The 72,089-nt window shown below is 36.4% G+C and overlaps 2 protein-coding genes across 4 annotated transcripts; one reads left to right on the top strand and one right to left on the bottom strand.

The window, feature by feature from the left end:
* The first annotated feature begins 26,582 nt into the window (after nucleotides 1–26,582).
* Nucleotides 26,583–28,014, top strand: LOC122311403 (protein SLOW GREEN 1, chloroplastic). The gene has a single exon (XM_043125953.1). The coding sequence runs from the start codon at nucleotides 26,736–26,738 to the stop codon at nucleotides 27,765–27,767; it is 1,032 nt and encodes a 343-aa protein (XP_042981887.1). The 5' UTR covers nucleotides 26,583–26,735; the 3' UTR covers nucleotides 27,768–28,014.
* Nucleotides 28,015–31,190: 3,176 nt separating this feature from the next.
* On the bottom strand, nucleotides 31,191–39,615 carry LOC122311127. 3 transcript variants are annotated; one of them, XM_043125536.1, is made up of 6 exons: nucleotides 39,392–39,612; nucleotides 39,015–39,156; nucleotides 37,533–38,144; nucleotides 34,769–35,261; nucleotides 33,989–34,070; nucleotides 31,191–31,605 (listed from the first exon to the last, which is right to left on the bottom strand). In XM_043125536.1, exons 1-6 carry the CDS (start codon nucleotides 39,419–39,421, stop codon nucleotides 31,402–31,404), a joined length of 1,563 nt encoding a protein of 520 aa, XP_042981470.1. In that variant the 5' UTR covers nucleotides 39,422–39,612; the 3' UTR covers nucleotides 31,191–31,401. The 3 variants fall into 3 exon arrangements, with proteins under 3 accessions (XP_042981470.1, XP_042981472.1, XP_042981471.1); XM_043125538.1 differs by having other exon boundaries at nucleotides 31,494–31,619; nucleotides 39,392–39,614; XM_043125537.1 differs by lacking the exon at nucleotides 31,191–31,605 and adding an exon at nucleotides 33,504–33,886 and having other exon boundaries at nucleotides 39,392–39,615.
* Nucleotides 39,616–72,089: the final 32,474 nt, after the last annotated feature.

Genomic DNA, 72,089 nt, shown 5'->3' on the forward strand with positions numbered 1-72,089 from the left:
TTAATTTCAATTTGAAATTTATGGTGTATTCTTGATATATTTGGATTAAAAGTTTGGGCATTTTATTTGCTATTTATTTTATTCTATATTAGTTATTTTTCTTGCTTTTTTAAACTTCCATTAAATATGTATTCCTATTACATTTTAGATTAAATTCAGTTTTATTATTTAATTTTCAGATTAATTAAAATTGTTTAGCGTAGTTGAATCTTTAATTGTTAATTTCAATTTGTTAGTCTTTTACATTCCATTTCGACACTCAAAAAAATTCAAAAGTATGAATCTAGTCTATGATTAGTGCCATTTTCATTTCCATTGCACTCTTCCATTCATTGTACATACCGCCACTTTCGTTTGTGAAACTTTTCACCATTTTATACGAGTTTGGATTTAACCAAATTTTCCCGAGAAGACGATATAGGAATTTTATTCCTAATTATTGCATGACATCCTCCTGTACTTGAGATAGCCTTTGTGCTACTCATTTTTGAGTGAGTCAGGTTTTTGGCGCCGTTGCCGGGGATAGTTGTCTAATTTAAATTTAAACTCGTTATTTTTTATTTTTTTTTATTTTTCACTATCTTATCTCTGATTACATAGTTCATTTGCCATCTATCACTCGGTCACTTGAATCTTATTTATGCTATTTAGACTGATGTTTCATGTCATGGGTGAGAGACAGTTCAAATAGGTTGCTTAGAGTTACATCGAGCATTAAGAGTAGTGTACACAACTTAGAGATAGATAGCTCTTCTATCTCTTCTATGAGTGAGGATATTGAAATTGAACAAACCATGGTTGCACCACGCACTCTTAAGGATTATTTGCAACTCACTTGCACCACTACGTTTTCATGCATTATTTTACTCGATGATGCACCTAATTTTTCTATTAAGTATGGTATGATATCAATGATACCTCCGTTCCACGGGATGGATTCTGAGAGTCCTAACCAGTACTTGACAGATTTTGAGTTGGCTTGCACTACTTTTATTACTAGGGCCATTACTGATGAATTTATTAGACTTCGTTTATTTTCTTTCTCTTTAAAGGATAAAGTTAAGATTTGGTTTAATTCTTTGAAACCTAATTCTATCTCTAGTTGGTCAGATATGCAGCATGAATTCTTACAAAAAAAAAATTTCTTTTTAGATAACTCAATTTTTGCAAGAGCAAATTAGCCAATTCAATCAGAAACCTTATGAGACTTTTCAAGCCGGTTGGAAAAAATTTTAAAGATTTGGTAAAGATCTGTCCACATCATGGTTTCGAATCTTGGAGTTTTGTGAGCTATTTTTACACTAGTCTCACTCTGGAATGCAAACAGTTTGTTCAGACGATGTGCAATGGAAAAATTCTTTAGCAAGGAACCCGATGAAACACTATCATTTTTTGACTATCTTGCCAAGAGTGCACAACAATGGAACACTCGGACTGATTGAGTGTCATTAACAGCACAGCCACTAAGGGCTATTTCTAGAGGAGGCAGATATGAGCTTAAGGAAGACACTGATGTTCAAGCCCAAATAGATGCATTAACTAGAAGACTGGAGGTCATGGATCTCAGAGCTATCCTTTTGTAGCACCTCCTGGATTTCAACCTCATGTAGCTGCACAAAGTTCTCAGCCTCCATCATCTGCAAAGAAGTCTCTAGATGACAGTATGGCACATATGGCCAATACACTTCAGCAATTTATGCAGATTAATGTCACCACAAACAATCAGAACACTCAGGCCATAAATGAGTTGCGTGGCACTATTAATAAGATGAGCACAACATTGAGCACTCTAGAGAAAAGGAAATTTCCAGCACAACCTCAGCCTAATCCTCAAGTATATAGGCAACAACAACAGCAAATGCATAATGTCTTAGGGGATGTTATTGAGACAGCGGAGGCCGTTCTTACTTTAAGAAGTGGGAAGGAAGTTCTCCAACCTGAGATGACCATGGACAGATAGGTAGTTGGTTCTAAACCTGAAGATGTAATAGAGACTGATGAAGCAGAGAAAGAACCAGAGGAAGTGAGGCTAGAGTCAAAGAAGCCTGTGAGTGGAGTGGTTGAAGCTAGTAGGGGGTACTAACCTATGGTTCCCTATCCTCAGAGATTGGCATCTGACCAAAAGAACAAATATCACACTAAGATTCAAGAGATCTTCAAGCAAGTAAAGATTAATATTCCATTCCTAGATACCATACAACAAGTGCCTTCGTATGCAAAATTTTTAAAGGACTTGTGCATTGTTAAGAGAAAACTGAATGTGAAGAAGAAAACCTTCTTAACAGAGCAAGTTAGTGCACTGATATTAAGCGAGACTCCTTAGAAGTTTGGAGATCTTGGCTCTCCCCACATTTCCATTATGATTGGTGAGTCATGTATTGGGAGAGCCCTATTTGATCTAGGGAGTAGTGTGAACTTGCTACCATTCTCAGTATATGAGTAGTTGGGATTAGGTGAGCTGAAAAAGACCTACATCATGCTACAGTTGGTTGACAGATCAGTTAAAGTGCCAAGGGGTATAGTTGAAGATGTGCTGGTCCAAGTGGAAAAATTTTATTACCCAATGGATTTTGTAGTTCTTAACATGCAGCAGCTAGTCTCCACTATTCACCAAGCGCTTGTCATCCTTGGACGCCCATTCCTTACTACTTTGAATGCACTTATCAATTGTTGAAGTGGAGTACTGAATCTTACTTTTGGGAATATGACATTGGAGATGAATGTGTTCAACGCTTGCAAGATGCCTAGTGGATGCGACGATTCAGATGTGCAAGTTGTTGATATGGTATATGGTTTTGACGTTTCAGAGTTGTTATCAGTATTTGATTCTGAGAGTGCATCTGAGGATGGCTTTCCTAAGCAATCTGAGGCACTTGTTGAAACAATTTTTACATCATTAGAGTTGACAGAATCAGATGGGCAGTTGACAGAAACAACTGAGTCTCTTCAGTTATTAGATGTGAGTTACAAGAGTAATTGGCCTAGTCCAGTCTTTGATGCTCTTGATTTACCAGGAGCCATGAAGTCATCAGAAGAATAAATCCCAATACTAGAGTTGAAGCCATTACCCGAGAACTTGAAATATATTTTTCTGGGCCCAATTAAGGACAAATTTCCAGTGGTCATTTCTTCTCAGCTCACTTCAAAGCAGGAAGCGGAATTATTAATAGTGCTGAGACATCATCGAGGAGTGATAGACTGGACTATTGCAGACATCAAAGGTATTGACCTTTCAATTTGTAGCCACAATATTTTTCTAAAAGGAGATACGAGACCAGTTCGTGATGCACAGCGAAGGTTGAATCCTACCATGAAGGAGGTGGTTAAGAATGAAGTGCTGAAATTGGTAGCTGTAGGCATCATCTATCCTATCTCCGACAGCAAGTGGGTAAGTCCGACACAGGTAGTACAAAAAAAATCTGGTTTAACTGTTGTCGAAAATGCTAATGGTGAGTTTATCCCAAGTAGGAAGGTAACGGACTGGAGAATGTGTATTGACTACCGAAAGTTGAATTCGGTCAATCGAAAAGATCACTTCCCATTACCTTTCCTAGATCAGATTTTAGAAAAAGTAGTGGGTAATGCTTTTTATTGTTTCTTGGATGGTTTCTTTAGTTATTATCAAATTTTCATAGCACCAAAGGATCAAGAGAAGACCACCTTCACTTGCCCCTTTGGTACTTTTGCTTTTAGAAGAATGTCATTTGGTTTATGTAATGCACTTGTTACTTTTTATCACTGTATGATAAGCATTTTTCCTGATATGCTTGATGACATGTGTGAGGTTTTTATGGATGATTTTTTTGTATTGGGTAAATCTTTTTATGTTTGTTTAAAAAATCTTGATGCTGTGTTGAAAAGATGTGAGGAAAAGAATTTATTGTTGAATTGGGAGAAGTCTCAGTTTTTGGTCACTAGTGGTTTGGTACTTGGGCATTTAGTTTTTGCACGTGGCATAGAGGTTGACAGGGCCAAGATAGAATTAATATCTCAATTGCCTATTCCTAATATAGTGAAGGATATTCGTTCTTTTCTAGGTCATGTTGGCTTCGATCGGCGCTTCATTCAAGGCTTTAGTAGTATTGCAAAACCATTGTGTACTTTATTGCAAAATTATACTACTTTTGTTTGGACTAATGAGTGCTAGCATGCTTTTGAGACCCTAACAGTTGTACCTATTATGCAAACTCCTCGATGGGACTTGCCATGTGAGATTATGACTGACGCTAGTGATTTCGCTCTTGGTGCTATTCTTGGCCAAAGAGTAGATAATAAGCCTTCAATCATTTATTATGCAAGTCAGTCTTTGAATGATGCACAAAACAATTACACCACCACTGAGAAAGAGTATTAGTTGTTGTGTTTGCCTTAGTTAAATTTCGCTCTTACATTATTGAGTCTCATGTTATCATTTTTATTGACCATTCTGCTCTTAAATATTTGTTGGCAAAGAAGGATGCTAAACTTAGGTTAATTCGTTGGATTCTTTTCCTCCAAGAATTTGACATCACTATTCGGGATAAGAAGGGAGTCAAGAATGTGGTAGCTGATCACCTATCACGATTGCAGCCACCTAATGTGTCTACATCCATTCCTCCCTTGAATGAAGATTTTCCTGATGAGCATCCTTTTGCAGTGTCACGCGCTCCATGATTCGCATACATTGTGAATTACCTTGTCACTGACCGGATGCCGAGCATTAGACAGCCCAGGATAAGCTTAAGTTCCTTGCAGAGGTACGATTTTATTACTTCAACACTCCTTATCTTTTTAAGTATTGTGCTGATTAGTTGGTGTGTCGATGTATTCCTAATGATGAGTTTACCTCTATTTTTCACTTTTGCCATATTAGGGCTTGTGGAGGCCATTTTGCAGCTAAGAAAATTGTTGCCAAAATTTTGCAAAGTGGACTCTACTGGCCCACTATTTTTAGAGATGTGGAGTCTTTTTGCAAGGCATGTGAGCCTTGTCAGAAACTTGGAAAAATTATAGCACGTAACATGATGCCCCTTTCCCCTATTCTTACACTTGAGATATTTGATTGTTGGGGATTGACTTTATGGGACCATTCCCAAATTTATTTGAGAATTTTTAAATTTTAGTTGTTGCGGATTATGTTTCAAAATGGGTAGAGGTCATACCTTGTAGAACAAATGATCATATGGTTGTCATCCATTTCTTGAGAGAATTGTTTGCACGTTTTGGCATGTCCAAGGTGATCATTAGTGATGGGAGTTCATATTTTTGTAACAAACATTTTTAAAAACTTATGCAAAAATATGGAATGACCCACAAAGTCTCTACTCCATATCACCCTCAGACTAATGGTCAAGCTAAGTTGGCCAATAGAGAGATCAAACTTATTCTTGAAAAAATAGTATGTCCCACTCGGAAGGACTGGTCTGAAAAACTGGTTGATGCTCTCTGGGCTTATAGGACTGCATTCAAAACTAACTTAGGGATGTCACCTTATAGATTCGTTTATGGTCGGGCTTGTCATTTACCTATTGAGATTCAGCATCGTGCTTTATGGGCTATTAAGCAAATTAACTTTTCACTTGATACTGCCAAAGGTTTAAGAAAGTTGCAGATTTCGGAGCTTGATGAAGCAAGGAGGGATGTTTACGACAATTCTCACCTGGCAAAGGAGCGGATGAAGGCCTTGCATGACAAGAAGATCCAAGACAAACATCTTGTCTCTGATCAGAAAGTGCTCCTCTATAATTCTAGACTGCATCTTTTTTTCGAGAAACTTAAATCACGATGGAGTGGGCCATACATTGTAAAGGAGGTTCATCATCATAGGGAGGTAGACATTGTCAATCAGAAGAATGGCAATAGCTTCACTGTCAATGGACAACATCTAAAGCCATTTCTGACTGCCTTTGATTCAAACGAAGAGATCTTACTTGTGCAAAATCCCAGGGAAGTTTTTTTATTTTGATTTATTTATTTCTTCCCTTTAAGACTTTCTTTAATTGCATTTTATTTTTTCTTTATATTTGTTTTTTTGCTTTCATTTTATATCACATGATTGGTTGTCTGTGTTGCTTACTTAGCACTTTGTTTTCTTTCGTTCGATTCATTAAGGACCATGTCTCTCACTAGTTGGGGAGTAGTGTGTGCACAGATTTAAAAAATAATTGCATTAATGTGATGTGCATTGATACATATATGATTGACACACACTTTATTTCTAGTATTTTGTGAAATTTGAGTACATTGGTGGAGTGATTGAGTAGAATTATTTTGTGAAGATTTATTTTCAACCTTAAGCATAGAGCATAATTTCTTATGCATCATATTTTGTTGATATATGGTTTGAAACACCGGGCTGCTATACTTATTGAAATGAGACTTGGTAAGATTTATATAGAACGGATGGAAAAGTTTGAAAGACATTTTGCACATGCTTACACCTGTAGTGTTCATCATTTACTGTTCACTAATTTAACACAGGAGAAGTAAACTGCAGGACTACTTTTCATTCCCTACTTTTTATTTAATTTCAATTTGAAGTTTATGGTGTATTCTTGATATATTTGGATTAAAATTTTTCTTGTTATGGTGTATTCCCTACTGTTAGTTATTTTTCTTGTTTTTTTAAACTTCCATTAAATTTGCATTCCTATTACATTTTAAATTAAATTAAATTTTATTATTTAATTTTCAGATTAATTAAAATTGTTTAGCGTAGTTGAATATTTAATTGTTAATTTCAATTTGTTAGTCTTTTATGTTTTATTTCGACACCCAAAAAAATTCAAAAGTATAAATCTAGTCTATGATTAATGCCCTTTTTATTTCCGTTGCACTCTTCCATTCATTGTACATACCACCACTTTTGTTTGTGAAACTTTTCACCATTTTATACAAGTTTGGATTTAACCAACTTTTCCCGAGGAGACGATCTAGAAATTTTATTCCTAATTATTACATGACATTCTCCTGTACTTGAGATAGCCTTTGTGCTACTCATTAATGAGTGAGTCACGGCGAGGGTAATCTTCTCGTCCTAGTCATCTGTTGTTAACCTTTCTTCGTTGAAGCGGGTAAGGTAGGTCTTTAGGTTTTCATCCTCTTTTTGTTTGAATGTTAGCAAGTAGGTGGCTAGGAACCGACGCCTCCTTCTCGGCATAAACTGGGTTAGGAACTATTTAGCCAACTCTTAGAAACTGTTTATTGACATAGGCCTGAGGGTCCCAAACCAACCTCTTGTTGTTCCCCTTATGGTCAAAGGAAAAGCTCAACGTGCAATCTCCCTTGAAAAACCATGGAGTGTGATGTGGGCTTTGAAATTCTCCAGATGGTCTACTAGATCTTTGGACCCATCATACATATCTATTTGAGGTACCTTGAACTTTGGCGGGAGCGGCATGGCCATAATCTGTTCGTTGTATGGCAGATCAGTTTGGTTTAGCAAGCATTCCACCATAAAGATCCCCCCATCCTCCTCGCCATTTCCTCATACTTTCCCGCCAGATTTTTTAATTTGTCATGCATCTTTTTCTTCTCCGCAATTCCTAGGGTTGATTCTGCATTGCACTATGCCTCCCCCTCACCCTACTCATTGTGACTAGGTATGGTGGTGTTGTCAGATTCAGCATTCTTTCGTAGCAAGTCATTATTTTCTTTCTTTAGAATCTCCATGGCCTCCAACGCCTTCTTTGGCTTTTCTTCAGTTGCTACTAGTCGTGCTTCCATGGCTATCGACAACGAATCCATCTCTCAGTTTACTAAGGAAGGGGTTACTGTCGGCATGTGAGAACCATGTTGGTTTGTAATGAGGAACCAGATCCAGATCCCACAGACGACGCCATTGTTAAGGACGTGTCCCACCACCACAAACGCAACCTATCACCTACACTATATAAAGAGACTCCGGTGTGATATACCTGGCAACACTCCGATACTTAAGTCAGTAAATATATCACACAAGTAATTCAAAATTCAAAGATAAATTACTATCAAGGATTACCTGGTATATATAGATTTCCAGTTAAACCAAATTAGCACTATATAGGATCACCTCCACGTGATGCCTATCTTGTGCAGTGCTTATCAATTTAGATCATCACTAAATAACCAAAACAACCACGTACGTACATAAAATTCTTATCTTCCCATGTAAGGTGGCGTGTAGTGTGTTGATTTCTACTGGGCTTGGACTCTTTATTTTAGGTCGGTCAACAGAGAGACTTTTCTATTGGGTTTAAATACCAAATGGGCCCTCCAATACACATCTCTGATGAACTAAGATCTAATCACCGGATGAAACAAGTCTTACAAATGAGGTTCACCTTAATTAGTATATTTGCATCAAACACATGATCTATGAATTCACACATGCATGTAATTAGTACAAAACAACCATTGAGTCAATGAATAAACCTTGATTCGTGTTCCCACTTCCACATAACATGCAGTAGACAGAATGAACCCATGTATTTAAAGGCCACTTCAAATGACCTAAAATCCCAGCGAGGCCTGATCTTGATCCCTAGATTTCTTTAAAAAAAAAACTCATAAATGACAGATGAATACAATGGTAACAACTTCTTGCATTAACTTGCATGCATATATCGCTTGCTTAACTTAAAATTCATGGAACTCACACATGCCACTTTGGACACCTATCATTTAGTAAAATCCGGTGCAGTCAATTTGCAAGTCCATCAAAACTAAAGAGAACCCATTTATGATTTATCATAAAGATGCAACCATAATCCTCATATAACTATTAACCAATAATAAAATTATTAAAAAGAAGAAGACAATCAACAACCAATAATTCAAGCCCACAAGACCAAAAAATATATATATATGAGATACAGGAAACGAGACATAATTTTAGAGCATTAAAGAGAATAATTCAAAAGAAGTAGAACTATCATAATTCAAAGATGAAAACCATTAATCCTCAAACTTTCTTGGACAATTTCAAGCACCAAGAGTCTCACCAGGTGTGACACTCCCAGATTCCGTTTGGGATTGAACGGACATCTGAAGCATCGGGACATGCAACACAAGGTTATCTGCCCCCGTTCATGACATATAAGATGTAATGTTCCGAACATGCATCTAGCATTATGCAATATTTGCAGCAGATAATTTTTTTTTGTTTTGTTTTTGGCAATACTATGCACCAAACTTATAATATCCTAAATAGTTAAATCGTAATCCCAGCATACTTAACAAAAATAAACATCTATGATTTTAGTAGGGATTCTCAGAAGACTGTAATCTCAAAAACATAGAAGGCCAGACTCCATATTTAAATTACCAAAATACACTATTGAGGAAGTTCATCGAGTAACTCGACTAACGAAACCATAATACTATCCAAAAACTAATTATGGAAGTTGTAAGCTCCATGTCGTGTTTATGGTGTCTAGTCAACCTCCTTCAGTCTACCAATGTTTGCTCCCTACTCTAAACCTGACACATCACCTACCATTCAGGGGGAATGGTAGTTGAGACTACCACGATGAGATTTGATTACAAATCTCAGTAAGTTAACAGGAAACTCCCACACAGACTAATGATGCATGCATGACAGTAAAAACATGAATGCATAATTAAAGTCGTAAGTAAGCATAGCATAACTTGACATATAGAATGGCATAACTGACATAACCTAAATTGAAACATGAACTGAACTTGACTTGATATGACATGAACTTGAATTTATAATAGAACATGGGCTAATAACATAATATGAACGTGAACTTGAAACATAACATGGACTTGAATCATAGCATGAACGTGAACATACATAACATAAACATGAATTTGAATTTAACATAAACCTAAGCATAACATGACATAAACGTGAACTTGAAACATAATGTAAACATGAACATAATATAACGTGAACGTGAACTTGAACATAACATGTACGTGAATATAACATTACATGAACGTAAACTTGAAACATAACGTGAACATGAACATAACATAATATGAACGTGAGTTTGAACATAACATAAACGTGAACATAACATGATATGAACATGAACTTGAAACTTAACGTGAACATGAACATAACATGTACGTGAACATAACACAACATAACATGAACTTGATCTGAAACTTATTCTTATCTCATGGGGTCATCATGATTGCTTATTCTTATCTCATGGGGTTATTATGATGGTGTATTATTATCTCATGGGGTTTTCATGATTGCTTATTTTTATCTCATGGGTTCACCATAATTGCTTATTCTTATCTCATGGGGTTACCATGATGGTGTATTTTTATCTCATGAGGTTACCATGATTGCTTATTCTTATCTCATGGGATTACCATGATGGTGTATTCTTATCTCATGGGATTACCATGATTGCTTATTCTTATCTCATGGGGTTATCATGATTTCTTATTCTTATCTTATGGGGTTATCATGATTGCTTATTCTTATCTCATAGGGTTAACCATGATTGCTTATTCTTAACTTCTTGACATGAACTTGGAATCTTGTTCAATAGACTTAATTAATAATGTGATTCTTAACGGGTCCCCTTGAGCCGTGTGTCCCTACCAATTACCGCATCACAACACATGTATCTATACCAGTTGTGAGCGCGTTAATATGTACTCCACAGTTGTTGCGGCCCCACGTATTCTACGTGTCACAATTGTTGTGCCTCACGTAGTATATACTCCACAGTTGTTGTGGCCACATACTTCATACTCCACAGTTATTGTGGTCCCATAAATTATGTGTGCCACACTTACTGTAAACACATGTAAAATAAAATATGGCTCTATCGGCGTTAGTCCCCGACGCACTCCTAAGACCATCTAGTTAGACCCCATTCACAACCTATTGACTGTACTTCATCAATCTAGGGAATTTCACAACTATTTAGACACTCTAGTATGAACAAAAGAGTTCCACTAGGATATTACTTCATCCTAGCACTTAGGGTCGTGATTGACATGAATAACTTAAAATGAATGTGATCTGACTTCTTGACTAAAGATGACATACTTGCAATGGTAAATACTAAATGATATGACATACGTGTAATATATGGCATACTTAACATAGCATACTTATAACATATAGCAATACGTGACAAAATAGAGTGTGTAACAAATAAATATTCATGACAAAATAAATCATGGATAGCAGATTAATATGTAATGACGTGACATGGCATGACATATATGATAACATACATACATAAATTGTAGTTCCCTTACCCATCATACACACATAGTAAACTGATAGTAAGAAGCTAACTTACCTCATTTGTCGCGTTCTATAAAAATAAAGCGCTAAACACGAGGAACTGTAAGAAAATATTCTAAAATTTAGAAATTTAATTACTAACAATTAGAAATGTGTAAAAGAGACAACCTAAATTAAAATTACCATTTTACCCTTTACATGTGGAAAAATGACCATTTTACCCCTAACTTAAGAATTTCACATCTTAACTCCAAAAATTTTCAAAATTTATATTCCTCATGTAAATTTTTCCTAAACTCAAATATCAACATAGAAAAATTTAAAACAAATCACAACTATGGGAAAACATACTATGGCCGACACATCTATAGGTCATTTGTCTTGATTTTTATTGCAATTCCTTCCAACTTCAAAACTCATGATTAAACCAAAATTTTGCAGCAAAGACCTTCCTATCCTAAGTTTAAAACTATACTTAAAACATCTATTTAGAAAAAGCTAATAATCAACACCAAACTTTTTTTATAAAAAGATCCAAACACTTGAATCACAAACTTTGACCCTAAATCAAAACATCTCCAAGAATTTCAAAACAATCAAATCTTACTTCTAACATATTCATAACATCATCCTAAGATCAACCATGCTTTAAATCATCAAATTAAAGTCACCAAAATCACAAAATAACACTTGGAGTTTTTGGTTTTACACTTAGTCCAAAAACAAAAACTTTTTTTTTTTAAAAAACACTAGCTTTGATAAATCTCTTGATCAATGGCTTAAGAAGGTGAGATCTTCAAACTAAAGTGTCACATGGTTTAAAATGTGTCCTAAAGAATATCCAGCCATCAAACTTAAAATCACATGGCTACAAATCAATAAAACATGGATCTAATCCAAAAACATCAAATCTTAGGCCTAACCGAAATCCTCTTGCATAGAAAAATCATATCTTTGAAACTAATACTAAATATCTTCAAAATAACATCCTAACATGAAAATAAGAGACTTAGGATCATCATATAAAAATATCAAAGCCTTTAAAGTAAAATCAAACCATGAAATATTCAAACTTTCTCCAAATAAAAATTGTTTTTCCACTTCCAGTTTTCAAGTTTCTAGATCTAAGAAACTCTATTATTAAAAGCTTTAGTCATGCAACAAAACCATAATGAAACTCTTAAACACATGCTAAAAACACTCTATAAAAGTTTCGGGCCAAGATATGTACATTAGCTTGGTCAAAAATTTCAAAACATAACATACTCTCCAATTTCATGCCCAGAATGACCTTTCCATGGTTAAAAATACTTTTGACTAACCAAATCACCATGGAATGATACAAATAATATATCTACGAAAACTATACTCAAATAAGAACAAATGTTATGAAGGAGTCATCGTGTGAAAATACTTACAAAGAGTCAAAAATCTCCACGCAAAAAGCCTCAAAAATCTGCCTGAGAGAGCTCTTTTGGGTTTCTCTAAAAACGGGGTGAAGAAGTGATTAAAGGGAAAGAAGTGTGTCTTGCACGACTCTAGACTTATGTAGGGGAAAGATTTGGGCTTGAATGACCCTTGATTGGAGGTGGCTATGTGACATAAAGTGGATGGTCTGCCATGTGGGGGAGGAAACTTCTTCAAGAAGTTTTGCCAAAGTGGCCAAATTCATGGGCCTTGGTAGGCCTCAACCAAGTGGGCTTCAATTTGGGGTTTAAAGGGGGTTTGGTTAGGGTTTGAGATGTTATCAAGCCCAAATCTAATTTTTCTTGGCCCAATCAAATTTCCAAGATTTAAAAGGTTGGATAATTATGTCATAACAAGAATTTGAGAAATTAATAGCATGTGGAACTGATTTAATCAAATGATTAAACACAATACTAGAAATTGGATCAAAAAGGGTTTGAAGGCCAACTTTAGAGTTTGGGAAAATCGTTTAGGATTTTAGTTTCAACCAAGATTTTGGGGCTTTCAATTGAATTCCAACCATTTAGGGTTTCACAAGGGTTGAAACTCTCTTTGATCTGGCTCAATTTGGTTGATCAGATGAAATTTTTTTTTGCTTAGGTGGCATGATCTCACACCTTGATTTCCTTCACAAATCCATCTAATGGTTTCTTTTTGTGCCAAGTGTCTAATACTATTCACTATGTGTGGCTAAGATCTTGACAAGTGTTTAAATAAAACTTCTCTAACCTAATTTAGACATTCCACACTGTGATTTTGAAAACACTGCACTTAGTACACTAATCAAGGTTACTATTCACTCCAAAAAAATGCTTAATAAACTTAGTATTGAAAAATCCTAAATATTCATATTAACCTACAGTGAAAATAGTTTACCAAAACTCAACCCAAAGTGCCCCTAAAATTAATTTCACAGTTTGCGATTAGTTGATTCATGAAAACTTATGGAGTTTTCACGAGGTTCCTAAAGTCTATAGAAATTCCACCATTGAATTTCTAGCAGGCTATTACACCAGGTAGCAATATCAATTCTCAAGTTTTGGAGCACAAACCATGTCCGTTGGAAGCTCTCCAGAGTTCTAGAAATACTACATGAACTTGCTTTTCAAGAACCATTGCAGTGGAGGGAAAGAAAGAGAGACATACTAACGGAGAAATTGACGTTGTTTGTAAAAATTCCATTTTTTGTGTAAATGTGAACCGATTACTTATGGCGCCTGTGGTGTTTATCCAAAGAAATCTAATAATAAAAAGATCCAAATTAAGAAAACGGTAAGAACTCCCTCTCTGTTTCAACCCTTGATGACATAGGAAGATGTTAAAGATGCAATGATTTCGACGCTCCATGCCCTAAGCCGCAGTAGCCATCTCACAAAATCCAAAATTTGCCTCAAAATTCATCTCTCAATAAACAAGTAGAACGATAATATAGAAGGAAAATTAGTAATGGAGTTACCTACGAAGCTGAGCAAAGGTGTGATGAAATAGAGCTCATGAACTCACAAGTACAGTCGTGGTGGTGGGCAGATTGAGGAGCCAATGAGGTGTAGCATTGGACAGAGAGAGGGGCTTCGCGGGGTGGGGCTGGGCAAATGGAGGGAGGGAGGGAGGGGCGAAGCGGGTGGTAGGTGCTGGGCAGAGGATGAGAATGCGGGTGCTTTAAATTGAAATGCAAGTTTTCATATTCCAAGTACAATGATGAAGCTGGATGGGAGGGTCCTTCTTTCACTGAGTGAATGGTAAGGTTTTCTCTCTAAGTTTCTTTGCAAACTTAGAGCTTTTTCCTCTTAGACTTGGTCTGTGGACGTTTGAGGGATGGAGGGTGAATTGTCATCCTTATGTGAAGGTTTGAAACTAATGGAAGAGGAACAACAAGAGGTGGTGGTCAGTAAGGAGGAGGTTATGTCTTCTGTTGATAAGAGCAAACACTACGTTATGATTTGTGTGATATCAGACAAAGAGCCTAATAGAGGTGCTCTCAGGAGTAATATGATTTGAGTGTGGCAAGTGGAAGGCAAGGCTGTTATCAAAGAAGTGGGGGTGGGGGGGGGGGGGGGGGGGGGGGGGGGGGGGGGGGGGGGAATAAGTTCTTAATTGAGTTTAAGGATGTTGTAGATAAGAAGAGGATATTGAAAGGCCACCCATGGTCGTTTGATAAGAGCTTACTATGCATGAAAGACTGTGAAGACTTTGCTTCACTGAAGGAGTTAAAGTTTCAACATGAACCATTCTGGGTTCAGTGCCATGATCTTCCTTTCACCAGTATGAAAAATAGTACTGGGTTCAACATTGGTTCATCGCTGGGTGAGGTCCTTCATGTGGATACTGACAGTAGTGAGATCTATTGGGGTCAGTTTCTACGAGTAAAAGTTATGTTGGGCATTACCAAACCTCTAGCGAGGGGAAGGTTCCTTACTATAAGTGATACAAAGTTTTGGATACCTCTCAAGTATGAAAGGCTTCCTACCTTTTGCTATCACTGTGGGAATCTTAAACATTCCTCTGGTGGTTGCGAAAAGCTAGAAAATGGAAAAGCTACAGGTGCTGGTTTTGATCAACAATATGGTGCTTGGCTACGGGCAAGTATTAAGAATCCTTCTCCAATTTAGGCTAGTAAGCTACGGTCCACTGGCAGTTCATCGGAGAAGGGCCAACGTGAAGATTTCGGTGATTCTCATAACCAATCAGCTCAATATGGTAAGGCTTCTCAAGAGGCTAGAATTACGGAAGGTTGTAACAGGAAGATAACCGAGGGGGAAGGGGAGACATTTTTGGACGACAGTTTAGGAACGAAAGATGTTGGTGACTTGAAAAGGAAGGTTGACTCCCAGATGACCGCGGCTAAAGGGGTCATAAATATTGAAGATTTTGATGTGGTAACTGACACTCCTATGCAGGGAATATCCCACGAGATTTCTGCTTTTGATGGAATCTCGTCAGTTGACATCTTTCATAATAAAGTGCAGCATCAAAGTGGCCGAGTCAAGAATAATAGGTCAGCAAGGTTAGGTAGTAAAGGGGTGACCCAACATAAAATGTGGAAAAAAAGGGCTCGTGCAAGCCCATCAAGTTCAGGGGCCCACCCTCTTGTGGAAGGTGTTAGTAGGAATTCAAGTAAGGCCCAGAAAAGAAAGTCACTTTATGATCAGGATGGTGTGGGTTTAAAGAGGAGTGAGCAAACATGTGAGAACCTAATTGAGGAAGACAATGTTTTGGCAGAGGCTGCTTTGCAGCCTTGCCATTCACCATGAAACTCTTGTGTTGGAATTGCCGAGGGCTTGGGAACCCTCGGACAATTCGAGAACTTCATCTTTTGGTGAAGGAATAGGGCCCACAGATTGTATTTATTTCTTATACTAAGTGCAATCAAGAAAGAGTTGAGATGGTAAGAAATAGATTGGGTTTTGTTAACAATTTTGTGGTGAACAGTTTGGGGAGGAGTGGGGGTCTTGCCATGATATGGGATGAGAAAAAAAATGCTTCTTAATTTGTATTCTTACTCAAGGCATCATATTTCCTTAATTATCAAAAGTGAGGAGGAAGGTAGAGAGTGGCATCTAACAAGTTTCTATGGGGATCTTGTTATGGAGAAAAGAAAGGATAGTTGGGATTTGTTGTGTCTCCTGAGGCTTGATAGAAATTGTCCATGGTTGTGCATGGGCGACTTTAATGAGCTTGTGTCTAATGAGGAGAAGATGGGAGCGACAGATAGACCTTTTTTCCAAATGGAAAGGTTTAAAGAAGCTTTGGATGAGTGTGAACTTGGAGATTTGGGTTACATTGGATCACGTTTCACTTGGTGCAATAAAAGAGAGGGGAGGAGTTTCATTAAGGAAAGACTAGATAGGGTCTTGGGGAACACTGCTTGGCCTTGCTTGTTAATGTGCTGCCAATGGAAAATTCAGATCATACCCCTTTGCTTGTAAATTGTTCTAATAATCAAGAGGAACAGTTTGCTCATAAAAAACTTTTTAGATATGAGGCTTTCTGGTCTAAAAAGCAAGAGAGCAAGGATATTTTTTAGAGGGCCCAGGCAGCTGTAAAGGGTGGACATAACAGATTGCAAAATGTTCAGCAGGAACTAAAAATTTTATGTGCCAGCTACAATCATGGGCCAAAAGCTCAAGAGGTAACCATCAACAACTGGTCCATGAGAAGAGAGATCTACTTCAACATCTACAAGAGCTAAATGTTGGTGATCTTAATGGGCCAATCAAAGATCTTTCCGAGGAAGTGGATGTCCTTTTACAAGATGAGGAGCTGAAATGGTGTCAAATGGCCAAACAACAGTGGCTAATAGGGGAAGATAGGAATTCTAAGTTTTTTCGTAAGTGTGCTTCTCACAGAAGGAAGGTCAATATGATTAGCAGAATCATAGATGAAAGGGGGAGTTGGGAAACTAATTATTTGGCAGTAAGCAAGGCCTTTCAATCCTATGACCAGAATTTGTTTACTTCATCTTCTCATTGAGGAACTAGTGCAGGTCGTGGATAGAGTAATTACTATAGAGATGAACAGGCAGTTGATGAGGAGATGCTCTTTGGAGGAAGTGAGGTTAGTAGTCTTTGACATGAATCCTTATGGCTCTCCTGGGCCCGATGGATTCTCTGCAGGTTTCTATCAGGCTAACTGGCAAGAAGTTGGTGTGGAGATGGCAGCTGCAGTGTAGGAAATTCTAGATACCAGGAGTGGTTTGGCTGAGATTAATGATACTTAAATTTCTTTGATTCCTAAGAAGAAAAATGCTACTTTAGTCACTGAGTACAGACCCATAAGTTTATGCAATGTCATCTATAAGGTGGTTTTTAAGGTTCTGGCAAATAGACTAAAACCGTTTCTCCCTTCTATTGTTTCCCCTTCTCATAGTGCTTTTGTCCCTGGGAAATTGATCTCTGACAACATCATTTTGGCCTATGAAGCGATGCATTCTATGAACAATAGGATGAGAGGTAAGAAGGAAGGGTATGTGGCACTTAAGCTGGATATAAGTAAGGCCTACGATAGGATTGAGTGGGCATTTTTGGAAGTTGTCTTACTTAAAATGGGTTTCAATGACGAGTGGACTGCCTTGGTTTTACAATTTGTGAGCACTGTTAATTACTCCATATTGCTTAATGGAAGACTACAGGTTTTACAGTTCCATCCCATGAGGGTTTTGAGACAAGGGGATCCCTTATCCCCCTACCTTTTTATCCTTTGCTTTGAGGTACTTGGGAAAATGTTGTATCAAGCTGAGCAAAAGGGGTTCATTAAGGGTTTTCCTTTTGCTAGAGGAAGTTTACTGGTTAATCATCTCTTTTTTGTAGATGATAGCTTGCTGTTTTGCAAAGCCAATGCTTTGGAGTGGAGCAGACTCTGTGGTATTCTCAAAGCTTATGAAAATGCTACTGGGCAGAGGCTCAATATGGACAAAACAACTATTTTAGTTGTAACACGAGGATTGAAGCAAAGGATGCTATTTTGGCAGCTACATGTCTGGTGGAAGCCAAGTCTTATGAAAAATAATTAGGGCTTCCAGCCTATGCGGGAAAACAACAATTGAATGCTTTTAAACCTATTTTGGATAGCATAAGAGCAAGAATGCAAAGATAGACAGTGAGGTTCTTATCTCAGGCAGGAAAGGAGGTATTGCTGAAATCTGTTGTGCAAGCTATTCCCACCTACTGTATGAGCATCTTCAAACTCCCAAAAGCAATGTTAACTGCTATTAACTCATTAATGCAGAAGTTCTGGTAGGGGATGAAAGGAGACAGATCTAAAGTTAAATGGATTCCTTAGAAGACTCTGAGAATATCTAAAGAAGAGGAGGACTTGGTTATAGAGATTTTGAGAAGTTCAATGTTGCTCTCCTAGCGAAGTAAGAGTGGAGACTCATAAAACATCCAGACTCACTAGCTGCTAGAGTGTTGAAGGCAAAATACTTCCACAGAACTGACTTTATGAAGGCAAAGGTGGGAAGCAACCCTTCTTACTTATGGATGAGTTTTACTGCAGGTAGGGAGGTTTTAAGTGAAGGAATGTTCTGGTGCATTGGTAATGGTGACTCAATCAGAGTATGGCACGATAAATGGGTTCCCAGACCAACTTCTTATAAAGTTCAATCATCAAGGAAGGTATTGGATGAAAATTTAAAGGTTAGCTGTTTAATTGACTAGCAAGAAGATGAATGGAAGATACAATTATTGCAGGAAGTATTTGATCCAGATAAGGCTGAAGTTATAAGTCGAATCCCTTTGAGTATTACTAATGCTAGTGACTTACTGACTTGGCGATGCACCAGTGATGGAAAGTTTTCTGTAAAGAGTGCCTATCATTTATTAGGTACGATGGAGGCAAAGGATCCTCCTATGCTGTCCAAAAGAATAAAGTCTAGTCTCATATTTGGGAATTGGGGGTCACTAATGTCAACAGATGCTACTATGGAGGGCTTGTCACGAGTCTATGGCCACAAAGCTTAATTTGTTTAAGAAAAGGATAGTGGATTCTCCACTATGTCCAGTTTGCCAGCAAGAGCCAAAATTTGTCATGCATGCTTTATGGTCATGCAGCTCAATACAAGATGTGTGGAGTATGAGTCTAAGGAAGCTGCATAAAGTTATAGTTATGGAAATTGCATTTAAGGAGCTATGGATTCACTTAATTTCTGTATTGGAAAATGAAGAACTTGATGAGTTTGCAGCTACAGTTTACCAGATTTGGAAGAGAAGAAACAGCTTAGTCTTTGAAAACAAGTTTTGGGACCCAGGGAAGATGGTAGAGGCAGCCAGAATTCTTGTATCAGAGTATAGGGCAGCTAATGAAATTCCTAATGCCATTCAGGTAGGAACTAGTCATAGTGTTCCCAATTGGAGCCCTCCATCTTTGAATGTCTTCAAAGCCAATTGGGATGCAGTTGTCAATAAAGGAAGGAGTAAGATTGGTGCTGGTGTAGTGATCAGGGACTGGGAGGGAAGAGTGGTGGCTTCATTGAGTTTACCTAAATATTTTTTTTCTTGATGCTCATTTAGCAGAATCTTATGGAGTCTTCAAACATCTGGGTATTAAACATGTTATTCTCAAGGGTGATGCAAAATAGGTTGTAATGGATCTTAACAACCCAAACCAGAAAGGGACTTCAGCAAGGATAATTTTATTAGATGTCAAAGCCTTATTGCTTCACTTCAATAAGTGGTCAGTAGTTCATGTGTCACGAGATTGTAATAGTTTGGCTCATGTTTTAGTCGAGGATGCAATTAAACTCTCTGAGGAGAGCATCTTTTTGGGGGACGTTCCCTCGTGTATTCATCCTTTGGATCATTTGAGTTGAATAAAGATGATATGTTTTCAACAAAAAAACAAGTACAATGATGAAGCAGCATTGAATACAAATATATATATATATTTTTTTTTAAAAAAAATCCATCAAGGGTGACTCAACTGCACTGAGTGCAGTCCACTTTTTAACCCGTTCAACTATCCAAACACAAATTTGAGCTGAGTCAGTGTAAAACTCAAGTGAGTTTATTTTATCTAGATATAACTCTACTGACAAAATACAAAGATTCCTAACATCTTTATCTGTGATTCGAAAAAAAAAAATTCCCGTTAACTCCATCTCCTCCGTCTCTCCCTCTCTCTTTCGTGTCTTCTTCTTCCCCAATCAATCTGTAACCATCAAAACCCTTCCCTCAAAAATTGCACAAGATTTCAAGCAGCCTCATGAGACAAAGGAAATTACAAACATCTAAGGAACCGAATTAAAATTTGGAAGCAGATTTCAACAAGAATTGTCTCTGATCATCCCCTACAGTCGACAGCTTCAACAGGAGATAAGGGCTAATGGCAACGATACTGTGTCAACAGAAAACAACCCACTGTCAACCCCAATTAAAATCTGCAACCCTCCTACTCCAACAGTGCCTGAAGACAGCTAATCTACAATCTTCATCTGAACTACTACAGCCCTCTAGATTCTGCAATCGGCGTGGTAAATCAATAGAATGTGTACATGAGTTTTTTTTTTCCTTAGGTCAAACTGATCCTCTGCCATCTGCACTCTACTTTATTTCCATCTACACTCAACTTTATTTCCAATCTCTCATTTCTTTGAGCATCATCTCTATAGGGGTAGACTTGAAAAGCATTTGGTTCTTATTTGCTGTTGTGTTTCCTATATAAGTCCATCATGCTGAAATGCAGATGCTCCACCACAATCTTACTACGAAAGCATAGCTCCTCCACAGTCAAGCATCGGCACCAAACTCTTACCATCAAGAGATTATCAATCACGGCTCCGAGGATGCGCTCTTACCGGGTAAGCATCGATCTCAACTCAAACTTGAAAGAATTTCACCTTCAATGTTTCATAACAATTTTGTCAAACGTGTGGAGTACATTTTTCTTAACTGGAATTGTTTGTGCTTTGGCACTAGTGCATTTGACTATAGAGAATTCAACGGGTGAATTCTACCTAAGATAGATTGTAAAATTAGCATAGAGAGAATTTTTTAAATAATCGGCTTTTCATATACGCATATAGTTATTGAACCAGGCAGTGGTGGTGATGATTATATTGAGTTTGAGGATGCACATATTGATAAGATATTGGGTTTGGGAATCACTTCTGTATGGATGTTATGATTATCCTTACTTTTTGAGAGCTATTATTTGTGACAGTATTACATAATTTTGAATAGCACTTTGAACTTTGGGTTTTGAGGCAATGAATCGATTGTATTCCATATAAAACCTGTTGTTACTAAATGGCTATAATGTTTTGCCTCTTTTGCTATCGATGTTTATGCTCTTTTGCATTTTTTGATCTGAACAATACTGATGTTGATTCTGCTTGTATTCCCTTGTCATATGTGGTTCTTTTGGTGGACATGTTCATAGAGTACAGATGTTTAACACTCAGATGGGAATTATTATATTGGTGGTCTTGAGCCTATTTTTGGTATACTTCAACCCGTCTCTCTCTTTTGGTACAGTTGCTTTAATATAGGCATATCAATATCTTCTCAGTAGGCATGTAGGCATATCAATTTATAGTGGCCTTGAGCCTGTTTATCGACTTTTCATATAGGCATCTCAATATCTTCTCAATATATGCATATAGGCATATAGTTATGTTGTGCTTGAATGACTCCTCAAATATATATAATATATATGCATTTGTTTGGGTCATAGCAGTCTGCATGTGGTAGAAGTACAAGCACAATTTTGTGTTGTTTCTGAGGAATGGAGTGGCATTTTCAATTATCTCAAAGCTAACTATGAATAACATTGCATATAAAGCAAAAACAAGCAGTAGAATGGCTTACTTCTATGGGAGGATCTATAGTTGAAATGGTCAGAAAAAACATAAAAAATGCATGCAGATCGCACATGGAAATACCATTGAACTTTAACCAAATAAATAAATAAGTGTCCTATAATGATGGATTCTCTATAGTTCCTAGCTACCATTTCTTAGACCATAACTCTATAGTTCCTATGCATATGACATGTGATGCCACTTCTATGGTAGAGCATTGTAGATAATTGTTATAGGTGCACAGCACATCAAAGTCTGCTAGTATACAAGAAGGCACAAAGTTGTTTTCTTGGCTGAACAACCCTTTCATGTGTTGCAACTATTATATATGATTACTCTATGATTACTTTCCTACTATATGCTTATTCTATGATTACTTTTGTAATTGTTATGTATTAAAGCTGCAGCCCTACCGAATTACTTTCTTAATTGCTATGTATTAAAATCTGCAGCCATACTTTCTACGCTCATCCACAGCTCCTCGTACAAGGTATTAAATATTTCAATATCAATATGTTATAAATTTATCTTACATTTTTAGTTGGCCTCGATTCCTTCTTTGCTTCTACCCTAGCCATGCCATACGATCCGTATGCAAATCCTTTAGCAACGGTAAGGCCCAGATTTCCCTCTGCCAACAAGGCAGAATATTTTTAAAAAGCTTGGTTCCAGAATATGTTTTATATTGAGAAATCAATGAAAACAGATCCTTTCCAAATTGCTTTAGAATATTTTCCCTGAGGTTTTCACTGGATCCCAAAAAACCTAGCAAAAAACCTCATGTTTTACCTTGGAATCCTGGTTCATACAGGTTCCATCTCAATTAAACTCATTTATTGTAAAGTTGATCCTTCATGCATTTGACTCATAAACAAAAATAACATATGACATGTATTTAATTAGTGAATTCCTATATTTCTACACATTGCATGTACCATGTCTATGATGCATAGCTTGACGTAATAATATGGCTTTAAGTGCATTGTTTATTGTTTGCATTGTCTATTCTTTGTGTTGTCATTATTGCCCATTAGCAGCATACCATGGTTGACGTAGAGGTTCAACATGATCATGACCTGTGGGCTGGTGGGTTTGAGGATAAACAAATTGACATGTTGCACCAAGAAACATTGAAAGGTAAATTGATGAGGTCCAAAATAACAAACCATGACTGTGTCCAAAATAACAAACCTGCATATCAAGTGAGTTGATTCATCACAAGTAAAGGGAAAAATCGCTTGTCTTAAGAAGATACAACGCCAGTTTACTGATTTAATGGGTCAAACGGGCATGAGTTGGAACCCCATCACAAAAACTGTAATTGGTTCGGATGAACATTGGGCAAATGCGATTCGGGTAACCTTCCTCTTCTTTTGGTCTAATTGATGTATTTTTAATTTATTGCTTTATCTAATCAATTTATGGCCCATTATTGCCCATCAAATGCATTTTACTTTTATAATCAACTTGTTTAATTATTTTTACCATTTCTTAGGTCCGATCTGAATGGAAAAAGTTCAAGAACAGCAGTTGTGGCAACTACGACGTCCTCTGCACGATTTTTCACCAAGCGGTCGCAACAGGGGTGTTGCATTTTGCCTCAATGGAAGAAACCCCCTCTAGAGAGGAGGAGGAGTAGCATCTGGAGGATGAATTGAGGGCCCGGGGTCCCGTGTTTGGCACTAGAACTGGATCAGACTCAACTATTGATCTAGATGGCATCGAGATCACTCCTGAAACGCAAGGAGGGGTGCCACATCAAATGATTCCTCGACAATGACGTAGGGACGTAGTCGGGGCATCAATCTCACCAGATCTGGCTGATGCCTTGAAAACAATTGCAGCTAATTCTAAAGCGCGGGCAGAGTTGGATGCAAAGATATTTGACCTATGCAATTCAAAGCACAGTAGAGGCGAGAGTTCAAATACTGGGTCTGATGCAGGCTATAATAGTGTTGCACAGTGCATGCAATTTTTGTATGATATCACCCCTCCCCTACCTTTGGACTTTCAACTTGCCACAGCAAAAGCTTTTTTGGATCCTAATATGATCGATGTCTTCTAGACCATGACTCCAGAGCTGAAATTGCATTGGGTGTGGTCACTACGCTGACCACACATGTTGGGCTTGCTTTGGATTTATAGAATTATCTGACACCTTCTTTTACTTTTATTTTATCTAGAACTTTATTAGTTGTATGTTGATTTCTAACAATCTTATTTCGTGTGGGTTAATTTAAGTTCAAACATTGTCGTGGTTCTTTTAAAAGTACTTGCTAAATTCATACAAAATGAGTTCCTTTTATTCCTAGTATTACAAATATTGCTAAATATTTACGTACCACATATTTTTAAAAGCACAGCATGGACAATGATAGCTAGTGGAATGATGAGATAAACACCGAGGAGAACAAGGCAAGCGAGGAGGGCTCTAGCAGTAATGTGTCAAATACATTAGAGAAAAATAGATGGGCGGAATGGAACTCATGGAGAAGTTGTAATGATGGTACGCAAGAAGAGGTGGCCCTTCTGAACATGATGATGGAGGAGCAGCAATCCCGTGACCAACGTCGTATGCCTAGGCCACAACATAACATTGGCTTGCGTGGAAGGGAGTATATCGTCGTAGTCTTAAATGGACATCTTGATAACTGTTACGAGATGTTTTGAATGGAGGTAGATGCATTCCGGGCCTTATGCTCTCTGTTACGTAGAGATGTGGCCTTGTGTGATTCGACTCGAGAGGTCACAGTTGAGGAAGCCTTAGGAATGTTTTGCTACACTATCGGACATGGTGTGGTTTAACAAAATTCAGCTAATCTATTTCAACATTCGGTTGAAACCGTGAATCAACATGTGTATGCAATAATGCGTGCATTATGTCACCTTGTGCTCCATGTGATTAAACCAAGTCAGACGATAGGGGTGATGCCTTATATTGAAGGAAACCCCAAATATTATCCATGGTTCGAGGTAAATTTTTCTTACATTATCTATTTTCGTAGATTAAAATGCACTCTACAAATGTCGTAATGTTTCCGATACAATGATTTTGGAATTTATGCAAGTTTAAAACAAAATATGCAGAAATGTCGTGGTGCAATGGATGGGGTCATGATTGACGGAACTGTGCCGAGTTCCGTAACTAACGCATATTTAAATCGGTATCAGTGGCTTTCCCAGAATGTCTTGTGTCTCTATGATTTCAATATGAAATTCACATTCATATATGCCGGGTGGGAGGGTACAACCCATGATGCTCGCATTTTAATTGATGCGTTAGGCGTCCGAAGAACAACTTTCCATGGCCTCAAGACAGTAATTTCTACACATTATTTAATTTGTACCTAAAAAGTTTTCAATAATTTTATATACCATATTTATAAAAAGATTATTGTTCTACTGAAATCTCAGGTTATTATTATTTGGTAGATTATGCATTCCCTTGCACAGAGGGATATATGCTGCCGTATCCAAGGGTGAGATACCACAAATCTGAACGTCATGAAAATCGTACATTCCAATGATATAAAGATCTATTTAATTATTGGCATTCATCCATTCAGAATGTCATTGAACGAACTTTTGGTGTGTTGAAGAGGTGTTTTCGACTTTTAAAAATCATGCATGAATACCATCCAACTCGGCAACGTTATATTATTATCACATGTTGTGCGATACATAACTTCATACGAACTGTTATGCCTGATGATCAAACATTTCTGGCATTTTCCCGATGATTATCCAGAAATGAGTATGGATCAGGACAGCAATGAACAATTTCATGCTCCTGACATGTTGACTGCTTCGGCACAGATAATGGCTGCAACTAGAGATGCTATTACACTACCTATGTGGATGCATACTAGTGGGCAACAAGGAAAAACCTAATTGCTAGGATGGTGTTGAAATCTTTTTTTTATAATTTATGTTGAAAAAATCTACAAACAAAATGTAGTGGAAAATCAGTTTTTACATGCATGGACTCATTTAAATAATAAAATGATATTATTAATTAATTTTGTTATTTTTAAATAATTTTAAAAAAACTAATTATATTTTGTATTTTCAAATAAAAATTAAGAAAGATAATAGTACTTGGTTTTACTCATTTAACTCAAAATATAAATAAGAAATAATATATTATATGAGGTAAAAGTATGGAAAATAATAAAATAGTAATATGAAAAAACAAATGAAATGAAATAGATAAAAATAAATTAAAGAAAAAGTAGTGTAAAAAACACATAAAAGAAAAGAGAATTATAAATATGTTTGCATGATGAGAAACAAAAAAGTGTCACCGTCTGGTAGTATTCCAAGTGACTGCTTTATTAATAGTAAAAAAACGATGGTAGTTTGCTATTTCGGATGATACAGTGCACATGAATAGCAACTTTTTTTACTTTATTAGGTGGGTCAATCAGAATCATGTTGGTCAGCCCAGATAAGATAATATATAATATAAAATAATGTTAAGATTCACTTTTTTTTAAATTTTTTATAAATATTTAAATTCATCTTAATATATTAATATCCCTTTACTTATTTTAAATAAATTTTATTAAACATAATCAACCGTCTCAATTCATCACTCTCAAAGAAAAAAAACTCAACTCAATTAAGCTGTCCTGAACATGCAAACGCAGCCTAAGTCATAAATTTGCATTTCCCAACAACTACCACCAATTGTAAAGCCATAAACCCTACAGCCCCACACTTTCACCTACCAAACGAGGCCACAATCTCTCAATCCTGCAAAATTCCATAGCCATGAGCTTCACTTTAGCCGCATTATCGTCGTCGTCGTCGTCAATCACTTCCCTCTCCTCCTCCATCTCCAGTACAAAACCATCATCTTCTTCTTCGTATCTCCGTTTTAGCACTCCAAATCTCCAGTATCCCCACTCTCGCCTCAAAGTCTTTGCTTGCGCGACTCACACCCCAAATGTCACCACCGAAAAGAACCCCCCGCCCATTGTTCGAACACTTGGTCGCTACACAAAAGCCGCACTTTTCGTCTGTGCCACGGCCGCAATGATAGCAAAGCTTTCGGTGTTGCCAGCCAGAGCGGAATCTCCTACCGCACTTTCCCAGCAAACCCCGATTCTTGAAGAAGAGCAGGACCAAGCTCAAGCCGAAGCTGCAGCCCAAGACCGAGACCTGTCCTCCCCATTGTCCGAGTTACTCGAATCGAATTCCGAAGCCGTCGAGACCTTGAAGTCGCTATTGCAAGAAAATCTCGAGAATGGAGAGGACGAACAGGCTCTCAAGATCCTCAGACGCCTGGTTGCTGCACAGCCCTCTGCGACCGAGTGGAAGTTCCTGATGGGGAGGTTGTTAAACGAAATGGGCGACGCCGAGAATGCGCGCAGAGTGTTTGAAGAAATTCTAGCTCTGGACCCGTTGTCGTTTGAAGCATTGTTTGAGAACGCTTTGATTATGGACCGGTGTGGGGAAGGCGAGGCCGTGATTAAGCGGTTGGAAGACGCGTTGAATATTGCGTTGGAGGAGAACAAGGCGAAGGAGGCACGGGACGTGCGGTTCATAATGGCACAGATACAGTTTTTGCAGAAGAATGTGGAGGAGGCTTTGAGGACTTACCAGGATTTGGCGAAGGAGGATCCCAAAGATTTTAGGCCCTATTTTTGTATGGGGATGATTTATAGCTTGCAGGACAGGAATGCTGAGGCGAGAGATCAGTTTGCCAAGTACCGGGAGCTTTCTCCAAAGAAGTATGAGGTAGAGGGGTACTTGAGAACCCCATTGTCGAGGATGAAGCTATTTGGTTCGAATGAGAATTAATTTTGGGTTGTTTAGCACTGGGAATATGCAGCAATAAAATGGCATTCGGGCAATCCTATGCCTATGTTCAATTTTGATGGCACTTTTTGACTTGGTCCGTTGCTAGCGATGGGAATCATCGTTGGGATAGCTACTTCACTCTTTGACTTGTTTTGTTGCAAGTGATGTGGATCATCGTGGTTATTAGTTTTCTTGTGGATCCTGTGAAGGTTTCTCTCGATACTGATACTAAATAATCTGTTTCACCGGAACTTGGTTCTTCCCTGTTTTTCTGGTGCTTTGCCATTGCTGTGCCATGTGATTTTAGGCAATTTTCCTAGTTTATAGATTAGATTCCTGTTATGTTCAGAATAGGTGGAATGGATGATCTAAGGCTACTGCAATGAAGAAACATGATGCCTGAGCACTTGGAAGTGCAAGAGTTATGTCAATTATGTATGAAGGTGACGTTGGAGGAATAGGCCAAGACTAAAGGTCTTGATTTCCATGTGCAATCACAGTTCGCTAAAACTCAAATCTTTGAGTACTTCTTTTGGTAAATATAGGTTCAAATGTTGATTTTTGGCCAATTCAAGCTTAACGGGCAGATTAGTGTTATGGTTGTTAGTAGTTGATTGTCAGTGGAGTATTAGTATTATGGTTGTTAGTAGTTGTTTTTCGGTGAAGCAATGATGTTGCTGGGTGATGTTAGTAATTGTTCTTATTGGGTTGCTGGTGCGGTGAATAAAGTTTTGTAGTGAACTTGGGAGTCTTTAAGATTAATTATTTTTTCTCCTCTGTTTACAATGAAGAAAGGTAGATCATAGGAGAAAGCCACTGCTTTCCGCTCAGCTATGGATGAACTACCGTATCTTGTTGTTTGAAGTGGAAGTCGGCAAGGCTGTTGATCAAAACATAAGAGATGTAAAACAATGGACGATCTTGGTTTTGATTAGTTAGCAGTAGGTTTTTTTTTTTTTTTTTAAAAAATCTCTAATCCCCCGAGGGGCACTTCTTTGAATAGGGAAGTAGGAGAGTTCTCATCACAAAATAGGGAAGTTCTGATCAAACGAAATAAAATTAATCCGGGGCATCAAAGATTGCAAAAGTCTTCTAAAATACTAGAGGGTCACGAAGAAATGCCAATGGAAGATCGGGTGCTTCTTGCAAATGTGGCAACCAGCTCTACAAGGCACAAATTGAGCAGATATATAGGGAGATGCAAGGTGGGTAAGTAATTTAGATCGCTGCTTAAGTATCAAGGGCATGGTGATCTTTGGGGATATTATAAAGTCGCAAGTAATTTAGATTGCTCCTTTAGTATCAAAGACAACTTGAAATGTTGCTTAGTCGAGTGGAAGTATCTTGCTCGTTCAGCATGTGTATTGTGTTGTTAGTGGGCCGAAGCAAAGGCACTCAGACAAGGGTTCAAACAGCCTGCAGGGCATCTTCACTCTCGGCTGTAAGTCGGACTGGCTTGGCTTTACAAAGCAAAGCAACAATCTTCACGACAATTGTCGATATTAGACATAGAATAAGGCTTAGACAAAAAGCTTCTAGTATTGTAGAAGAGATGGCATCAGTCATTTGCCTTGAAAGTAAAGGCTGCCCCCAGGGAGGGCAATTATTATGGACAGATCAGTTTTCTGGTTGCTTGTTGAGTAATGATTTTTTAGTAGTTTTTACTTGTTAGGTTAGTAGGGGAGGTCAATAATGCTCCGAGATAAACTTTGGTAGTCTCAATAGATAAATTCTTGTTAAAAGAATTTTTTGAGGCTCATCTATATTAGTTGAAGAGAACTGCTATATACACAAAATAAATTCACAAACTAATATGATTTTATAGAATCTGTTAGATCTGCTTTGTATGAGGTACCGCATCAAGTCACATCAGTTTGTAGGTTTACTGTTATATAATCCTTTTATGACTAAAGTATTTTTCGTAATTGAATGTGATGATTCTTAGGATTTAAGCGAAGGGCCAGTGTTGATTGATGCTAATCAATATTAGTTTAGAAAAGGTGGTCGCATGTCTTTTATAAATTGTAAAAGGATAATACTTTTCTAAATTATTTTATAAAATTGCCATTAATTGAAAATATGGTTGTGTAAAGGGTTGTGAAAGGGTCGAATGTGTATCATTTTCCTTTATTAAATAGCTAATTATGTTCAATGCCCCTAAGAAATACACCAATAATGAAACACCCTTACTCCTACACAATTCTGTCAATTATTTTCAATAAGTTTTGAGTTTTATTGCAAGAGTGATCATATATATACATTTTACCATACAGAGTATGAAGTTGTGGCTTACGATGAAATATCACCAAAACAATACATGAAGTGCATGAAATAAAACCAAATCTAAAACTTGTATTAAATAATTAGTCCAAATCCAATCTCTAGAGGTTGGCTCAAATAGTAAAGGAGCTGGGCTTGGGTGTATGCTCTTCCCTCCGATTTAAGGTTCAAATTTCTTAAAATGCAAACAATCTCTAGGGCTATCGGACTAGGAAATTTTCTCCTTAAATTACTTAAGATGTAATTGCGGGAAATTTTTTGCCAAGGATCTATGCACTCCCAGGAATAGTCAGGACGTTGTTTCTGGACATCTGGTGCCAGTCAAATAATAATAATAAGAATTAGTCCAAATCCATAATTGCTGCCCTTGATGTGTTGTTGGAATAATTTTTTGTTTGGATAATTGAATTTCTTTTATGTAATCTCTTTGTGATTAAAATATTTTCCTTTCTTATGATAATGGGAAAAATGAATGGTCAAGTCAGACCATAATATCTTGAAGCGGAAATGCACCCACTTAAATGGGAGAATTGATAGGGTTTTCTCCAAATTTAAATGTTTATAAGGGTAAGAAATAAAATGAATGATAACAATTCGATAATCAAGGGTCTTTTGGCAATGACAGGAAGAATTAATCAAATGCTTGCAATTAAAAGAAATAATACTTTCAAGACAGTTAATGATAATATTAATTAACAGAATGTTGAGATGGCTTAGTAGAAAATCAAAGAAGATGCTTTGAAAATTGAGAAATGCAACAGGTAACAGATTGCTAAAAATGAAAGAGATTTACCGGCCGTGGTCTCTTTCATTTAATATTTTATTTATTTTGTGCTGAGACTAGAGAGCTCACTCTCTTCAGCTCAAAGTACTTGAGCAGAACTCAAAACTTGAATAACAGTGCTTAGCAAGGACAAGTTCTCGTCTTCATTGCTTTTTTTGTCTAATTTGCCATATCCGTTATTGCTCACTTTGTTATTTATCAATTTTCATAGCACGTATTCGAAACTATCTTTTCCAACACTTTTTCCCTAGAATTTCCAATTCGTATCCTCTCAACCCATTAAACAGGTTTGAACCTTAGCCATGGCCATAAGGAGACTTATCTAGGTTCAATTTTCCTAAAGAATGTTCACATTATACTTGATGGGAAAGTACTTGCATAAATTTCTTCACAAGCTTAGCAAAATCACGTCTTAGTTTTTACACCAGGATTGCTTGATGTTAATAAAAAAAACTGTTGTGTAGGAAGCACAGGCCTTTTTACAAAACAAGAGACATGAACAAATTAAAAAATGACACCAAATACATAGGCAAGCATCAGAAGACCTCCATCGAGAAAAGTATTCAAATTTTAGGAGCACCAACCACAACATGAAAACGAGTAAGGGATGCGACCAGTTCGGCGTATATACTCTGTTTGCTGCTCAGTTTTTGAAGCTTGCCGGTTTCTCTTGGTTTCGGCCGCTGCTCGCTTTTCTTCAGCCTTGTGTCTTGCAGCTGCTAATTTATTCATAAGCTTATCATGTGCTTGCCCCCTTATTCTTTCAACCTCTACCTGAAAACCACACACTGTCAAAATACAGTGTAAACTGATGGATATTTGTGATATCATCTGTGTGAAGTTAGAGTTTACTATAATACTTGAACTTAACAAGTTCTTGACAATTGAGATTTCAGTAGAAACCGAATGAATACTCATTTAACAAGCAATCTGCAATAGGTATAGTTAACATTCCAAAATGGTAGTATAGGTTTCATGAGAATTAAACTAACCCTTTCTTGGCTCAACCACAACTAGAGATCACTCCTCTTGAATCATAATTGATAGACAGTTAAAGTCATTTTAGTTCTCTATTCTCTATTAGGCCTGATGCATGGAGGCTGACCCATGATGATAATGCCCCCACTTTGATTGCAATGAGAAGAGTTATAAAATGTTCATCAAAGCCCTCGCATGATAGCTGCACAAAATGTTGAATTTCCTTCTTCTTTTTTTCCCTACCGGAAGACTTCATACCAGAACACATCATGCTATCTTCAGAGGCAAGAGCACGAGAATTTAGGACCCACCACTGAGACCACATTTCCAGTAGCACTTGGCTTCCCATGCTTGAGCAGCAAGCATATTTTCAACGGTTTCCAATCAATAGATTCCTCGTAGATCCATCTCCCAACCTGAAAACACAATCCAACACCACTGCCCGAACCATCCACCACTCCTATTTGAATTCTTTCCCTTTCCTAATCACAAATTTCCATTCCAAGCCCTGAGACACATCCACATCAGCCATTAACTTTTATTTAGGTGTCAATTACCACAGCCTCCTACAGCTCACCCACATCCAGGGTTTCATTAGTGACCAACAAGCATTTAGCATCATCACCAACCCTAATCGGTCTTCCCCAAAACCCCCGAGTAATTCATAATCAAAACAAATTACATGGTTGAATCATAATATACCCAGAAGGCAATGACCAACAAAGACAACAATTGTAGATATTGACTTCTATACTAAAATAAGAAATACAAAGAATCCTAGAGTAAATAATTACCCTCATCTTCAAGCATCGAATGATTGTCATAAAAAAGATTTGTAACACACAAGTGCACCTCTGGTAATTCAAGGGGAAGTTCCCCTAGTCCGATGGCCCTAAGAAATTGTTTGCACCCAAGAGGATTCAAACCTTAGACCTGGAGGGAGCATACCACCAAGACCAAGGCCTTTACCACTTGAGCCAACCCCTAGGGGTAATATCCATGTTATTTTTAATAAAACATTTAGAAATAACAGAAGGTGTTTACATCTTGCTCAAGTTTGGTTAGAAAGATTATGGAATAGAGAAATGATGGACAAGTTGATGTAAGGTCTACCATCCAAAAGGAACTAGAAAAGGCTCATATCTGATTGCAGCTAAATGTTTGGTTTTGATAAATCTTTTGCATATTTTTCAAGTCAGAAACAATCTCTAGGATCTTGGATGTTAGGATTAAGGATCAATGTAGAAAGAAGATGGATTATCCCATTGTGCAAAGTAATGCTTTAAGTTCAAAAGATTATAAGGGCTGTTTTTACTTGTTGGGGTTGGTGGTATAATTAGGTACAAGTTACAACAGCATCTCACTCAAATATGCAAAAGAAGATATTAACCAAATCCAATTGTGGACAACACGTCACCTCAAACTTATTCCTAACTTTATAGGTTTCCTTGATCTTTGAGAAAACACTATCCTGAGCCACTTGTCTGCATTGTAATAACTAGGAAAAAAAACCACTGATTTGGCCTTAGATTTAAGAATCAGCTCTGGATATATGAAAAACTTCCATAATGAATTTGAGGTGGGCATGCATTTACGGCAGCTTCACAGTATATTGTAAAACCGATCAATCCCTTTTTTCTTTTTCTTTTTTATCATTCCCTTCTTTACTGTAACAACGTCCAGAAACATGATACTTGCACATCAAAACCTCTATACTCATAGACAGGCTTCTATCGCAACATCTCAGTTACACTTGAGTTTCTTTTACAAGAAATGTCATCTCATCACCTTCCTTCGGAGATGATTCAGCATATCAGACAATATTCTTTCTTATATCTATATAATCAGACTAGATTCAATCTTTAGGTTTACAGAGAACATCAAAACCAAATGGGAGGAAGCATTAAGATGTAATATCTGCTTTGCTATCGCAACCACCAGATCCTCAGGTCCCTAGACATTAGGTGCTGAAGTACAAGATTCTGCATTGTTCTTGGCAGGAAATGAGATATCTTATTGAAAAGGCCAAGCAAGAGGTCATAGTGAAGCAGAAGAGCCCAGTTACATGGCTGATTGTCTACAATATATATTTTCAACGAGAGAAAGGCTACATGTAAAAATAAATGAGATGATAATAGCTACAAGAATAAAGGAATTGGCAAAAAAAAGTATAAAGTACCTCAACTTTCCTCATCTCAGCTTCTGTTTTGGCTTTTTGATGATTCTCCCATGCCTGAATTTTCATCTCTTCACGTTTGAACCTGGACAATTTAAGTCAAGACGTGCCATTTCATACCACATACAGTGAAGTAATTATAAAAAACGACTCAAGCATAAATGTTTTTAAGATTAGCACTGTGTGTCCAGGACAAAGTACAACTCAAGCATAAATAATGCAGGTATTTCTTTATATGGTTCAGATGTTCCTGCTAATAAGTATCCCGTTCCACCAACCCGGTTGATTATAGTAGAAGAATTTTAGGCATAGTCTCATCTCTTATTTCCTCCCTTAACAGATGTGGTAATGTCTCCATACTTACCAAGCAAAAGATGATGCACAGTACGTGAGCTTCAAAGGTAATACACACTTGGTCTGCTGTCCCTATGTTTTCAAAATGATCCCTACAATATTCTGCTCAACAAGGTGACTATGTACAAACAATAAGCTCAACAATTATTGTAACGGAACTAGCACGCTCAGGCAACACTCTTGCATATGTTGCCATAACATTCATATCTATCACACTTATCCTCCATTCTGGAATTTGTCAGACCAGATGTTATATTATTTGATTAAAAAAAAGTTTTTTTCTGACAAGTGACATGCCATAACTAGTCACTAGTTGACATTTGAAATATAGAGGGTGAAGGTGCAGGACAATACATAAGCCATCCATATGGAGATTCCATAATGTTAACACTAAAAAGAGGTGGAAAATCTATGGCTTTGTGATTTCACCTGGCCAAATATTTGGCTTTCTCCGCCTCCTCCCAAGCTTCTGCACGTGTCTCTGTGACACTCTTAGCTGGCTTTTCTGAAGCTAAAGTTTTCAGTGAAGTGGATGCATCCTTATCCTCCTCTTTGCTAGCCCAAGCAGCAATATTCATTTTCCCCAGCTGTGTCCCAAGAACCATTATCTCTCTCCTAGTTTTCATCTGTAGCTCCTTTTCAGATAACTCATTCTTGTTAAGTTCCAGATGATCATTACATGGATCAAATGGTGATGAAGCAGGGGCAGCTCTGCATGGAGTAGTTGGCCTAGAAGAAATTGGGCTGCGCGTTGGTGTTGTTGCCCTCACAGGAGTTCCAGTCCTGGAAGGTTCTTGGCTAGCAATAGGAGTCATTTCGGTGCCCATATCTCTCATTGATACAGACCGAGCTGTTGAGGGAGGCGGTATAAATGTAGTTGCACTCTGGATGGCTACAGATGAATCATGTTGGCTGAGATTAACTGCCAAAGAAACAAAAACATAGAGCGTCAAACCAATAATATCCAAGCTATTATTTTTAACGCTTTTTCTAAATATATATTTTTAGGCCAATGCTAGGGTGACTACTAAATGTGCCCACCAAATATACACACTAGTACAAATGAGTTTTTTTATTTTCCTTTTAAGCATTTTTTAAACATCCTTAACCATTAAGAAAAAAATAAAAAAATATATGTAAATTCACTAATAGTCACTTCTTTAACCATTAAGAAAAAATAAAGAAAGAAAAAAAATAAAAAAATATAAGTGGGCATATTTGGTAGTCATACTATCATTTTCCATTTTTTTATTGAAGTAATAAGAAGTTTTATTAAAGCAAGTGAATACGCTTAGCTTTTTCTAAATATATTATCCATGGAAGTTACTTTATCTTCAGAGACTACTTAAATCTGGAATCTTGTTGTTACAATACTTTCTCTGAAAGGAATTGCAACACTTTACTATAAGTTTCTTGATAATGGGACAAACATTTCCTTGTTTTCTTCATATTTTGGAAATGCAATAAAATGAAAATCTCATTTATCAGTTCATCTTCTTATCCTATTTCAGCAAATTGTAATTCATTTTCCTCCAGAAAGAGTATATTGTTAGAATTTTTCATCGCCAGTGCAGCCACTTTTTACAATCTTATGCCACACTTGAATGAGAGAACCTGTAACTAAATTTGGAGGATGATTATGAAAATATTAAAAAGGCCACTCGTAATGTAAGATCACATTAAATTTTAAAAATTCCACCAAGATGGGGTCCATGCTCTCTACCATAACCAGGGACAAAGCCAAGATTTTAAAGGCTCATTTTGACACTTTGAATATCTCATAATTATGTGAAATGTGAATAGTAGGGAAATGGTTTGAGTAAGATATTTTAATGGGTTTTGGGAAAGGAGAGAGAAAATGTTGAATATGAATATTTTTAAGTTAAAAAATTGTTTGAATATAATTTTTTAATATTATTTTTATTTTGAAATTTGAAAAAGTTGTATTGTTTTTTGTGTCTTATTTGGAAGTTTAGGAAAGTTGTATTGGGTTTTGTGTTTGGATAATGATTAAAAAGTAATTAGACGAAAAAGTTGAAGATTTGAAATTGAAAAGTGTTTTGTGTTTGAGTAATGTTTGGGAAGGAAATTATGAGAAGTTATAAAAATATCTAAGTGTTCAAACAATGCACAAGCAATGAGAGAAAATGATATCAATAATGCTAATTGAACTTGACATTCTTTTAACGAATAAAAGTCATCAACTATCACATCCATACTAAATCTACCTAAAATTTTCTTTTCTTTTCAAAGACTTTGAAGTTTACATGAATCGTCTAATACACACACACACACACACAAGCATATACATATGAGATTGGAAAAAATTCAAATCAAGTGCTCCTCTACAACAAAGATCTCTCCAATCCTTTATGCAATATGTTAGAAGGGCAAGCTCAACGTAAAAGAGAGAAATTTATTTTCAATCCTTTTACTAAAAAAATCTTAAAAGTAAAAGAAAAGGAAACATGGCCTTCAGTGCTACTCTCTTGCCAGTTCATTCCATTAGATTTCTCACAGAAAAATAGGAAACTAATGACTAGAAAAAAAACAAAAAAAAAAGAAAGACAAAAGTTGCCAAACAAGTAGCAGAGAGAAGACAAAAGCAGACAATTCAATCTACAACGCAACATGATGTTGCCAGTCTTAAACAAAAAAAGAAAGAAAAACTGGTTGGCGAGCAGTTCTGTACAGCCAGAATCTCACTCTGCTGGCAATGATGCAGGGTACTTCAACAGCTTAAATTCTCAAGTAAAATAACTACAAAGTTAGGGATTTGCAGGATTTAATTAGTAACATGTCCAAGTCAAAAGAGATATGGGAATGCCACAAAGAAAATCATCCTTTTAAGAAGTGGCACAAAGAAAATGATAAAGTTGTCACTCTCTTTTTTGACAAAGACAACACAGATTTCAGGTCATTTTCTTTTAAGCAAACATAATGTCATGTAATGAATCTTAATGTCTATAAAAATAATAGCATAGCATGGTTACAATGTACTACATGAACACGAGTGCCACAACATTAGGTGATCAATCCTAGAAAACACAATAGATACCGTTCTTGACCTCAGAACAGACTAAATATTAATCCAATGTGATTACATTGTTGGAATTGTCCTGCAAAGAATGCAACTTTCCACAAAAGATAAATGAGAATATGAACCAATCTTTACACTAAATGTAATCCTTACTCACTGACTCTCCAACAGAGTTCTCAATCATGAGGACAGGCTTGCCATATGAATCTGCAATTGGATAGGGGTGGTCTACTTCCCAACTGACAAACTTCATCCCCGCACATTCCATCTTAGCTTGATTCGTATCAATCCGCTTCGTATCTGGTTCTTCGAAAGAAGCAACTCTTTGCTCTGGAACTTCAACAACAACCTTAGCAGACAGCTGATAACCAACATTAGCTGCCTTTCGTGATCCAACTCCTTGCCCACCATGCACTTGAGCCTGCCCCATCTTTGGCCGGTTTGAAGTAGGGCTCACAATCCACTTTTGGGCATCATCCCATTTGGATGGTGCCGGTTTTGAGAATGGCCCAAGAGGCACTCTTTGGGGGGCCCGCTCAGCCTTCTGAAACTCAAAGAGGGCTGAGGACACAGTCATGCCGTCATGCCCATTATCACAATCCAATGTAGAATCTTCTTGAGTTTTATGCCTTGAATTGATTAATGTGTTCAATCTGCGGTCAGTTACCATATCCGAGCCTAATGAGTAGACTGCAGTTGAAGTGGAGCACTCAGGAAGAACAGTCACAACATCTACAACTTTGCAATTGTCAGAACCGCTATCACCTGGCAAAAGTTTCCCATAAGCAATTAATGGATTTCAAAATCATCTCTTTGCTCTTTTACTTGGTAATGTTTCCTGTTCTGACATATAAATAAAGCATCCAAACATAGAAACTCAAGACTCGTGCACAAAGTTTAGACCAAAATGTGGCAATGGTTTACATGGGAAATATTTCCCTGGAAAATAAGTATATAAAGGCATATAATAGTAGGCGCAAACAAGATGTCCACAAACCAAACAGTACCTATTCCTCCGTTAGGCTCTTGAGACGTCCCAGAAAATGAAAAGGATGAAATGATAACTTTGATTCTTAGGCCTGATTTGTTTTCACAAACTATCTCATCTCATCTAATCAATATAATTTTTCAAACTTCCAAACAAAATACAAACAATAATTCAACTATTTTAAATTTCAAAATAAAAATAATATTAAAGAAAGAGAAATGCTTTAGCCACAAAAAGATCTTATAAAAATAAATCTGCAAACTGACGTAGTTTGATGTAGTATGTTAGATTGTAAAGTAGATCTAACGCATCATAGGAAACCATGTCAATTTGTAAGTTTATTTTTGTGAAATCTCTCAATGTATGTAGCACTTCTTTTAAAAATAATTATATTCTAACAATATTTTATTCAAATCTAACGTATACGAGGTATTAGTTGTTAAGTCATTGAATTTCCAACAAAAATATAAATCCACAAGTAAAGTACACTAGAAATATTTTTTCTTTTTTTAGTAAGTGAAATAGTAGTGCAATAAAAGAACAGAGTGGAGTAATAAACAATGGGAAAGTACTTCCGGTGGAGTAGAAAAGAAAGAACTCAATTTAATAATCAGACAAGCAAGGTAAACGCGTAGAAAAGTAAATACCAGCGTCATGAATCTGAGGAGAAGAAGAAGAAGACGAATGAGATCTCGAGGTGAAATTAGAGCGAAGCCCTTCCTCTTGGATTGATTTCCTTTTCGCTCCAAGTAGCATGGTCCTCAACTTCCCAGGCGACAATCCCCCACCCTGGCCACCCCAAGAAACCACGTTTACATATGAAAAATATGCATTTTCTATCAATTAATTAACAAAATCGCAGCAGATCAGATGCTATTTCCGGGATGATAAATACATTGGGAAACGGGAAACCATAAAGATCATCAGCAAATAAGGTGTAAATAGTCACTCCCAGCCAGATTCCATGGAAATGGAGTACATTTTAAAAAAAAAAGAAAAAAAGAAAAACAAAGATAAGAAGAACCTGAGGCTGTAGAATCCTTTCGTACTCCATGGTTGTGCCCTGTTCAGAAAGCTAACCTCATTGTAAAGCTGCGTTTTCTTGTTTAGTTTTGTTGATGCTGGGAAGCGGTCCCATGCCACTAAACAGTCGGCTGAGAGAGAGAGAGAGAGAGAGAGAGAGTCTTTGAGTGTACGTGAACACGAACTGAGCAGTCAAATTGCTTTCTTTCTATACTTCTGACTTGCAATCGCATTTTACCTTTGCTTTCCTCGCCCATTAAAAACAAATTACAAAAAAAAAAATTCCTTTTTTCTCGATAATTTTTTTTTTTTCAAGCCTCAACTTGCAGCGGCGGTGGCAGCTCACATATAGTACTTTGGCAGATCTGGACTTACTTTTAGAATTTACTTCTTTTATTTTGAAATTTATTATTTTTAATTAATGTGTTGTCTTTTAGATAAATTATTATTTCAAATAAAATTAATTAAAAAGGTATGATGTCAAATAACCTAATTAAAAATGACAGATATAAAAGGAGAGTTGCTAATATTTGTCCAAGCTCTAAAACTTAAAAAGAAGAAATATCAACACAAAAAGTAAAATTATAATTTATTTATTAAGTATTTAACATTATCTCATGGAAAATAATAAATATTATAAATATATACTTGACTAATATTTCGAGAGAGCAATGGTACCTTTTTGGACGTCTTTCACTGACAGTTGAGTTCAATTGCTAATCTGCAACAAAGAAAGAAGGTAATCCAGTGTGCCTGGTGCACCTCCAATCTCTAAATCAGAAATATGCTAATATTGCCTAACAACGAGTGGTTTGAACATGTTATCTTGGACTACTGACATTTGTCCTTTATATAGAAGTGGGTTGTTGCTGACAAGGATAGTCTAATCCTTCCCCAAATCTCGATGTCTTGATCGTCAAATTCTCTAGATATGATTTTAGAACGAATGAATTAATATATCAAGGATAAACAACTTGAATATCTCACTGTTTCCTTCGGAGTAAATATCTTTGATCAGTGACAATTACCATATTAATCTCATTGGACGGTATGGTGTACCCACAGTTTTCTAGCTCATTGTGCCCATTATATGGGTCTCTTACTCAGTTCCGTTGGGTTCGTCTAGAGGAGATAAAAGCGCCTCTTCAGTTATCCTGCAAATTTATGTCATGCTAGCGTGTGCGGGAATTTAAAGATTATGAACGGTTCTTGCCCATCACGTCATTAATTTTGATTGATTGTTCATGCTTTTGTGCCCCCCCGGGGGGGAGGGGTTTCTAACAACTCTACATCTGCACCTAGTCACATGACCATCGTGGCATTTGCACACAACGATTAAGTTGTCAGACTGCTTGCATTCTCCTTGGGGTATTTCAATTGGCACGTTTCTTTTTATAAGTAGCCCTCTCCTCCTTTGTTACCTCTTTCACTCTTGCTTACTCCTCTTCTTCACTGTTCGTGCTTTTGTTGAAACCCAACTTCTTTTCTCTAGAATCCCTTATTGATCTCAATGGCTCGTTAGAATGCTTCTAGCCTTTCTTCTCATGGATCTCCTCCTTCCCCTCCGATGGGGTCTTCCTTGGCACCAAAGTCCTTTTCCTGTAATGTACCCTATTACAAAGGTTATGATTAGTCATCTATTCTTACCAAGGTCAATCTTAGGAAGCTAACGAATTCATATGGAATCCTTGATTCAGTGATTCTTGAGGTTCCTTCCCAAGGGGCCGTTGATATTGAGGGCTTTGCTGAGAAAATGGTCCTCACAACATGTTCCCTTTCTCATGGGTTAAAGCTTCATTTCTGTCTATTGGTGAGCGACGTTCTCAACTACTTGAAGTTGGCGCCAGCTCAACTTCACTCTAATGCCTGGAGAATCCTTATGTGTTGCTGTTTTGCGTGGAGAATAGTTTTGAAGCTTACCAGAGATGGGTATCCTGACTTGACCGCCCACAAGTTTCTCACTACCCACGAGGTAAATGCGTTGGAAGGCAACATTTGTAGCTTTTATTCCCACCCTCGATATCGCCTTGCTCGGTTCGAGGGTTGCCATTCGTATGCCAAGCAATGGTAGAAAATTCCTTATTCCTGGCCAGGGATGGGAGTTCCTTAATAGGGAGACCAATAAAGCTGAGTTCCCAATTCACATCATTTGGGGAAAAGTCATAAACGATAAAGTAATAATTGTTACTCTCTCTCAACAAGAGCAAGCCCATGTTGAAAGGGTTTACTCCTAGTTGAGCACAACCAGAAGTTTGTTTGGATGGAAGCCTTGTTGATGAGGGCCCACATTGATAGGTTATTGGTGATGCTCGACCGTTCTCACGTGAGCGGTAGTCGCCTGCCAAAGGAGCCTGAGGCCCATGACAAGAAAAGGCCTGCTGCAGCCTCGCTAGAGAAGGAAGGAAAACGATCTCGCCATCATGAGGCCCCGATGTCTTCAGGAGCATATCATATTGAATTGGCTCAGCTTCTCATAGGTGGGAAGTCTCCTATTTGATAAGGTTGCTTAGATTCAAATGGTCAGGGTGATTTGATGGCAAGCCCTCTCTAATTGCCACAACCCTCGACTTCGAGTTGCTTCTCAGGAACTCGAATATGCTCAATCTCCCAACTTTGCTCTCACATCAACCCCACCAATAGACCTAGAGTTGGTTGATGAGGAGGATGCAAACTGGGAGAGTTGAGATTAGAGTCTTGACTTATGAGCCTCAGGTCGAGCTTGGCTCTCAAAGGGTGCAAGGGAAGGGGGAGTGTACTCCGAGCTCCCTTCCCTCGACTATTTTGGGTGGTGAAACCCCAGTTTTCCCCCATGACTTAGAGTTGAGCAGGGGCAGGGTTTCAATCCCCTCCCCACCATTTAGTGCCTCTTTGGGGGGGTGAGGAGGGACCTTCTTCACCCATTTTTATTGAGGAAGTGTATTGTCATTTCTTGTACGGGAGGATGAGCTCGTGGTGGATTCCTTTTATGCCAAGCGACAAGGTGAGGATGAGTCTTTGCTTGTCAACCTTGCGATAGTAGTTTCAATTTCACCTACTGTTGAGGTAGGGGTGGGCACCCCTGAGAGTGCTTCCAACCCTTGTCTCTTGGGGTCTTTCCGCGGCCTAGGGCCTCTCCCTTGAGGTGAAGGAGCCCGCTGGTCCATCTCAACCCTCAAATGTGACAAGGTCCAAGGTGAGAGGTGACTCTATTCACGCCATGGCGAACCAGTTGAGAGACTTCTTTTCCTCGGTAAGTCGTTTGTTTGGTGTTGCCTTTGGTTTTCTTTTAGGCTTGGGTCCTTACGCGAGTGTGGTTTTGGCAGGGCATGGACTAGCTAACTTCTTGAATCCTTGATGACCGAGCCGACCTAGAGGATGAAGTCAAGGTCAAGCACATGTTCCCCTTCTGGGTGCGAAAGGAGGTCGCGTTTCTAGAGATCGAGAAGGCTGAACTAGAGGTGATCCTCGACCAAGCTGACGGATACATTTGATCACTGGAGGTTGAATTGGCTGGTCTATGCAGAGACGCGATTGTCCTTGGCAAGGAGCTTGACCAGGTGAGGAGGAAGCTGCTCACAACCATTTTGAGTTAAGAGTGCTCTAGGAGGAAAGGACTTCTAAGCAGGAACAGTTGTCCCATCTTGGGGGGAAGTTGGAGGAGGCGAGGAAGCACTATTGTGAACTAGCTGAGGTCATGACAAGCGTTGTTGAGGCGCATCGTCACCTGGCACTTGACCTGGAGGAGAAAAGGGTTGAATTGGAGGAGTTGCCTAGCCGGCATGTAGCGATGAAGAAATATCAAGACGGGATGGACAAAAGGCAGAGCAAATTAACAGATTCCATGCTTCGCCTTGATGGGAGGGTTAAAACTCGTGATAAGCGTATCAAGGAGCTGGAGTCTATGTTGGCCACTTTCGAAGAGGAAGTTATTTGCATTTCCCCTCAACTCTTAGTGGCCAAGTCTGTTCGCAATTGGGCCTTTAGCTATGGCTATGGTGCCAGCTTGGAGAGGTTGAGGGTCTTCTTGTTGGTGAACCCTCAGACGGACTTGAGGACATTGAACCTCGACTCTTTCAAGCTTGACCGTGCCCTCTCACCTTTATGTCCATTCCTTTGGGAGGGACACAATGCCTAATGCATTCCCAGCCCCAACTCCTCTAGCTCCTCTAGCTCCCTCAGCTCCTCTTGCCTGAACAAGATGCCTCTCTCTTGGCCATACTAGTAATCATTTTTGTTTTGAGTAAATGGACATTTTTTCTCTCTTGGCTATACTAGCCATTTGTGTTAGACTGATTCTTTGAGTAAATGCACATTTTCTCTTGTGTTAATTAATTGTAATAATTGCTTCTTGGTGTTTTGTTTGTACGTTTTGCGTTTCAAGCAGTCGAAATTCTTAACACATTTATGGGTGTCGCTACGACTTGCGTGCCCTATTCCTCATCGTGAGTCTAAGGACTCAACATTGGTGGGCAAGGGTCGCGTAGTTTGAGGACTTGCATGTCTTATTCCTCACTGCGAGTATAAGGGCTCAACATTAGTTGGTGACATTGGTGGGCGAGGGTTGCACAGTCTAAGAACTTGCGTGCCCTATTCTTCACCGCGAGTCTAAGGACTTGACATTGGTGGGCAAGCATCACGCACTCTTCGGACTTGCATGCCCTCTTCTTCACCGTGAGTCTAAGACATCAGAGGTGCACCATACACTCACTACCATGAGACCATTCCGCCCAATAGGATTAATATGGTAACTGTCATCGATTAAAGATATTTATCCCTAATAAAATAGCAAGATATTCGAGATGTTTATCCTCAATATGTTATTACTTTCCTTCTAAAGTCATATCTCGTAAATGTGACAATCAAAACTCCAAGATTTTGGGAAGGCTTCAACTATCTTTATCAACAATAATCCACATCTATATAAAGGACCAACATTAGCAATCCAAGGTAACAGATTCAGACCCCTCATTGTAAGACAATACACATATATTTCTGACTTAGGCATTGGAGTTGCACCAATCCACCCTCTTTCTTTGTTTTTGGTTAGCAGTCAAGATTAGTTGGCGATAACACATATCCAAAAGAGATATATAAAAGCTCAAAATGTACAAGTCTTGCGTAATATTTTTATTTTTAAAAAAAGTGGGTCCCACAACAAAAAATGTGAAATAGTCATTTTTTTTTTATAGGGCCAACGTTTTTACAAAATGATTGTACAAAACTTGTATATTTAGAACTTGTCCTTAGCATTATTTAAAAAACTAACATCGAATTATATTTTTTGGCTAAAATAGTATTGTTATATAGTATTTACCATAAACTATTGAAAATCTCTAATTTGAAGAGCATGCAAATTTAAGATATAAATTGATAATAATTAAATATTAATAAATTAAAAATATTAATTGGTATTTTTTTTTTTATTTATGCTCAAGTAACTTTTAATAAGTTTCTTGTATTTTTGTCGTGGTCAAGATGGAATCAGTTATACTATGTTTAAAGTAATTTGTTTTTGTTTTTGTTTTTTTTTTTGAAGGATAATTAAAGTAAGTTTACTTTTTTCTAAAATGAGATACGAATAAAAGAAAGTAATATGGGTGATACTCAAAAAGCAATCATAGTCTATAATTTCCTATGCCCCTCTTCATAAAGACAATGATACTCAATCCGAGGACCAAATATGCTTAATTTACACTTTGGGTTCTCACATTTACACTGTCCAATAAAAAATTGACATTACAGCTCTCTTTATTTCCCAAAATAACCCAAATTTGACATTATCAAACTCTCATTTTCAAAGGAAACAGATTTAAAAATTCAAAACTTTGAAATGATCAGCTCCTTTCCGTACAATTGACAAACTCTATCTTCCATTACTACTCAAACATTACACCTTAAACAAATTCTTTTAACTTCATTCTCAAACATGCATGTATTCTTTTTCTTCTTTCTAGTCTTGTTTGTCTCTCTTTCCTCTCGTTTTTTATAGTTATTTTTCTTATTTTCTCTACTTTCTCATGTTGTCGTTTACAATCATCTCGAAAAGAAATTGAATTATGTGACGGAAATGAAGTTAGGAAAAGTGAGGCAACGAAGGGACAATGCAATTGAAAGAGACGACGAGAATGCGATGGGGCTGATTTAAATTGATCTTTGTTGTAGATGGTTTGCAGTCTGATTTGTGATATTTTGTTATTGGAAATGTATTTGGGGAAAAATATAAGAATGCAACCCTGTTATTGTATTTTCTTAGGTATTTTGTTATTCCACTCTTGTTCTTTGTTTGGGTTCTAAGAAAGTGCACAAAAGTGTAAAAGAAAGGTCCAACTCCAAACCGAGATTTCAACTCCATTTCAATACCAATCTTATGGAGAACGAGACCAAATGTAACCCCAACTTGAAGTCGGAGTCCAAAAATGACCCCGACTCTAGGCGGAATTGGAACTTAGAGCTATAGTTTCCAACTGCGATAGAGTTGAAGTTGGTGTCCACCCTTGGCCTTTTCCAGCTTTGTACCACCCAAATCCTCACACTTTTCCCTCATTTTTATCATTAAGAACCAATAAAAAACTCATATATGTCAGTCATTCGAAAATAAGAAGAGGTAAAAGCTCAAATAAGAAGAGGTAAAAGCTCAAATTAGAAACAAAACTTTAGTAACGAGGGGATGTGAGCATCGAGATGTTTATGCTTTTCTTTTAAATACGTTTTCAACTGAATTTAAGGACAAAAATCTTGTGGACTATAACATATGATGTTTTATTCTAATGTAAAATTCCATAATTCTTGGAGTTGATATGAGATTTTGAAAATTTGAAATATTGATACCAACATTGCAAGAGTTAACTAGAATTAATTTGGGGGTTTTGTAAGCATGGAATTAAGAGGGTTCAATAAATTTTGAAAATGTAGACATAAAATCTGGGATTTCCAATTTTACCATAGAAAGCGTGGGATTTTGATTGTAACTTAGGGTTCTTATGAGATGTAAGTTAATTAAATATATGTGAGTCAAGGACACAACAAATTGGTTTGAGGTCATTTTAAGTTAATATGAATTAGATATGATATTTGAAAGCATTAAAGGTCTAATTGTAATTTTCTACAAAATTCTCAAACATGGACTACGTTTCACAAATGCTCTTAGATGAATCGAATGAGATCAAAATGCTTAATAGTGAAATGATTTTGTATTAATATGTTTTATGGGGTTTTGAGATATGAGAGAGAAAAAAATTAAATAAAAATATTATAAAGTTTAAATATTATTATAATATAATTTTTAATATTATTTTTATTTTGAAATTTGAAAAGGTTAAATTATTTTTCGTATTTTATTGGAAGTTTGGAAAAGTTATAAAGATTAGATAATGATTAGATTAAAAAGTTAAAAACTTAAAATTGAAAAGTGTTTATATTTGTTATGTTTGAATATTGAGATAAGATGAGATCAAATGGACTGAGTTGGGAGGACTTGCTATTCAAACCAGGCCTTAAAGTTTTGAATGGTCTAAGTTGTAGATGGTAGGAGTATATCAACGTATATTTTATTGAAATCTACCTAGTATAAAGTGACTAAGGGCCCATTTGAATACTTAACATATCTCAGAATATCTGTGAAAAATAGTAAAATAGTTTGAATTAAGATATTTGATTGGATTTTGAGAAATGAGAGAGAAAAAGTTGAATAAAAATATTATAAAATTAAAAAAAATTAATATTATTTTTGTTTTAAAATCTAAAAAAGTTGTATTATTTTTTATATTTTTTTTAGAAATTTGGAAAAGTTTAATGATTATATAATTATTAAACAAAAAAGTAGACAAACTAAAAAGTCTTCTCTCTTCTAACTTTCAGAGTAGGGAGAAAAGAAGTGGAGTCTCGTTCTCTTTCTCCTAAGAACTTAGTGTGAATACTTTCAACTAAGAGTGGGCTCTAACTCTGACGGAGTCGGAGTAGCCACCTTCGAGTCGAAGAGAAAAACGCACTCCGACTCCGATTGGAGTCGAAGTTCGAAACTCTAATCAAAGAGTGATTGGGCCAAGGCCCATTTCCAAATCCATGGCCCGCTTCTGAAGGCCTAGGCCCAATCCTGAATTGCATGGCCCACTTTTGAAGGCCCAAGGCCTATTATGATTTTGGGCATCTAAAATATTGTTAAAAAAAAAATTACCAACACCCTAGTGGGCTTCAAATTTCTAAAAAAATGCTGTAAAAAAAAAATAAAAAACTTAAATACAGCGATTAAATTACATACATTACAAAACCAAGGAGTAGTAATTGTATAATAGCAAACACAATTACAAAATATGACAGTATAAATTAAAAACGAGAAAGCCTCTTAAAGCCAGTTGTCCTCATCAGCTTTTATTTGCAAAATAATATATAAAAAAATAGATTAAAAAAATATAATATGAAATCGTCAACAATATTTTCTCCAGATCATTCCTCTGATCTGGTTCAAATGATTTAAATATACTAATATAGTATCTGAAAAGCATCACTATAACACATGAACACAACTCCTCATCCATGTAAGACTCTTAGTCATTCACAATTATGTTAGTGTTTACAACTAAGTCTACAAAATCATAAAAATTAGAAATTAAATAAATAAAACATTAAAAATATTTAAATTATCATTTTAAAACATATAAAGTTACATGATTCAAGCATATAGCTCTCGGGATCAACGGTATCTAGTCCAATAGGCGTTTCACTTATCCAGTTCTGTATGCAAATGAGAGCCTCCATAGTTGTCGGTGTTAATGAACTTCAATAAGCATCCAACATGTGACCTCTTATGCTAAACGCTGATTCAGAGGCAACCGTAGTGCTAGGAATAACTAGCAGATCTCAGGTTATTTGGAAAAGAATAGGAAACTTGGTGGAATTAACTTTCCACGAAACTAATAAATGAAATGCATCACTAGATGCCTCGACATTCTCTATAAAATAATGCTCAATATTAGACCTACACCGCATAATATTTCTCGATTTATGGATTTGATGATACCACTGCACTAGTGGTGATGAACTATTTGCATGTCTGTCATCTAAGGAATATGTCGAGTTGATCAGGTGTGAGGAGCTACCACTTATGGCTGAAAGCTAACCACTATTATTGTAGTGGCTATATAAGTCAGCAATATCATTTTTCAACTTTCTAATAAACTTTTTAGTTTTCTCTTCTCCGAGGATGTATTTAATCCAAAATTCTATAATAACAGATAACTAACATATATAGGGGTCAAGGATCATAAAACAAATTAAAACATAAAGACATGGAACTAAAGAGAAATGGGTAAGCAAGAATTGAAAGTGATGTTTCGATGATAATTAAGTCATACATACATGTTCGAGATATCATAAAAAATTAGTTTGAATGGGCATAAAAGTAGCAATAGAGGTCCTGATCATATGATCATATGAGATTTAGCTCATAGAATATCTATTGAATTGCAACTGATTGAACTTTAAAGTAATATTTTAATCTATACTAAATTTAACCTGTTGACAACCTTTCTCACTCAGTTCTTACTTTTTGAGGATATTTTTTTCTATATTAATCATATCATGTCTGTATCATTGGTTGGTATTGATAATCTATAACTGTTCCAAGAACATGGCAGGAAAAGAAAACATTCAAGCTTTAAAAGAAAGTACAGATGTAGTGGTTCTCTTTAAACCACAAATTGATCTACCTCATGCAACCGAATGGCTTAAGAAGAAAGGGAACTGCCCGTATAGAGAAGGAAAGTAAATTTCTCCATATATTGGGTCCATTTATAAATGCACAGCGGCCATGAGAACACATTGCTGGACCATTTTGGGCCCAAATGCCATTATAAGTTAGAATTTTTAAGTTGCCATTTTTTTAAAAAAATAATCTAAGGTATTACAATAATACAAATTAAAAATTTAATAATTTCTAAGTTGTAACTAATAATCCTAAACTATTACAATTGTACAAATTAATCTAAAATTATTACAAATTAATCTAAAAATATTACAAATTGTCACATAATTTAAATGAATAATAATAACACAATGAAATAACATATTGTAGCAAGATTACAATTGACTTATGATTTCATTTTGCATTGACTTTGATATTGGAATTTGGGGTAGTCACAATGGTGGGAAACTGAGTGAGCTATGTTGTGAGACTGTGATTATAAAACCTGAAACATTAATAGGAAAACAAATTAGAATTACAAACAAAAACAAAAATTATAAATACAAACATGATATAGATATATAAAAATTACAAATATTAAAAATACTAACCAAGATGAGATTGAGATCCAGATGGGATCATTGAGATTCGGGCTTGGAATATGATAGTGAGACTATAAAAGCTAAAAAAACACAAGAAAAATAATTAGAATTACAAACATTATATAAATACAAAAAATAATTAAGGGGCAAATTATACAAACCAATGGCAATGATGGGTCCAATGCACACAAAGTCATATTGCAGCTAATGTAGATGTAGCCTCATGTATCGCAGAATTATATTTGAAATTAATACCAATTAAATGAATATAAATAAATTAAAATAATAACAAAAACAAATGAATGAATTAAGAATAATTACTAGATTTAGACTGATCAACACCTTCCGCCTTATCGGCCTTCTTCAAGTTCTCAACATCTAGAATATGAATTGGGGTCCCTTTAATCCAATTTTGAGTGCAAATCAATGCCCTCATAGTGGAGGACACAATGAACTCTGAAATAGATCCAAAATGCACCTTTCGATGTTAAAGGCCAACTCTAAGTCTACAATATTAGTAGGGATGGCCAAAATTTTATAGGTTACATCTCCAAGGATGGGATACTTGATGACATTGGTTTTCCACTAAGTAAGATATCTAACCCCCGTTTAAATGGGGGCAAATCAATTAATAAGTATATATCCAACTTCGACTAGGCCTTTGCAGGATGACGGACTAGGGGGTCCTGCTCCAACCTATGCCTTTTCCCATCTCGACTTCAAGAGGAGGCGATGAGGTACGTGTAGGTGCGGGAATATTATCACTCCTGAACACAGCAAACTCATCAAACAATCTATCAAAGGTTTCCCTAACCCTTGTCACAATATGATCCGCCCATGCCTTTCTATGCGCCTATCCTAAGCCATACACCATGCCATCAATTTTGTATTGGGAGTCATGAACAATATCTACATATAAAAAAATATTCATCCTACTCAAATCTCCCCAATACTTATTATACTTAACCCTCAAGCTCAATGCCCTTTCCCTTAGCCTAGTTTGTTCACTCTTGACATATCATCTAATTTTTCTTTCACCTTATATATTTGCTAATAAAAACCATTGAATGTAGGGTATAACGAACCAGAAAGCCTGTTTGTGACCTTGTAGAAAAGTCTTAAAAAGTCTACAAAATTCTCAACTACCTCACAATCATCATTAATAGGCTTACCTAATCCCCTGTCATTCTAAAAATGTTTGACATATTGAATGTCTTCGTTATCCATTAACACAAAGGTTTTTTTATACTTTTGGGTTATCCTTCAACATTAAGAAGGTCTAGTTCCATCTTCTAGGAACATCAAGACAAATGTCATTCTTGCATTCAATACTTGCAACCCTCATAACAACCTTGAATTTCTCAAATTTAGTATGTGAAGATTTCACAAATTTTACCACACCTCTAATCGTTGCAACCAAATCATCAAAATCTTTCAAATAATTAGTCATAATAAGACTTAGAATATGTGTAGGACATCTCACATGCAAATACTCATAATCCATGATTGACTTATTGGCCTCGCTAAGCTAGGTCTTAAAATACCCCAAAGTGACATCGTTAAAAGAGATATTGTCAATCGTTATTGTCACAACTTGCTCCAACCCTCACTTCTTTATTGCAGCCTCTAAGGCCCTCCCAATGGTCTCATCCTTGTGATCGAAATTTCAACAAAAAATTAGAATTTTTTTGTTTAACTCCAATCACAATCTATAAAATGTGCTGTCAAAGACATAAAATTAAAATCATATAATTAAAATTTTGGACAGATGTCCATGTATTGGTGGTGATGCAAACTCTTTGACCCACCAATTGATTTTTCAACAGATCTTTTTCTACATCGTAATGTTTTGTAATATCCTTTGTCATCGTATGATGAGAACCATTTGCCTTCGACAAACTAAAATGGTAGCTCATCCATTATGACCATACGAGTTAGGTGTCTCCTACACTTTTCCAGATCATACTTTAGAAATCCCTTCAATGTTCCCTCCATACCCCCATCTGCCATTTTTTTTAAGTCTAATCTCTAGTCTAGATTGACTCTTTTCTTGTAAAGATTTTAATATTATGCTCTTTTTACATTGTTTTTCTAAATGGCGCTTCAATTGGAATATACCATGTCTCCTATAATGACACATCCATACATTTGACTACAATGGTTACACTTAGCTTGTGGTTATTAAGGTCATCGCCTTCTATTTTGGTGAAGTGAGACCAAACAATTGAAACATGTTTCTTGCTTGGTGGGGCATGGGGGTAGGTGTAGGGTTAGTGGTAGGGTTAGGGGTAGGAATTTGGGTAGAGGTAAGAGAGCTAGCACTGAAATTTGACTGACTCTCCATTTCTATTAGCTCACAAAAATATGAAATGATGCAAAAATAATACAACAAAGAAAATTATACAATCATGAACATCACAACAATTTGTGTCTTCAATATCAAAACACCAAAACAAAATAGGGTTTCAAATTGAAAATCAAAATTAATTTTGGGTTTCGAACCAAAATCTTAAAGGAATATTTGGGGAATGAGATGAGATGAGAATTTTGTGAATATTAGTAAATATGATTGTTCATTCGGGTTCCGAATTAGAAATCCAAGTATGCCTAACTAAGAACCGGGTTTTAGACCTGGGCTAAGTTTTGGCCTGAGTATACCCAGTTTAGGACCTTGGCCAAAACCTGAAAATCTGGGTACTAGGTTGTACCTGGATTTTAAAAATAAAAATAAAAATAAAAGTCAGTTTTTGAAGCATATTCTTTTAAAAAATAAAAACCTATTGTTTTTTCTTCAAACATCATATCTAATATTAATAAAAATCCATATTTATACAAAAATGTTGTAAAGCATAATTCTTCTATTTTTATTTTTTTTTAAAATGTATTGAAAATTATACTTTTTATAAAAGCCTATATTTTGTGAAAAACTTTTCCAAATCATTGAGAAGCATAATTGTGACGCCCCAAACTCTTACGTACAGGCCTATTGAAATCGAGGTATTGGGATGATGACAACATGAGTCACATATTCCATAACCAAGTGCCAAGTGTGTGTATATACAACATGTGTACATAAAAAATAATGCAGCGGGTAATAAAAGTATTTTAACTAAGTATCAAAATTTTGTTTAAATACAAAATTGCTTAAAACAAGTGCATCAAAATAATACATCAAAATAATACAAGTTCCAATAATGTCACAAATCTAAAAATACATAATTAAAGATGAAAAATAATACAAGCTGAAAACTCAAATTAGTCCTTCGGCGGAGCCATCTCCTCAGGCTTAACTTCCTCTTCATCCGCATCAAAATCTACGGTACCAAAGACGGTATTATAGGTAAGTAATAATCTAAACAACCCACAATATGAAAATACATTAAAGCCACAACAATATGCATGAACATGATGTCATATGTATGAGATTCGAAAATAAATATTTCTAAAAAATAATCATTTTCCAACGCATGCCAAAAATAGGATTTTTAGCCCACATATTTCCTTTAAAACATTTCCTTGTCATTATCCTAGATAATGACCCAAAACAAGACTCCACCATTTTTCCAGAAAATGGTCAACGAAAATCCATTAATAAAATCTCACAATTTTCCTAGAAAATGACTCACAAATATCATTTAACCAAATCTCGCAATTTTTCCAGAAAATGACCCATTAACCAATATCAAAACCAATTTTCAATTTTATCCGTATGCACCATGATCTCTCCTAGGGATCATCTGTACATCTTGGCTCTCATGCCACACTGCAGGTAACGACTATGCATGTGACATCTTAATGAGCGATACCTAGCTCTGTGCCTAACACGTACCATGACTAGGCATCCTTTAACTCCTACCAGCTGAGGGACTATGGAGTCAATACAATAGTGTTATCGTATCGTCCGAGCTTGTTGTCGCCTAGCAACAACTCAGGGGACGTCACTTAATACATTTTCACAATGCCCCATCCTAGCTTGAGGTCGTGATACACACGCATTTAAAAATTCATTAACACTTGAAAACCAAGTTTTCAATTTCCAACACATGTATATGCATACACCATGTAATGCAAATGACAAGACAAATTATCCAATAAACCTAATATCATCCAAACATAAATAACTCTATCCTCAAATCCATCCGACCCCCAACTCCTTAGAGTTAGTCTGGCACAACCAACTAAATCATAATGTATTGTTAAAACAAAAATATTTAAATTTTAAAAGAAGTTTGGAAAATACTTATAGTGCTTTAAATGTAATATTTCTGGAAGATCAAATATCCGATTAACTCCAAAAGCTAGCTTGAAAATAAATCATCAAAATTTACAATTTTTTGGGGCTAAAATTGGTTTGGAAAACAAGGTAATCGAAGATGAAATTTTCAGAAATAAAGGGGCTGCTTTGCTAAGATAAAATTGAGAAGATTAAGGCTGAAAAAGATGAGGCTCACGGACAAAGTGCAAAAACAGAGGCACGATGAAGGCATAACAAGACATGAAAATGAAGCTGGAAGCCTGAAACTAGACACGGTTTGAGGCCAAAATAACCGAAAATGCAAGAGTTAAATAAAAGCATGAGCCCATGAAAATATTAGAGGAAACAAATAAAGGAAAACTGAGCATAAAATGGCCAAGAAAACATAGCCTATTTTCGGGTACCAAACATAACAAAAGTTAGTCTAAAACCACTGAAAACTGCAAGAGATTTCCCACCACCAAGTACATGAAAATAAAATGGCAAAGAGAGGCAAAACCAAGCAAGAAAATGAGGCCAAAACAGAGTATGAGTCCCACATAAATACCTGCAAAAATGAAGGAAAATAAATGAAATAAAATGCAAAGAAAGAAAAGGTTCATTTTGGATCAAAAGAAAAATATAGAAAATGAAACAAGAAGATGAAAATGAAAAGGTTACCAATTGAAGAAAAGATCAAGGTTTTGGCACCGCCAAGAACAGCCGAGTGAAGAGAAACTAGAAAATAAAATGAAGAGAAAGAAGAAGATGATGCACGACAAGAGAATAAGAAACAAATAGAGAAGAAGAGATGTAGCAAACCGTGCGACAAGGAGCTGAAATGAGGCTAACTGAAACCGAATAGAATGAAGGAGGAAAGGAGTGGTCGGCGCAAGGGAGAAAAGAAGGAGAAGAAGAAGTGAAGCCCTAAGGGCTGGGGTGAAACAACACCATTTAGAGGGGAAGAGGGGGTTGGGCCGCAGTAGTGCTCATGGGCTGGGCTTCTAAAGGAACGGGTTGGGCCCGAAAATGAAAGGGCTTAGCCTAAAAACAAAGGGAAATTGCACAAAGAAAAGTCCAGTCCAAAAATAGAAGTCTAACAAGATAAAAAGGCACAATAAAAATAAATAGAAGCCAAATAAAACACTACAACTCAAAATTAATAAAATAAAAATTTAAAGCCCAACAATAAAATATTTAAAACAAAGAGAAATTTAAATGCAAAACAATAATTACTAACAAGAAAGCATATTAAAATAAATTGCACAACCTAAAAATGATAAAATAAACTCAACGAATAATACATTAAATTTAAAACAAGAGAACTATTATATATAGTAATTTTAATAATCATTCATTAAAATTACACGTAAAAATGGGATATTACAATAATACTAACATTTTCCAGAATGGTAAAAATATATAAAAATGAAAAACTAAAATGCACGTAAGCCACTACATATTACATTATTTTGTTATTTACACATTATATTACAAAATACAAAATTATAAGATATGAATTACAAAATTATTAGAATGGTCTTCTATCAATGATTTAATCTCAAACCAAGTAGCAACTTCAAGTGATCTGATTGAAAGAAAGTCTGCAAAAAACAAAAGTTTTGAACAAACATGTTACAACATAATTTTCTCTCATGTATCATATAAATGCAGCTTGAATTTCGTATACAGAAAACAAACCAAATGCTCTACTTCAGGAGAACTTCTACTTAATGGTTACTGCTAAGGCCTAAGCATTGCTACATCACCTTGTGCTTAGATGCATGACTTTTGAACAGACGAAATCAGCCAACTTGTAGATTACCCAATTAACTTCTACTTAAAGGTCAAGCTATTCATAACAGATGGCAGAAGCCACTTTAATTTAATATTATTATATTATTAGCATAACCCTAACATGATTAAACAAAAAGTGAAAGTGGATAGCTTTCTTCCCTTTCTTTTTCTTGAGCTATGTCCAAAGGAGCTGTTGGGTTGGTTTTGTCATGAAGCTAGCTATCTATCTAGCTTATGCCCTGCCAATCATCCCCTTGGGGGCAACCTAACCATTCTCAAACTCAATTAACAAACATTTTATGATTATGACTTTTAATGACCCCTGAACTAACATTTTGTTGGTCATTTCTAGTGGAACATGTTGGGAACTACTAGTGTAGGACAAACTCAGGATGTCTGATTTACAAATCATCCCAAGCTGGTCCTTTAACTACTATGTTGCATATTACAAAATTAATGCAGAGGCAAAAATAAAATTTTCCCAATTTTTTCGGTTCATGGCTCCATCCTTGATATGGACCTTCATACTTCTGCACATTCTCCTATAAAAACTGAATGTACTCAATAACCTGAAAAAAGATTTAGAAACCCCATCATTCAACAGTTATGACATTTTAAGGTGAAAGAAAGAATTTAGACAATAGATTACTATAAGATATAAAGGAAATAATGCTTTATAGATTACTATAAGGAATGAGTTCTTACAACATTTGAAATATGCATATTTACTCTTATTATTTTAGTATAAAATCAATTAATTGCTTCTAGTAAGAAAATGGGCAATAATACTAATCCGTGCTCCCAGAAAATCATAATATTTTTTTCCTGCTTAACCTAGTGGAAAGGAATTATTTCATTGACTATACTTAAGCTGAACATCAAATTACATTTATATACACATACAAACAAACAAGCAAAAGGCATACAGATAATGTGTGTTAGCCTTTTGATCAAAGGTCTTCATGGCCACTTTTACCATCAATTCCCTTGTGGAATCTCGCAATGAAAAGGATGGAAACTTAAGAACCAATTTTTTATTGCATATTACATAAGAAATTAGCCACAATGCCCCTTCTTCATAAACAAATAGAGCAACAATACTAGCAAAAGCTTAAGCCTTGTTAGAAACCTAGGCAGGCTTATTTCACAATACCTTTGTGGGTAGTGTTGACAATAGTGGAGGGCTCCTTAAGGACAAGCTCTTCCTCATCATCTATGTTGTCTTCTTGGGTAATACCAACCTTGGCGAATTTTATCATTTCTAAAAAACTCTTGTTCTTCTGCCTCGTTGCCCTGTTTACATCCTCGCCAGAATCCCATTACCCCTTAAAAGTCCATTAAACTAAAAAAAACAACATAAAAAAAGAAGACCTGAATGAGAAGTAAGTGACTGACTGAGAGGGAGAGAGAGAGCCTACCTGGGTTTTCATCTAACCCATATGCCAAAAGAAGAAGCAGGCCTCAGATCCATAGCACTAAAATACTCATCAAATCTTTTACTACAATACACTCATTAAAACAAACCCAAAATGAACAAACAAAGAAGAAAACATACCCAAGGATGAAGATGAATATACATAAACTTTTCTGAGACCCTTTTGCAGATCTGGAAATAGAAAAAAAGTATACACAAACTTAGCTAAAAGGCCGACGGTGAGACATATCGTGAGAGAGAGAGAGAGAGAGAGAGAGAGAGAGAGAGAGAGAGAGAGAGAGAGAGAGAGATGGATATAGATGCAAGAATCGAGAGTCAAAAGGAATCCAGGATGCGAGAAAGATGAAGTGGCTAGGCAGTCTTTAGGGTTACGTCTTGGCATCTTTTTTAATTTATACCAACCCAAGGCCCAGGTGTTTATTACGAAACCCGAGTTACTCGGGTCCGGATTGGATGAAACCAATTATTAGAATGCGGGTACCGGCCTGGATTTGACCCGAGTCGAAAATAGCAACCAAAATCCGGTTTATCTAGGTTCCGAACTAGGTTGAGTAAAAATCGACCCAGATGAACAGACCTAATAGTGAGATATTTTGAATTAAGTATTTATTGAATTTAGGAAAACGAGAGAGAAAAAGTTAAATAAAAAATATTATAAAATTAAAATATTGTTAGAATATAATTTTTTAATGTAATTTTTGCTTTAAAATTTGAAAAAATAGGATTTTTTTTGAAAGTTTGGAAAAGTTATAATAATTAGTTTGAAAAAATGTTAGATTGAATGTATTTATGTTTAAATGATATTTGGAAAGGAAATGAGATGAGACGGAATTAGATGGAAATTATTTCGAAACATCCCCTTAGGTGTGCATCTAGATCGGATTTTTTTCCTGTTTGGAACTTGAAAATTCGGGGTATTTGGATATTTAACAAGTTATAAATTGTTTTCTTACATGCAAGACGATGTCATTTTGCACGTACAAAAACTAGAGTTAAAAAAAGTGAAGTTAAAACTGGATACTGGTTACAATCTGAGTATTCGATTCTAAAACTAAATACCAGCTTGGGTTGTAACCAGTTTTATTCAGGCGGGTGTCCACACTGTTTTAAAAGTATGGGTACATATTCTTGGATATTCGGATGCACAACCCTACATCCCCTAAATTAATTTAAAGAAACCTTGAATTAATTTAGGGATTTCAATATTAAAACCCCAAAATAGATTGTGGTTTCAATCTTAAAACTCCTACCATAATTAAGGGCTTCAGATTGAAACCCTAAATTTATAGTTTCAATCCAAAACCCTAAATTTACATACACAATTTTTTCATGCAAATTTACAATCGGAAACTCACACAACAAACAACCCATTCTCCATAGCACACATCACACAATTCACAATCCCTTCTTCCAAGTCCCCAAATCAATCTCATCTTACATAACTCAAACAAAACTCAAAAAAAAAAAAAAAATAGTGAAGACTCGGGATACTCAAGCCAATGGTGGCGGAGCTAACTTCAGGCAGCAACGGCAATAACAACATCACGGCGATGATGATGGCGTGTGATGGATGAAAGGACTGAGAGTGAGAGAAATGGTAGATTTGAGAGAGAATAAGACAGAGGTAATGTGACGCCCCCAAATCCCCACGCATGAACACGGGGAAATCGAGACGTCCGGATGATGACAACACGGGTCACCACCCTATCGATGAGTGTCAAGTATGTGTAAAAGTAACAAATGTGCAAAAAAAAAAATGCAGCGGATAACGAAAGTCATATAACTAAGTACCAAAATTTTTCTTAGTTTAATACAAAACTGTTTAAAACATACATAATAAAATATTACAAAACACAAATATTATTCAAACCAACAACAAGCTTAAACTTCAACTCAAAACTTCGGCGGAGCCGCATCCTCAGGCTCAGCCTCCTCCTCCTCCTTGAACTCTGCATCAAAATCTACGGAACCAAAATGGTGCCACAGGTAAGTAAAATCCAAACACCATCAGATAAAAACATATAAAACTCAAACAATATGCATGAAAGGATGCCAATGCACAAAACCCATAAAACCATATTTTTCCACGCACACCAATAATCCAATTTGGCCCAAAAACATAACTTTTCTAAATATCACGTCAAAAGTCTCATTTGACCCATATCCAACTCAACCCATTAACCAATTAATCCATATGCACCATGACCTCCCCTAGGGGTCATCCGCATACCCTGGCTCCTGTGCCACATCGCGGTTAACGACCACGTGTATGACCAGAGGAGCTCAACCGAGATAATAACCCATCCCGGCTTGGGCTCGTGAGACACACGCACCTGAAAATCTGTTTATGCCAACAAAGCATGATTTAAATAAAATGCATGTGCATGGTAAATGCAATCTCAATGCACAAAACAACCAACCAACCATAAATCAACAAATCAAGCAACTCCGTCCTCAATCCATCCGACCCCCGAACTCCTCGGACTCAGTTCGAAATCAGCCAACCAACAGCAAATATTTATTGTATGAGCAAAATATATTTAAATCTAAAAGTAGAGTTTGAAAAATACTTACAGTGCTATACGATATTTTTTGAAAGCTCGCGGCGTTGCAAAAGGCGGAGGAAAAGCAACGTAACAGTGTATTTTACACTGTGGTCATGGGTAATAAATTACCCACTTTCGAACGGGAACAAACCAAGGCACGAAATTGATAGGGAATGGTCTTGAGATATTTATGAAGTTAAGGGAAGTGAGTTTTAGCCGTGGGTGGTGGTGGAATTGGAGGTGGAAAGCCAAAAAGGGGCTGAATGGAGTTGAGCTCGTGGGAGCTGCTCCGGCAACGGATCGAGGCCGAAATTGGGTGGGTTAGGACGGCAAGAGGTGGGGGAAGAAGCTATAAAGAGATGGTAACCGGAGGTGGAACGACGGTGCCGAAAACGGTGAAAAACCGTGTGGCTTGGAGGAGCTCGTGGTGGCTAACGGTGGCTCGAATGGAGGTGAAACTTGGTGGGGATGTTCACCGGTGAGAGGGGAAGAAAACTGGGTGGGTTGTGTAGGCCACGTAGCTGGCGAGCGGCAGTTCTGGGCTGCGAAAGCAGCCGGCGACAAAGAGGAAAAATAGGACTAGTGCCGTGACTTCCAGCCGTGCGTGGCGGCTAACGGCTGGTCAGATGGCCCTGAAAATTGGTGGGGATGATCTCTGGTAGGAGGGGAAGAGAATGGTGGGAGTGGTACACTACACGGCGGCCGGACGGCGGAGAACCAGGCGGTCAAAGGGGCGGCGATGGAAAGGAGAGGGAGAAGAGAGCAGCTCGCGGGGAGAGAGAAAATGGGAAGAAAAGAAGAAGAAAAAGAAAGAAAAGGAAGAAAAGAAGAAACAGAAAAGGAAAAAGGAAAAAAGAAAAAGAGAAAAGAAAAGAAATGAGGTCTAATCCTCACTCCGGAAACCAAAAACAGATTCGCCGAAAACGATTTTAAAAACCGTAAAACGACTAAATAAATTAAACACAACATCAAATAAATTAAAACCAATTTAAAATACATTAATTTGAAATAAATAAACTAATATTTTAATTAAATTAAAAACAACCCTTCAGTGAAAATACACGTAAAAGCGGGTTATCACATCCTTCCCCCCTTAAAAACAAATTTTGTCCTTGAAATTTGCAATATCAAACACCAGTGCCAAAAAGATACAGGATACAACTCTGAACATAATTGAGAGATATCTATCATCGACAACTCCCAACAAACCCAACGGTTATTATCTTCTCACCATAAATTACTAATATCAACGACGTCTCTGCTTTACCTTCCAAACTTTTATCTCATTCCAACTTTGGTAACCTAATAGCCACTTCCAAAGTTAACCATCCATAAACCAAATTGCACGACCAAAAGATTAATCTCCCATTAAAATTTTGAATCACTACTAATTCTTCAAAATTAACACAAATTTTGAACTTCTAAGAATCTCCAAAAATCATGCTTTCGCACGCACTCTGATAACTCACCAAAATACATAAAGGCTATATCCTCAAAAATTAATATTATGAAGAACAAGCTCAATCCATACCTAATCACAAGAAAACTTTTACCACATTTCCATAGAAAATCATATACTTCCAAAACCCACAAATCTCCATTCATTTATCAGTTGGCCATCGTTGCCTTAAACAAAAACCAACATTCCGCAAAAATACATACATTGATTGATGACAGAAACCAATACTAATCAACCTCCAGGCCCCAATTTGAAAACACATAACATCATCCCAAAATACACCTGTCTCTTCTAAAGATAAGGAACATTTCCAAGAGGCCCAAGTCCTTCTCGGCCAACCAATGAGAGCGCTTATAACTTCTATCCGATATCCTATACTTTAAACTCATAACCTATATTATGAATAACATCTAATCTTGCAATAACTAACTCACTATAAACTACCATTGACTTCACTTAGACATAATCGAAACGCTCTTGGTAACTCACCCACCTACTTGTACTCTCAAAAACTCTAGTTTTAGCACAATTAATTCCTTCAATAGCACTTCACAAATAAATCTCAAGACAGGCCATACTGTTTAAATCTTCAATCCATCAAAAACTATTAAACAACATTCAAGGATCCTACTACTTTATTACTTCATACATATGATCATGCTACCCACCTTTGATGCATAAGTTTCAACTTCCAAGATTTATTACTTCATACACCACATATGGTGACCTAACGATCTCTTTTCAAGTTAAATAACCATATCCCCAATTCTCCCAACTAGATACTTGATCTCCAAAGAAAAGTATAGCCTCACCAATTTAAATTCCCATGACTTCAAGTCGCAATTAATTTTCAAGATAAATACAACAGTCGTTTCAAACCATCATCCCAATGGGTAACCCGCTTTGACTGCACATTCCGTTCAACTTACCAAACAACTCAAAGCCAAAATCTCTTGAATTTAATATTATCACACAGATTCCTCTTCAACTCCTACCAAGCCAAAAATAGATGAGACTAGGACCCGCACTCCCTGGAATCCATACGCACTTACCATTACTATTCATCGATCTCATGTACTCTTAGCCAACACCACAAATCATTCAAACGTACAAGTGATCCATTATCACATTTCCATCACCTGGACTTATATCCTCAACTCAACAAGAATCATTCCTGAATCTACTCAACTTATATCCTTAAATCGGCAACTAGCCATTGCTTAAAGTTTGGTACCGAGAATAACCTTAAACCTGCTAAGAATCCATTCTCAAAAGTCTACGGATCGTATAGCCTCAAATTCAATCGTATTTAATACCAACACAAAATCTACTATTTCTAATACTGTGATGGACCTATATCTTTCGAATCGATAGAATCATTTCCTAAAATCTGCCAATACAACCTCGAGTCAACAATAATTAATTTCTAAACTAGCTCGATATCTTCAATCCTAAAAGAAATACACGAACTAGATCATTACCTCCAATCCTCAAAGGAATCTACTCTAGAAAATTTTCATATTAATAACTCAACTCCAATTAACCCATTTTAATGGTTACAAACTAATCACTCACTAGTGTAGATCAAGCTACAGCACTAAGTCTGTAAAACTGAGAACTCAATTCTTATTATAAATCAGTCCTTCAATTCTGCAATTCTAAAACCTTAAATCAAATAAGGATCATCTTCCGGAACTTCTAAGATCAAGGAACTTACATCCCATAAAAGAAAAATCGACTCTCAAATCCTTCAAATTCTAAAACATTACTAGATAATAAATCATTTTTTGAAATTCTCAAGATTGGTAGCTTTAATCCAAAACATTCACCTTAAAAGCTTGTAAAATCTAAAGCTCCAATTACCACCAAATTATTCATCCGAATCACGAAATCTAAAACTCAAAATTTAATTATTTGGGGGCGCCCCCGCCCCCCCCGAAGCTTGTCGAACCTAACACCTTAATTACCATAAACTTATTTTCCTAAAATCTATAAGGCCCCAAACTTTAAAACTTTACTGAAACTTCATAAAATCTAACATCGAAATTTGTTGAACTTACAACCTACAACGTTATAAACCATTTTTATAAACTCCACGGAACCAAAGAACTCAATTATTCTACTTCCCTAAAAGATCACATAGATCATGCCACTCTCTCCAAGCCTCGATAATATATATATATATATATAAACAAACCACACAAGGCGTTCATCACTAAAGATTAGATTAGACCCTTACCTGCCATGACTCCGGCATCATGGGTCGCTGGCGCCTCATCATCAACATTTCCGGGTGTGACAGCATAAACCCGGGCTTGCACTGCTTGTCTTGGATTTGTTCTTTCACCGCGTCTACCTCCACGGCTTCCTTGAACTCTGACGGGGCACTCACAAGCAATATGTCTCACTTGGCCGCATCAGTAACACTGGAGTCCACCACTCAGCCGACACTCGCCCTCATGAGCTCTATTACAAATTCTGCAAATTGGCACCCATCCTCCCATACGTACACCTGAAACCGCTTGAGGTCGAGTCCCGGTCCGCTGAACAAATTTCTGAGGCAAACCCGAGCTACTTCCTTCATCAGAAAAACTCAACCTTTTATGTCCTGGAGGGGAGCCCATACTCAGATTATTATCTCGCTCTACAAGGGTGGCCACATTCACTAAATCCTGAAAAGTGGATATCCGGTGGCTGACCACCATACGGCGTATATCAGGACGTAGACCCTCCTGGAAATGCTCGGCTCTGACCCACTTTCCAGCTTGAAGTGGATCCTCTTCTCCAGTGAAGTGTGGAGTTCTATGCGCCAGAAAGCGCTCATAGGTGCACCCAGCTTGCACCCCTCCACTAGGCCCTCCAGGTAATAGCCATGGCCCTCCTTATTGTAGCCTAAAATTCTGTTGCATAAATTCAGTCATCTGCCGTAATGCTTGGGCTATGGAATCATCTCTCGATGTATCGTCCCGAGGCCCTTGAGTAGATTTCCTTGGTCTCACAATTTTTCCTGCCACATCACAACCTTTGACCCCCTTTAAGAAAACAAATAAAAACTAACAACATAAAACCAAAAATCAAAATCCAACACCACATAACAAGAAACAAAAAGAAACCAGCATGCAATAATATAACTAAATAAATAAAACAAGCAAACAAGTTCAAATAAATAAAATAAATAAAACATGTCAAATAGCAACTTTACTTAAAATAAATTTTAAAACACAACTTTAAAAACATTCTGGTACTCCTTACGGGGCATGTGGTTTTATCCAGAGCCAAACCGCTCTGATACCACCTATGATGCCCCCAAATCCCTACGAACGGACACGGGAAAATCGAGACGTCCGGATGATGACAACACGGGTCACCATCCTATCGACGAGTGTCAAGTGTGTGTAAAAGCAACAAATGTGTAAAAGAAAATACAATGGATAACGAAAGTTATATAACTAAGTACCATAATTTTTCTTAATTTAATACAAAACTGTTTAAAACATACATAATAAAATATTACAAAACACAAATATTATTCAAACCAACAACAAGCTTAAATTTCAACTCAAAACTCCGGCGGAGCCGCATCCTCGGGCTCAGCCTCCTCCTCCTCTTCGAACTCTGCATCAAAATCTACAGAACCAAAAATGGTGCCGCAGATAAGTAAAATCCAAACACCACCAGATAAAAACATATAAAACTCAAACAATATGCATGAAAGGATACCAATGCACAAAACCCATCAAATCATATTTTTCCATGCACGCCAATAATCCCATTTGGCCCAAAAACATAACCTTTCCAAATATCACGCCAAAAGTTTCATTTGGCCCATATCCAACTCAATCCATTAACCAATTAATCCGTATGCACCATGACCTCCCCTAGGGGTCATCCGCACACTCTGGCTCCTGTGCCACACCACGGGTAACCACCACGCGTATGACACCTAAACGAGCGATGCTCAATTCTGCACCCCGCGTGTTCGTAGTAAAACATCCTCTAGCCCTCTCCAGCGAAGGGCCACGGAGTCGGTGCGTAGAGCGTTACCATCTCGCCCGCTCCCGTTGTCGCCCTGCAACAACTCAGGGGACGTCACTTAGTATATTACGCTCTCGAATGACCAGAGGAGCTCCACCGAGATAATAACCCATACTGGCTTGGGCTCGTGAGACACACGCACCCGAAAATCCGTTTATACCAACAAAGCATGATTTAAATAAAATGCACGTGCATGCACCATGTAAATGCAATCTCAATGCACAAAACAACCAACCAACCATAAATCAACAAATCAAGCAACTCCGTCCTCAATCCATCCCACCCCCGAACTCCTTGGACTCAGTTCAGAATCAGCCAACCAACAACAAATATTTATTGTATGAGAAAAATATATTTAAATCTAAAAGTAGAGTTTGAAAAATACTTACAGTGCTATACGGTATTTTTCAAAAGCTCGCGGCGTTGCAAAAGGCGGAGGAAAAGCAGCGTAATAGTATATTTTACACTGTGGCCATGGGTAATAAATTACTCAATTTCGAACGGGGACAAACCAAGGTATGAAATTGATAGGGAATGGTCTTGAGATATTTATGAAGTTAAGGGAAGTGAGTTTTGGCCGTGGCTGGTGGTGGAATTGGCAGTGAAAAGCCAAAAAGGGGCTGAACGGAGTTGAACTCGTGGGAGCTACTCCGGCAATGGATCGAGGCCGGAATTTGGTGGGTTAGGACGGCAAGAGGTGGGAGAAGAAGCTGTAAAGAGATGGTGGCCGGAGGTGGAACGACGGCGCCGAAAACAGTGAAAAACCGTGTGGCTTGGAGGAGCTCGTGGTGGCTAACGGTGGCTCGGATGGAAGTGAAACTTGGTGGGGATGTTCACCGGTGAGATGAGAAGAAAATTGGGTCGGTGGTGTATGCCACGCCGCCGGCGAGCGGCGGTTCTAGGCTGCGAAAGCAACCGGCGACAAAGAGGAAAAACATGACTGGTGCCATGACTTCCAGCTGTGCGTGGTGGCTAACGGCTGGTCAGATGGTCCTGAAAATTGGTGGGAATGATCTCTGATGGGAGGGGAAGAGAATGGTGGGGGTGGTGCACTACACGGCGGCCAGACGGCAGAGAACCGGGAGGTCAAAGGGGTGGCGACGGAAAGGAGAGGGAGAAGAGAGCAGCTCGCGGGGAGAGAGAAAACGGGAAGAAAAGAAGAAGAAAAAGAAAGAAAAGAAGAAAAAGAAAAAGAAAAAGAAAAATAAAAAGGGAAAAAGAAAAAGAGAAAATAAAAGAAAAGAGGTCCAATTCTCACTCCAGAAACTAAAAACAGATCTGTCGAAAACGATTTTAAAAACCGTAAAACGACTAAATAAATTAAACACAACATCAAATAAATTAAAACCAATTTAAAATATATTAATTTAAAGTAAATAAACTAATATATTAATTAAATTAAAAACAACCATTCAGTAAAAATACACGTAAAAATAAGTCATCACAGATAAGAGAGAATCGAGATTGAGAGTGAGGGAGAGAGTTATGAACACAAAAGGTGTAGTTTTATGTAATAATTAAAATGGTGCCATTTTAATATAAAGTTTAGTTTTTTTTTATTCTCTCTCACACACATATATATATATATATATATCATATGAGCCTGGGCTAGGCCCAACCCACTCCTCACACCTGTGGTGAGTTTAAGTGTGAGTGAGTTACCCAGCCACATGACTTCTAACCTGATAAGGAATCAAATGGTAATGGTTCTTTCCCTAGTCGATTCTTTCCTCTCTTCCCCTATTGTGTTATTGCTAACCATGATTTGTTACGTTCCTTCGACCTTTTAAAATTTTTTAAATTTAATAATTTTATGCCTTTAATATCTTATATATTTTATTTTTCAAGCTATAATAATTTTGTGATTTTTTATTTTTTGTTTTCTTTTATTCTTAATCTTTTAATTTTTATATTTGTTTTAGGAAAAATTATCGTTGAGCACTTCATACAAATTATTACCTGAGATTCAAAAAGTTTCAAATTAGCTTATGAGCGAAAGATTTGATTTTAAATGGTCTCTCCTATGGGAAATTTTGTAAATAATAGTGAAATAATTTGAATTAAGATATTTTATTGGCTTACGGGAAATGACAGATAAAAAGTTAAATAAAAATATGACAAAGTTAAAAATTATTTGAATATAATTTTTTTTTTTGAAATTTGAAAAAGTATTATTATTTTTTATGTTTTGTTGTGAAGTTTGGAAACATTGTAATGATTAGATGAAAAAGTAGAATATTTGAAATTTTAAAATATTTTATTTTTGAGTGATGTTTTTGAATGAAATGTCTAAAAATGCTTAAGAATAATTGATTGTGTTTTCAAACAGATCTTTAGTCTCGGTGTAGAGAAAGCCGTGGTATCATTTAGTCTCACATCATGACAAATTGTAAGAGTATTGTGCACACACACACATATATATATATATATATATATATATATATGAGGGAGTTCAGTTTGGTCTCGAGGGATTTTGTGGACCAGACTAGACCTATTTGGTCTAAGGTTTTCCCACACTGGACTGGACTGAACAAGCTAAGGATCGGCCCAGTTGGTCTGTTTGGTCTACCCTATTATAAATGGGCCAAAGTTTTTATATCCTATATTTTTTTGCCCAACAGTGAAAGCCTACTAACAGTTTATCTAATTTTAAGCCAAAAATATATATAAAAAAAAAAAAACTTGAAAGAAAAATAAAATTAATCATAAATATAATGTTAATATATATATATATATTAATATTAATATAATATAATACTATTAGTCTATTAGCATATAGTAAAAGTTATTAACTTATTTACTATAATTAATAATACACTAATAACTTATTTACTATAACTAATAAATTAATAATACACTATTACACTAGTACTAATACTATATTATATTAACTAATAAATATACTAGTAGTATTACTAAACTACTATATGTTAGTGATAAATTGGTTATACTATATTAAATAATAGTAATACTCTTATTACTAATAATCTATGTAATTATAGTTATTTAATACTAACATATTAAATTAACTATACTAATACTATTATAAATTTATACATATATTATAATTTATAGTATAACTCTTATAATATGTTAATATATTAATATATACTAGTACTATATATTATAGTTATACATTAAAGAATATAATAATACATTGATACTAAATATATATAGTTATGGACTTATAGTGATTTAGTTATTATGATTAGTATAACTATATAATAGTATTAGTATAGCTATATATTAGTAATATTAGTTATGGTGAATCGGTGATTTAGTATAAGTATATTTGCATTACTATATTAGAGACTAGAGTATTAGGATTAATATAAATATTAGTATTAGTTATAACTATATAGCCTATATTAAAATTTAGACTATATAATAGACTAATAGTATTAGTACAATTATATAAATATATTGTATATTTATATATTGGTATTAATTATAGTGATTAGTATAACTATATAATAGTATTAATAGTAGACTATTAGTATATGTATAAGCCTATATATTAGTATTACTTATAGTGATTTAGTATAACTATATTAGTATTAGTATAAATATTAGTATTAGTATATAATTATAAATATTAGCATTAGTTAATAATTATATAAAAATTATATAATTAATTTATATATATATAATATATATAATTTTCTTTTTATTTTTTTATTCAGTCTGGTCTAGGGTGGAAATCCCTTGGACTGGAATCAAATAGAATGAATTTGGTCCTCCCAAAATTGGACTGGACCGAATTAATTCTGTCCGGTTAGTTTTTTTGGTTCAGACCGGCCGAAGCTCACCCCTATATATATAGAAAGCATTAAAGAATTTCCTTTTGCTAAGAGTATAATTCAAATGCCTATATATCCTATTGCCCAGACATTAAGCTACTTAATGATGTTAAATACAGTCATGGGTTGTTCTCAAGGACTTGAGAAGGCATTCACCTACTTCCTTTGATAAATCCATTAATAAATATTCCAAGTCCAAAAAGAAGTCTGTTCTCAAGGACTTAAGAAAAAAATTTTAATTTACTTATTAAAACAGTCCCATTCCAACAATGAGTCCAAGGCATCCTTTAAAGCCTTTGTTGATCATAGTAATTGCTATAAAGATAATCTATTCGGACATGATCCAAAAACTAACCCAAAATTATCTAGAGATTGATCTTTGCACTCTGTGATTCCTATTGTTTTTTCTTGCTTTTGATGAATTATTATTGCTGAAACTATGATTGTTACTATCCGAGATTCCTGCTGTTTTTTCTTTGCTTTTAGTGAATTATTGTTGCTGAAGACTATTATTGTTACACTCCGAAATTCTTTCTTTTAATACGTTTTCTCATGTTATTAATTCTTTCTTTTATATGTTTTCATTAATAGGATCATGCTATTTCATCTATACCTAAATGACATATGATTTTTAGTTCAATTGCATCTTACATTTTGCGCTGCGAGGGAATGGTCCAGTCCACCCAAATAATAAATAAATAAATAAAAATGCAATGCGAGCCAGAGTGCCATACCCGCGTATTGTACAGTGAAATCTCCGATCCATCACGGCACCTAATTATATCATAAGTTGCTTACAATAGCAGTCATTTGACCAGATCAGCACCCCACCTTCGCAGCTCAGATTCGGCTCCTCTCTCTATCTCTCCTCCTTCGCAGCTCAGATTTACTTTTCTAGCTCCCGATGGAACGCGAATCGACGAAAATGTGGGAAATGGGCTTTGTTCCTTCTAGCGATGGTAATCTTTTTTTTAGTTTTCGAAATTTCTCAATTAGGTTATATTGATGGTTTTTTCCATTTTCTCTGCTGTTTTCGTTTCTGGTGTTTTTTTTTTTTTTTTTTTCCGAATTGGTTGAAAACAGTTGCCTTGGGTCCTGATCTGTCTTACCCGATTACTTAAAACCCTAAGTCACATAATCAAAATTTTAATTGTTGTTTGGATTGTGTTACACGGCTGCTGCTTGAATATTTTGTTGCTGATTTGTTTTGACTTCATATAAATGCTGATTTGTTGAAGAGCCAAGGGAATTCCCGAAACAAAATTTCAGACTCTAGAAACTCTGCTGTGCGTCTCAAAGAGCCAGGGGCAGGGGGCTTCCTTATTTGAAAACAGTTCCTGGACACAGCTAGTTTACATGCCAGCAAACCCTTAACAAGTCCCTAAGTTTGCCGACCGTTACTGATTATTCGGCACAATTTTTTATGTTTTAAGATGTGGACGAGACTGTAGGCCCACTGAAGTATAGAATAAGTGTTTATCACATAGACTAATTAGGATTTTATTTAAGGTCAAATAAAGTGATTGCTGCTTTTTGAAATTTATATTGTTAGTGTGGTATGCTCCCTCTACGTCTAAGGTTCGAATCCTCTTGGGTGCAAACAATTTCTAGGAGTCATCGAACTGGGAAAACTTTCTCTTGAATTACCCTAGGTGCACTTGCAGGAATCTCCTTTCATAGGACCTGTGCACCCTCGGGATTAGTTGGGACTTTGTTTTCGGACACCCTGCGTGCCAATCAAAAATAAAAAGTTTATATTGTTTATGGAACTCATTTTTTCCTTTTTAAAGGGTGTATTACACAGGAGTCATTGTTTTTATGTGACTGAACAACACCTTATCGACATCCAATCTTGACCTCAAAATAACTTTTACGGACTGCACATTTGTAACTAAAATGATCATCAATAGAAACTGAAAAATCCCTTACTTAGAAACAGCATTGTGCTCAGTAAGGGTTTGTGAAACAGTTCTGCAGTACTACCAGCCCCAAGTATATTAAAACTTGGTTTAGTTCTTACATGGGACATCGCAATATTTCCACAAAATTGGAAACTCAGGCCAACCTTATATGATTGAGGTCAATTGGCTATGTGTATTAGTGTAACATATGTCCCATAGTGTTAGTGAGATTGTTGCCAACTGGCTGATTGAAAGAGCATGGGTGGAAGTTGTGATATAGTGCTTATAAGACCACGAACCAATGAAGAAATAGTCTTAAAGGGTGTAGATCTGCTGAAAATCGTATACAACTATATATAGAAGAAATTAATATGTTTGCAATGACAGTGTCCTCGTTACTTCCTTTCAATATCCGTCCCATTACTTGCATGTCTGTTGAATTGATAATGCAGCATGTAGGAGGTGTTAAAATAGTTATAGCCCAAGTTATAAAGTTTGACTACCTTGTCAATCTTGCACCTGTGATCGTAGTAGTGGCTAATGGTTTTTCTCAACTGGTGCAGATACATTTTCCAAACCCGCACCTGGTTCTGATGAACCCCAGCAGAGTGGTTGGTTTCGGAGATTTACTATTGCTGCTTACAAACCATACTTTGATGTTGACACTTCAGATGTTTTGGACAGGATTAAAGAATCACTCTTTCCATTTAGGGGAGATTTTAATGAAAAAACTGCTACCAATCCAGATTTGTAAGTATAGTTCTGTAACTGATCTGATACTTGTGACTTATCTGTGAAAAAGAAATAGTTTGGGTTGGAATTCGAATGTTAAGTTTCTTGGTGAAGGTTTGGGGGATTGTTAAGAAAAATGTAATATCAGTATTAATTTGACAAGAGAATGAAAATATAGTGATTTTGCTGTTCTGTAGTTTTTCAAAGTTATAAATTTAAGTTGTATAGGATTTTTAGGGGATTCTATACGCGTTGATGGGTGTATGATGCTGTAAGCTTGTGTATAGAATTAGCAAATATATTGATTCATGCATATATTTTTCTTTTTTTTTTATAAGTATATATTTTTCTTTCTGAACATAATTTTTTAAGTAGTACATACTTCTGTTGCTTAAATAATTAAGTTTAATTTTCGGAGTTATGATCTATTCCATAGCAGTTAACCTCATGAATGAAGTATGCTTTGTTGCATGAGATGTATTTCATTAGGATGGATAGAC

The sequence above is a fragment of the Carya illinoinensis genome, chromosome 5 (assembly GCF_018687715.1).
Source record: "Carya illinoinensis cultivar Pawnee chromosome 5, C.illinoinensisPawnee_v1, whole genome shotgun sequence".
Lineage (NCBI taxonomy): Eukaryota > Viridiplantae > Streptophyta > Magnoliopsida > Fagales > Juglandaceae > Carya > Carya illinoinensis.

Bases quoted from the DNA above. Each gene is read 5' to 3' on its own strand.
- LOC122311403 (XM_043125953.1), top strand. From the start codon at position 26,736: ATGAGCTTCACTTTAGCCGCATTATCGTCGTCGTCGTCGTCAATCACT.
- LOC122311127 (XM_043125536.1), bottom strand. From the start codon at position 39,421: ATGGAGTACGAAAGGATTCTACAGCCTCAG. The intron at 38,145-39,014 runs GTATTTACTTTT...AACTTTTGCCAG, and splicing joins TCCTCAGATTCATGACGCTG to GTGATAGCGGTTCTGACAAT. The intron at 31,606-33,988 runs GTACTTTATACT...TGTGGTTTTCAG, and splicing joins CTGAGATGAGGAAAGTTGAG to GTAGAGGTTGAAAGAATAAG.